The following is a 72,089-nucleotide window of genomic DNA, read 5'->3' on the forward strand; positions in this document are numbered from 1 at the left end:
CTGATCGAGTGTGCAGGAGAAGTCCAGACAGGTCGATGGGCTGACCGGATGTCTAGCACGAAGTCCAGCTAGGTCGACGGGTCGACCAGATAGCTGACACGAAGTCCAAATGAGTCAATGTTCTGACTGGAGGTTTGGCATGAAGTCCAGCTAGGTCGACGGGCTGACCGGATAGCTGGCATGAAGTCCAGACGGGTCGAAGGGCTGACCTGACGTCTGGCAGGTAAGTAAAGGTAAGTCACTGGAGGGGAGTGACTATGAGGACACATTCCCGGGAAGGGAACTTAGGCGCTGATCCGACTTAGAACCATTTCAGAACTCTAAGTCGATATCTTGACTAGATTCCGATCTCAGAATCTAATCAATACTATTTCTATTTATTATAATTGTGCTAACACTTTGTTTTGCAGGATACATATTTGCCTTGGACTAAACGTTTCTTGCAGGTAGGAAGTTGCTGAAAAACAGGGTCTGGGCGCCCGGGAGGTACCCGGGCGCCCGGAGGCAAACTTTTATCCCCAACGTCACTGAGCCACGTGGAGTTCGCTGGTTGGCTCAGCTACATCACAACCAGGGCGCCCTGAGGGTTCCAAGCGCCCCGAACCTCCTATAAAAGGAGGGTCAAGGCTGAAGCTCCAACAAGAACTCAAGAACTACTCTCCTGTGCTCCTGCGATGCTGCGACACTCTTCCGACGACGCTCTTCTTTTAATTCCTTGTTCTCGTCGGTATACTTTTACTTTAAAGCAATTGTACTTAGTTTGTAATAATTTACGAATTGCTAGTGAATTGTCCATCGAAAGCACCCTTGTGTGCGGGCCTTGGAGTAGGAGTCGACACAGGCTCCGAACCAAGTAAATCGAACTGTGTTAGCGTTGTCCTCTCTTTTCGCTTATACATTTTCCGCTGCGTAATCTCTTGATAAAAGTTTTAAATCCATATTCCCCCCTATCGATTTTCACGATCCAACAAGTGGTATCAGAGTAGGTACTGCTCTAATTTGGTGCAACCACCAATCAGACAAGGGTGAAATTTTCCTTTTATTTGTTTCAGCTTTCAATTTTTTCGCATAATTCCAAACTGGTATTATTACCTTTTTGAAATTTCTTCGTTGCAATTAAATCTAAATTGGTGCAACACCAATTTAGTTCCTTTTTATTATTCATAATTTTTCTCGCACTACTAATCTAAGACCAAGTTTTGGGATTTTGTTTGTCGTTGCTTTATTGTGTGCAGGGTCATCATGTCTCAGATCGAAGGTTTCAGTACCGTACGTCCTCCCCTATTCAACAGGGATGATTTTCCGTACTAGAAGAAAAGGATGGAAGTATACTTGAAGACGGACTTCGACCAATGGCTCAGCGTCACAAAAGCCTACAAACCACCAGTTAACAACTCCGGAAATCTACTTGATCCAGAACAATGGACTTCGGACATAAAGAAGAAAGCATCGACGAAGAACAAGGCAATCAGCACGTTACAATGCGGACTAACAAGGGAAGAGCTGAATCGAGTAGGACCGCATCAGAACGTGAAAGAACTATGGGACAAGTTGATCGAGCTGCACGAAGGAACCAGCGATGCTAAGGTAACAAAACGCGATTTGTTATTAAATAAAATATTTAACATAAAAATGCAGGAAGGAGAAACGGTAAGTCAGCTCCACACGAGGATCAAGGACTTCCTCAACGGGCTCCATGCGATAGGCCACTAGATGGAAAACAGGGATCTAATAAGGTACACGTTAAACGCTTTTTCGCGTAATTCTTTGTGGGCATCTATCGTGGATGCCTACAAAATTTCTAAAAATTTATCGAAATTAAAATTAGATGAACTGTTTTGCGAATTAGAATTACACGAGCAAACTAACGTCAGGGCCGAGAAAGGTATTGCTTTGTTTGTAGGTTTCTCCAAAGAAAAGAAGAACAAGTCTGGACCTTAAGAAGATTCTGATAAGGACTCTGAAGACGAAGAGTACCTGGTGAACCTGGTAAGGAAAATGTTCACTAGGCGGAAGAAGAGCTTCAGTAAGAAGGATCTACAAAAGATCAGTTCTCCAACCGAACCGAGGAACGTGACGTGCTTCGGATGCAACAAGAAGGGGCACTACAAGAACGAGTGTTCAAGATTGAAGAACGACAAAACGAAGCCGATCAAAAAGAAGGCCCTCAAAGCAACGTGGGATGACTCATCTTCGGAAGAATCGGAGGACGAAGATCAGAAGAACTAGAGTTACCTCACGTTGATGGCCTGCGAAGCAGAGTCGGAGGACGAATCGACAGACGGGTCTGAACCCGAATAGAGTCACGAGTCCGTACTCATTCTCGAAGGTCCCGAAGAGGTATACCTAAAGTTAAATAGAAAGTTCTTTAAAATTATTTCTTGTTTAAATAATAAATTAGTTAAATCAGAAAATGAAAACAAATTGCTCCTTGGGGAGAATCAAAACCTTAAGGAACAAATCACTAATAATAATCCAACTCAAGATCTAACACTTGAGGAGGAAAATTTGACACTAAAATTAGAAATTAACAAATTAAAAGATATGCTAGAAAAATTTACAACAAGATCTAAGAACTTAGATATAATCTTAAATAACCAAAAAGCAATTTACAATAAAATCGAACTTGGCTATAAGTCAAGCTCAAATAAAATATTTAAATCATTAATAACCCAGCACAAACCAACAAGTAAAGTTTGGGTTCGAAAGCGTGTTTAACCACGCAAGTAGGACTTAACCAATACTACATACCCAAATACAAAATATATTACGTAAAGTCAAATAAATCAAATCAAAAATCAGAATACAAACCTAGACAAAAAAATTCAAAAACTGAATATTTTAAAACTCACCAAAACTCAAACTATCATCAAGTAAATTATAACTATAAAAGAAATAGACATAAACCTAGAACGCAAAATTAAAGGCTAATAATTCAAGGGGAGGCTCCAGAATAGCTGACACCTCCAAAACTAATCTAGCCGACAGGGTACTTAGGACTAATTAGAAAGGGGTTCAAGTCTAACTTGAAAAATGGTACTGGTGAAGTTTTAGATGATAGTACGTCAGAGAAGCTTAGTCTATGCATGTCTAGGAAGATATGATTTCGACCTTGTGCATTTAGCTAAGTGGAACTGACCGAAGCTACCCTTTATGGATCCTAACCAGTTAGACCAAGGTTTTGTACTAAGCCCAGTGGATAGGACTATTTGAAAAACCTCGAAGGCATGGTTACTCTAATGATGTCCAAGTGACTCACCATAGCCCAGAAGTTTATCCAGAGAATGTCTATCTGTTGAACCCAAAGCTAAACCTGAATCTAACACAAAGTTAAATCAAACCCTAAAATTGAATCTAATTCATCTTACAAAATTATAGGATTCCCTGATTGAAAATGTAGATTGGGTGAGCTGACTAAGGACTCAATTTTAAATTGAAATATTAAATTAAATTAAAATTAAAATATTATATTAAATTAAATTTAAATTAAAATATTATATTATATTATATTAAAATTAAAATATAATATTAAATTAAATTTAAATTAAAATATTAAATTAAATTAAATTAAATTAAAATATTATATTAAATTAAATTAAAATAAAAATATTATATTAAATTAAATTAAATTAAAATATTATATTAAATTAAATTAAAATTAATTTTTTAAAAAAAACTTAAAAATTTATTTTAAAACTAAACTTAAATTTTTTTTAACTTAAAAATTTATTTTAAAATTAAACTTAATTTTTTTTAACTTAAAAATTTATTTTAAATTTTTTTAACTTAAAAATTTATTTTAAAATTAAACATAAATTTTTTTTAACTTAAAAATTTATTTTAAAATTAAACTTAAATTTTTTAATGTAAAAATTTATTTTAAAATTAAACTTAATTTTTTAACTTAAAAATTTATTTTAAAATTAAACTAAATTTTTTTAAACTTAAAAAATTTATTTTAAAATTAAACTTAATGTTTTTAACTCAAAATTTTATTTTATTAAACTTAAATTTTTTAAAAACTTAAAATTTTATTTTAAAATTAAACTTAATGTTTTTAACTCAAAAATTTATTTTAAAATTAAACTTAATTTTTTTAACTTAAAAATTTTAAAAATTAAACTTAATTTTTCTCTAAAACTTAAAAATTCATTAAACTTAAATTTTATTTTTTTTTAAAAAAACTGAAGTTAGAAACCAGGGGCGGGCGCCCCTGGTATTCCCTTCCGGGGTGCCCGGAAGGGACTTCGGGCGCCCCGCCCTAGCCAACTCCGGGCGTCCGGGAACGGTCTGGGCACCCGAAGCCCCCTATAAATAGGGGGGCAGGGGTGCCCCCAACCTTTGCACCACCTCCCCTTCACTCTTGTTAAGGCTCTTTTCTGAGCTTTACCGCGAGAGTGACCAAATTTAAAATTTTATTCTGCGGTTATTACGCTAGTACGATTCAACCGAGGTCGTCATCTCTAAAAATTCTTGTCACGATGCCTCGGTAAAACCTTTCCTCCTAAGTTTTTAAATATTTCATTGATTCGTGCCTATTATAGTGTCTTTTTACTTATTATTGTAGAAAACGTTCTACATCTGGTGTTGAGCCCTCGACTGCTAGTATAGACCCTAGGTTCCCCACTGACGAACTTCGGATTAAGTTTGAGTTGACCATTTACGTAGCTATTAGGACTAAGTGTCTAAATAGAAAGTTCTTCTTATGTTCTTGTGTTCCAGTTATAGAGGTTATTAGCCACTATAACTTGTGGAACCTTGTTTACTGTACCAATTCAGTAAACATAGATTTATGTGCTGAATTTTATAATAACTTGGTTAGGGTAGACAATCTCACTTATGTTACTAGGGTAGCCAGTATGAATATTACACTATCTCCTACCACCATCCAGAACTTCTTAGGGTTATGACCATCTGAGTGTCGTTTTTAGTGATACCCCCCTAGGGATCTACCATTTGGTGATCCCTATTCACACATCACTCTGGATACGATTTATTCGTATTTTTTCGGAGGGGAGCGTGTACCCACCGTCACTATGTTTAGGTTAGTTGGCCTTCGAGTTCATGATTATGCACTCTTTAGGGTCCTAGTTTACTGCATATTACCACTATCCACTTGCGACATAGCGATGATGCGCCCATTTCATTCCTTTCTTTTGTACCCACTTTCCCATAGATTAGATAGAGATATTAGTCTACATATATTTCAGATCATTATCTACGCAGCTGGATATGTCACCAGCACTAGAGTTCATATGCCGTATTGTCATATTTTGACGGTATATTTCGCCCACCTACATATTGACGTCACCCGAGGTAATGTTCGGGCCATGACTGAGTTCGACGTCATAGGACCTAGGAGTTTCTCGTTAGCAGGTGTCCACATAAATGATGATGATGGTGTCATGTCTTGGCAGAGGGGGCCACAGCACCAGCCATACCCAGATGCCCAGGAGGCGGCAGAGCATGATGAGTTCATAGTTGCACTATTTGGCGAGGATGCTCCGGCTCCGGTACCACCTCCACCTCCAGGCCGAGCACCTCGTCCTGCACATCGCACTCTAGGCAATTGAGTTGCTGGACTCGAGCTATCCATGACGAGTCTTCGGCAGGAGGTCTCCGATCTGAGACGAGACGTGAGACAGGATATCTCGGACCTCCGATGTGACCTATCCAGTTCTCGAGAGGATGCCCGGACCCGTCACGCTGAGCTGATCGAGATGTTCCGTTCCTTCGGAACTGGACCACCCGGACCACACCCCTCCTCCTCATCTTGATAGACATCCCGACCACTATGTATATTTCATCATGATCAATGTACCTTGATTTTGACATTGAGTTATGATATTCTGGGCTACACTTACTTAGGCATATATTAACTTTGAAAATGACTTAGTCTGTTGTCTTTAATAGATTAGGAATTTTAAAATTGTTTTAAAAAAAATGGTTATTTTCAAATTCTAAGGAAAAATATTTTTATTTTTTTTAAATTTCCTATTTTTAGAATTTCAAAATAGTTTTAGCCTTAGACTAGAACAATTCCGTAGAAATCATGTTCCCCTAGGACTAGTACTTGAGCATGTCACCAACACCCTAGGATTCCTTTATTTGTAATTACCAAACATAGAAAGGGGTGAGATGCATAGGCAGATTGCCTGGACTTAAAATGCTTATATCAGTGCATCGATATAAGTCGGGGCATTAAATATCAAACAGATATTAATCAAATTAAGTCATTTAGTGTAGTTAAACACTAACTGATACTTAGACTTAACTTAACTAACCAAGTGAAAGCTGCTATCATCTAAATAGTGAGTAAGTAGCTAACTGGCTAGACGGATGATATAATGTCAGGCTAAGGGGGAGCAATAATTATTTTCAAATTTTTAAAAAATATTTTTAAAATTAGGTTTTGGAAAATATTCTTCTAAAAATGTTTTAGAAATGTGTTTATGAAACCTAACCTTTGAAAAACTAAGTTTTATGTTAAATTTTTTTAAAAAATTGGTTTTGAAAATTTTATGTTATAAACTTGGTTTGAAAAACTAGTTATGAAAATCGAATGTTACAAACTTAGTTTTGAAATTATGAGTTCTCAAACTTAATATTGAAAATTAATTTAAGAAAATAATAACTTAGTCTTGCAAATTAAATTCCATAAACTTAACTTTGAAAAACTAGACTTTGAACATTAAGTTTTACCTGATTTTTGAAAATGTTACTTTTGAAAATTATCTTTATAGAATTTATGTTTGAAAAATGTTTCAAGTTCAAATTTATTTTGAAAAGCTTTTGGAACATATAAACTTATGTTTGGAATTTTGGACTTTTTAAACTTATACTTGAAAAATTAGCTTTTATAAATTTATGATTGCAATAATTATCTTTTAAAAATTAATCTGCAAACTTATTACTAAGATATGTTGCTAAATTAGTTATCTTTCTAACTTAGTCATTTTTTAAAAACCTATAAGAAATACTTTTTAAAACAAAATTTCTAATTATTTAACTCCCCTGAGTCGATCTAATTTGTGTTTGTATTCTTTTTGCAATATTTTTGTATTTATGATTATTTGATCAATGTTTATGTTTGATGAATGTCAAAGGGGAAGGGTTAGGTGGTTAAGTTAACTAAAACAAATTGAAAACAAAAACTAACTTAAAAACCTGTTAATGCTTGTTTCACTTGCATTTAGCACTAACTTAATCAAGTTGTCATTCCATCAAAAAGGGGGAGATTGTTGGTGTGGTTAGCACTAACAGTCTAACCCATGTTTTGATGAATGACAAAAGAGGTTAAGTTAGTTTTGTTGTTGATTTAACACTTTGATCGAGTATGCAGGAGAAGTCCAGACAGATCGACGGGTTGACCGGATGTCTGGCACGAAGTCCAGCTAGGTCGACGGGACAACCAGATAGCTGGCACGAAGTCCAAACGGGTCGATGGGCTGACCGAACGTTTGGCATAAAGTCCAGTTAGGTCGACGGGCTGACCGGATAGCTGGCATGAAGTCCAGACGGGTCGAAGGGCTGACATGACGTCTGGCAGGTAAGTAAAGGTAAGTCACTGGAGGGGAGTGACTATGAGGGCACATTCCCGGGAAGGGAACTTAGGCGCCGATCCGACTTAGAACCATTTTGGAACTCTAAGTCGATATCTTGACTAGATTCCAGTATCAGAATCTAATTAATACTATTTTTGTTTATTATAATTGTGCTAACACTCTGTTTTGGAGGATATATATTTGCCTCGGACTAAACGTTTTCTTACGGGTAGGAAGTTGTTGGAAAACAGGGTTCGGGCACCCGGGAGGTACCCAGGCGCTCGGAGGTCTGGGCGCCCAGGAGGTACTCGGGCGCCCGAAGGTAAACTTTTATCCCCAACGTCACTGAGCCAAGTGGAGTTTGCTGGTTGGCTCGGATACATCACAACCAGGGCGTCCTGAGGGTTCCAGGCGCCCCGAACCTCCTATAAAAGGAGGGTCAAGGCTGAAGCTCCAACAACAACTCAAGAACTACTCTCTTGTGCTCCTACGACGCTGCGACGCTCTTCCGACGATTCTCTTATTTTAATTCCTTGGTCTCGTCGGTATACTTTTATTTTAAGGCAATTGTACTTAGTTTGTAATAATTTACGAATTGCTAGTGAATTGCCCATCGAAAGCACCCTTGTGTGTGAGCCTTGGAGCAAGAGTCGACACATGCTCCGAACCAAGTAAATCGAACTGTGTTAGCGTTGTTCTCTCTTTTTGCTTATACATTTTCCACTGCGTAATCTCTCGATAAAAATTTCAAATCGATATTCCCCCCCCCTCTTTCGACTTTCACAATCCAACAGTAAGTACTTTAAAAGAATTGTTCTCTACTCTTGAATTACATGAAACCAAGTGTGCAGGGACAACAAAGGAATCAAGCTAGATGATCGCACTAAACGCAACCAAGAAGGATGAACCCGAGTCAGATTCAGAAGAGGATCAGAAAACATATATTGTAAGAATTTTTTTTAAAAAAATTAGATCTAATAAATTTAAAGAAATGCAGAATAAAAAAAATCCAAGAAATAGAGAAGGATGCGTTGCTACCAGTGTCAAAAGGAAGGACACTTAAAAGAAGACTACCCAGAACTAAAGAAGGACAAAGTCAAGATACCCAAAAAGCACAAGAATCTAAAAACAACTTGGGACGATAGTTCATCATATGAGTTAGAGATTCAAGAATATGCCGAGATAGCACTGATGACAAGCTATGAATGGCAAAGTACATCAGAACCCAGCATCGATGAAGGGGGAGGGACGTCAGATGAATGCAACGAAGCAGGGAGAGAGTCAAACTTCAAGTCTGATATGGTAAATGAGGTATGTCTCTTACCTCCTGATCAGTTTTATTTCAGTATTAAGGCTATGGCTAAGTCTATGTACAAATTAAAAGGTAAAAATACTGAATTAAAAAATGAAAACTTAGAAATAAAAAGAACTTTAGCAAAATCATGTCTATTAGAGGATTTTGATAAGATTAAACTTGAAAATGAAAAATTAAAAGAAGAAATAGAAAGATTGAAAAACTCTACCTGTTCAAATATTTCTGGTTTTAAAAATTATAGAGGACTAAACTGGTACTATAGGTTTCACCAAAGTCAATTTAGAAAAATAGCAAAAGCCTATGTACCTAGAAAATACTTGATTAACCCTGTAGGAAAGAACGAACCTCTATTGGGTTCCAAAAATTTGCTTGATTTAAAAATCAAAATTAGATTTAGCATTTTCAGCAAGAGAATTAAACATGTAATTTTTTTATGCGCCTTTGTCTAGAAAGTGGTTGTTGCTCCAATAACCAAGAAGACCTAGTGCCTCGTCACTGCCTAGACGCCAAGTATCGAAATGAAAAGTTTAATTGACTGATTGAAAAATCATTAATTTAAATTACTTAATGCTTTAAAAGAGTTATTTAATTTGTTCTAGAAAACATATTCAAAAATGTTTTTTTTCTTATGAAAATTTCTTCTAAATTCTGAATTATATTTGAAACTTAATTTTTTAATTTGAAACTTAAAAATTATGCTTGTCAAACACTTTAAAATTTCTTTTAAGTTAGAATTTTTTTTGCAATTTGCCTTAATTTTTTTCCCTTATGAAATTTTTTAACACTTATAGTTTCTTTAAGTTAGAATTTACCTTAAACTTGTTAAAAGGAATCCCATTTTTATGTGATCAAAGGGGGAGAAGAATGTTAATTCTAGGTGGAGGTATACATTCTTTAAATTGAAAAATCTTTTGGACTTATTTGTAAATTAATTATTTTTATTGCATATGTTTACCATAGCTTAACTTGGGTTGCTCATATCAAAAAGGGAGAGATTGTTGGAACCCTAAAGAATTTTGATGTGATCAAACAAGTTAAGTTAGGACATATTTTGTCTAACCCTTGTGTCTAAGTGTGCAGGAGCTTAGGAATACAGGAAGTCGAGCAAAAGAAGCGACTAACGAGAAGGACGACACGGGGAGAGAGCCGATGGGCTCGGTGCGTCCGAGGGACGAGGTAACCGAGGAATTGTATGCCAGTGGGCGAGAAGAACGTACGCAACGTTGGAGGGACGATAAACCGGGAAGGAAGGCTACTCGAGGAGAAGGCCGGAACTTGGATTCGGGTGAGCCCTATTCCAAATGGCCGAGATCACCCAAGCTAGCGGAGCCGAAACAGAAGACCCAGACTAAGACGAGCTGAACCGGAGCAGTGGAACCGGACCACAAAAAGTCAATTGGGTTGACTTAAGTGGTCCGAGCGCCCGAATCCATTTCGGGCGCCCGGACCGTCTCGGGGCTTGGAAGTGGATTTTGACCAGATCGTGGTTTGACTCGATCTGAACATTGGGGGATAAAATTTTATCCCCCCAGGACGCTCGGAACCCTTTGGACACCCCGAACAGTGCTATAAATATAGCACTGATTTGCACAGTTAATGCACTTCACTTGTAATCAGTTTCTCTGCGCTTTACTTTTCTGTTTGTGCTGTCAACGTTGTAAAGAGGCTACTCCGCCCAAAGGAGATCATCAAATAGTGCGCTGTATTCGTCTTGGATTAGCAATCTTCTGATTGCAAACCAAGTAAATACCCTGTGTCTGTTTTCTTTTAATTAGTCTCTGTTTTTTTTATTATAACTGTTTGTTATTTAGTTGAAAATCTGAGAAAGGTTAGATTTATTTTTTTCAGGGTAATTCACCCCTCCCTTCTTGCTGGCCTCCAAAGGGACCAACAGTTACGGGCTCGGCTCGACCATGATGGAGACAGCTGGGTCGATGAACTCTCTAGTGTATTATGGGCCCATCACACTACAGCAAGAGAGACGACTGGCGTCACCCCGTTCCATCTAGTGTACGGAGGTGAAGTGGTGGTTCTAGTGAGTAGATTCCGATCGCGTGCAGCTCTACGACGATGAAAATACCGAGCGAAGACTCATGGAGCTCGACCTGGTGGACAAAGCGGGAGATAAAGTCGTCGTCCGATTGATGGCGTACAGGAAATGCATGAAGTAGAATTATAACCAAAGGGTGATCCCAAGGTCATTCCAGGTTGGCGACTTGGTGTGGAAAAGGGTGAAACCGGTTGGCAACATCACTAATCTAGAAGCCCCATAGGGGGGACCTAATAAAGTCATCTAGAAGCTCCACTCAAGAGCCTACTATCTGCAAGGCGAAAACGGAAGAAAGCTCGATCATCCCTATAGCGCAAACCATCTCCAGCCCTATAGGGTCGGGTGAGAGGTGCGTAGTTAAATTCAGATGTACTTGTATAAATGTATGTCTTGTGGATGCAGGAAAACAATGAATAAAAATCCTGAGTGTTCCAAACTCTTGTGTCATTCGGTCGAGTTAAAAGTCGAGCGACGACTATAAATCCTGGTATACATCAACAGTCGAGCGGCGACTATAAACCCCTATTGACAAAATCAACAGTCGAGCAAGGACTATAAATCCCGATCTACATCAACAATCGAGTAGTGACTATAAATCTTTGTTTACATCAACAGTCAAGCGACAATTATAACGTCTTATCTATGTCAACAGTTGAGCGGCGTCTATAAACCTCTGTCGACGAAATCAACAATTGAGCAACAACTATAAACCCCTGTCTACGTCAACAGTTGAGTGCGACTATAAACCCTTGTCTATGTCAACAGTTGAGTGGAGACAATAAACCCTAGTCTACGTCAACAGTCGAGCGACGACTATAAACCCTTGTCGACGAAACAACAATCGAGCGGCGGCTATAAACTCGAGTATATGCCAACAATAGCTGAGCGACGACTATAAACCTAAGCCTATGACAAATAAAGTCGATCGACGGCTATAAAAGCCTGGAATAATGATGATAAGAAGTTGAGTTGTGGCTAGAAGCAGCAATTTTTTGCTAAAATATGGTCGTTCGACCATGCTGAAGTGATCACTCGGACATCTCAGCGACTAGTTACATCGACGATCGGGATGGCGGGAAATTTTATACTTCAAAAATTTTCACAAAACGCTAAGTGGTACACAACCCCACTTGAGCCAAACGATGATGCCTTTATTAACGCTTGCAAAAGTTGACAGAAAGAAGAAGGGTCGGACGGGCATTCATGCCTTAATACTTAGAAAATTTTTTACATAACATCTAGAGGGAGTATAAAAGGAGGTCTGCGGAGCAGAGAGGGGAGGTCACTCGAGATAATCCAGCACGTCGTCTAGTAGCGACTCAGTTAGCTTCTCCCGACTAATGATCTTGTTAGTTACTGCGGTAGGGAGACAGTCGCCGTCCTTCAGCAGTTGAGGATCCCATCTATACCAAAATTGAAGAGACGGACCGACCGATCAGTGAGTCGATTATTAAAGGGGTCCCAACGGAGATAGTCATGTTTGAAGACTTTAACTTGATTAGGCTCTATATCTTGACAAATTTGGAAGTTCGATCGGGATGCCTCCAACTCGTCCTTCAGTGAGGCCAAGTCAGCATCCTTGGTGGCAAGCTAGATCTTCGCCATAGCTTGCTCAGCCGATCGACTCTCCCGCTCTGCACTTAGAGTTGCCTCAGCCTCATTCATTATCTGAGCCAAGATCTGAGTCTCTTTGTTCTTAATATCTAAGTCCTTGATGGCTCGAAGCTTCCTGGTGTTGGCAGAATTGACTCAAAGGAGCTGGTCTGCTTGTTGAGCTTCACCATTTGGGAAGTCTGCTTAGCAATCTTGCTCCTTTCCTCCTTCAGCAACTCGAAGATCTTCTGTAGATCAGCCTTTAGCTGAGCCGCCTTGGTGGTCAGCTGTTCAAGTTGAGCATGGGAGGCCTCAGAGACGCCACTCGAGGCGCGAAGCTGCTGAACCTTGTGCTCCAAAAATGCTAGCTTTTGGCACATGGCCAGACTCTCGACCCAGTACTGCAGTGGTAATAAGATTATAAGTACCGAGCGGGATATAAGCAAGTAAATCTAGAAACAATATACATACCCCAGTGGTCATCCGAGTGTGGCTGTTTGCGAGCTCCCCCGGGGAGATGACCACCACGTGGGCCCTAGTATCGGCTCACACCTATGCTAGCAACCCTTGAATCTGAATTTGGTGCTGGGGGAAAAGGCCTCAGTGCCATCCGGTTGACGCTATTTAGCAGTGGGCAAGTGGATGATGGTCGTTATGTGCCTCTAGCTGCTTGGACTAGAGGGCTCAGAAGTCACTTTGCCCATGGACTTGGGCTTCAAGGACGACCGAATGATGGATACTTGTGTTGCCGGTGAGGAGTGCGGTGGCATATACGTGACAGGAAGCATGCATATGGTCCCCGACAACAATGTGGATAGAGATGGTGTTCGGTTGAATGACACGGATGTAGGGATTGGGACACCCACCGGCTCGGGAAAGGCGGGTGATGAAATTTCACCCTGCTCAGAGGAGAGGCGCACACCAATACGAGCAGGGGTCTGCAAGGCCGAAGTGGCCAATCGGGAAGAAGCTTCCATGCGATGCCTCTTGTGTTGTATTAGAGGCTCACTTGATGTGGTCAACTCTGAGGACACCGCGATCGACAACATGGAAGGTAGTTCAGGAGGCAGGTCTGCTGTAGCAGCCCTAACATCGCTAACTATTGTCTGACAGCTCCACCCTCATTGGCCAGTGCGTGTGTCCCTCCAGCCTCGCTGAGCAGATCGTTAGAGTGGGTGACCAGCTATAGACCATAACTCTTCAGCTCGACCATGCTCGCAACATTGATTTCAGCATCCGCAAGCTTGCTCTTGCAGCTCAGATGCGCCCTCAGCATGATTTGGGTTGCAAAAAAGGAAGAAAAATTAGTTAGATTCAAAGATGAGGAGAAGAAAGAGCATACCTAGGTTGGACAGCAGCCGCGTACGGATCGGGCTCAGTTCGAACACGTATAGGACGTTCTCCAACAGTAGCCGATGGATGTGATACTTCTGACCAGCCAAAATGGAGGTTGCTTGGAGATAGTCTGATCGGTTTCGATATCTCCCAAGAGAAGGAGGCTGCATCACTTCCATCTGCCAGTCGATCGGGAAGTCTAGTCGAACAGGAAAGTGAACAAAAAAATAATACTCTCTCGAGTGTTTATTAGAGGAAGGCATTTTATCAAAAAAGACAGAGTCGACTCGAGCTTGAAACAAAAAGGTCCCTTGGCTCGGACAATTTAGAATAATAAAAGTAATGGAAGACCCGAGGCACTAAAGGGATGTCGTGCAGACGAAATAATATGATAACCCCACACAACAACCTAAACGAGTTCGACACTAATTGATGTAGGGAGATATGGAAATATTTCCAAATGGCGGAAAAGAAAGGATGAATGGGAATCGAAGACCGGCACAAAATTGGTCCTTAAAGAAGAACAGAAAATCGACTGGAGGCTTGTGGGGCCAATCATAGGCGGAGGGTATGACTATCTGATAGTCAGAGTGGAAATGATAGGTAGATTTCATTTGGTCTATCTCATCCCCATTAAATTTGGACTCGGTGGGAGTGTACCAGAGCCCGGGGACAGACACAAGAGGTTGCGGAGAATCGGCCATCGAAAACAAAGAAATCGAGAAGAAGCGATGCATGAATTTGACGAAGGAAAGAAAGAACCTTGCTAAGAAAGGTCGCCGGCAGAGATGAGGAGGAGAAGCATCACAGAGCGTGCTCGAAAACGAAAACGAAAGTGCAAGGCAATGTGAAGGAGACGGTAAGCAAATGAGGTTTTATAAACCTCACGACCAATCGCTCCGAGCCATCCGATCAAGGGTTGCACAAAACCAGGATAAGATATGACTGTAGAATTTGAAAAGGTTCCTATCACATCATCAATGGATATCCACTTGTCAAGTCAAGCACGTGGCGGTAATGAGGGGGGCACATGGCAGTCGGCTACTGGAAGACATTAATGAGACTTAATTAAAAGGCATGACCTCTTGCTCGACTATAATGATCAAAGATTTACATAGTCTTCCATAAATTTAGATGACATCAGCCAATATGAATGGGTGCTCATCCAAGAAAGCACAGAGAAATGGAAAATTTTGCTAAGTGTTGTTGTCAACCGTCCCGATCAGCTTGGCAGAAAAAGGAATGGTCGGTTGGTGAATGAGATCTCCAAGTCAGCAATAAAACTTCGACGCTCATTATAGCCAACGATGCTTGGGCTCAAGTTAATAAACTAAGGCCGAACGACAATTAGAAGATACGAGCCGACCGATAGCTAGAGCACAGAGAGTGCCCGAGCGATAGAAGGTCACCTGAAGCACTGCTCGTCTAGTCAGACAGACTTACAATCTCCTTCAACTAGACTTGAGGGGAAGACTTGTAATGTGGTGATAAAGGGGGGCCCACTAAGTGTGGGTTAAAGGACGAAGATAGCAGTCGACGTGAAGGTCAAAGTCAAGGAGGTCAATGCCAGAGAACCAACGGGCTCACCAAAGGGGGTCGAGCGAAGCTCTCCTGCAGTGGCCAATTGAACATGAACCGTCTAACTGTTGGTCCCTTTGGTGACCGGCTAGAGGAGGTGAATAGCTTGCAGAATAAAATGAACATTCCTCGAACGTTATAGCTTAATTAAACCTAACACTTGCATAAAAAAAGAGACTAATTAAAGAAAGGAAGAGACTACGATTTTTTACTTAATTACATCCGGGAAGGTTGTTAATCCAAAACTCTGAAGTACTAATCAAATTCTCTTTCAGGCGTAGGTGGAGAAGCCTCTTACAACAGTTGAAGCACTCAATTACAAAGCTAAATCGAAAAATAAATGATTACAAGTGTTCTATTTTAGCTTTTGGGACCATAGCTTTATTTATAGCCCTGATCGAGGCACTTGGAAGGGTTCCAGGCGTCTAGGGGGATAAACTTTTATCCTCGTCGCAACTGAACGTGCCACGTCGCGTTTCAAATAAAATCTTGCTCCGAGTGCCCGGAAGGGTTTCAGGCGCCCGGATTCAGAAAGTCAACATTTTGTTGACTTTCTGTCTTGGTTTTTCACTCCGGTTTCACTCGCATTGGTTTAGGTCTTCTGTTCCGGCTTGGCTTGCTTGGGTGATTTCGACCATCCAGAATAGGGTTCACTCGAACCCATTTTTCGGCCTTTGAGCAAACTTTCGCTCCGGCTTCTCGTCCCTCGAAAACGCCGCACGCCTCTTTCTCATCCGCTCGCGTACTCTTCCGCAGCACCTCGTACCTCGAACGCACTGAGCCCGTCGGCTCTCTCTCGTGTTGGCCTTATCGCTAGCTGCGTCTTTCGCTCGACTTCCTGTACTCCTAAGTTTATGCACACTTAGACACAAGGGTTAAATACCAACAGGACCTAACTTGGTTGATCACATCAAAACTACCATGGGGTACTTACACCGACCAGTAAAGGGCTAGTTCGAATAGAACACCCGTATAGCCAAGATCATCAGGTGCTCATCACGGAGCAGAGGAACATTGTACGATCGGATTGTTAGTCCGGTCGGGCGGAAATAAGCAATCGAGTTGATTCACCGCAAGGAAGAGTAGCCGAGTCTGACCGAACTAAGGAGCTCCCAGCCGAGCGACTATCCAACTCAACCGAGCAGAGGGATCATTGATGTAATATCCTCTGGGTGATAGTGTCGCTAACACAAGGCATGGTCAATAGGCGAATCGTATGACGAAAGTTTCTACTGTCTTGTCAGGGATGTGCATGCCTTGTTAAGGTATAGTATTAGAGGCACTTTCCTGATAAGTCCTTTCATAGGACAAATTAGAGAACATGTACATGCCTCAAGGAGCGTGCATGTCGCCTGTTGGGGCGTTATTATATAAAGGGGGTCTATGCACCGCTGGAGGTACGCGTTATTCACTATTCACACTTGTGTTTGCTGTTGCTCTGTTTTCTTCCCTCTTTCTGATGACTGACTTAAACGTCGGAGGGCCAATGTTGGGGATCCCTTCCTTGGTTCGACACTAACATTTCTCATATTGCAGAGCGGAGCACGGTCTACATCTAGTTAATATAACAACCACATCCCCGACTAACCATCTTCCCGATTTTCAAACAAGATCACACGTCATTCTGAGTTCTCTAGGTCTATCAGTCGATTTTGGCCAAAACTTTTTAGGTTCATTCGGACAAAATCGGTTGATGAACCTAGAGGGATTGGAATAACATGAAATTATGTCCTATGAGTTCGTCTGGTTCTTATGATTATATTTATACCCTCAAATATCAATTTATCAATTTGACCTAATATATTGAGAGCAATAATTTTTTGAATACGAATTAAATTTTTTTAGACATATTCATATTTTAAAAAAATCTACTCTTAGGATAGTGAGTCAAATTAATATTTAAGTACATTTATATAATCAAGAGAATTAAACAAATATATAAGAATTGACTTTATATTATTATGAGTTCTTTAGATCTATCAGTCCGTTTCGAATTAATGAAAACAGACTGATGAATTTAGAGAGCTCGGAATAACATAAAATTAATTCCTATATGATTTTCTAATTCTCTTGATTATATAAATATCTTTAAATATCAATTAAACCTACTATATTGAAATAATATATTTTTTTAATAAGAATCAATTATTTTTTTAAAACTATAAAATTCGATTGCTATAATTGTAGCAGTACTAGGATATTAATAGAAGTAAAAAAATAAAATTGTGTAAGTGATTTGATAGTCTTTAAAATTTTGGATATTTTGAAAATTTTCCTAGTTCGGTAAAAAAGCTGTACTAATTCCTTCTTGTTCGGTAAACAAGCTGTACTAATTCGGAGGAAGTTTATTTACCTGTTTTAAAAAAAACGCTTTAAAATATTCAAATTTAAAAATTATATTTTTTATGTTCCGATAAATTTGAATTTTTTTTAAATAAAAGAGTAGATATGTAATTTTAAATTCTTGATTAAAATTATTTTCCTTTACTAAAATTTATAACATAATAAAATAAGAGATACTAAATTAGTACGCTAATCTAAATTGAATTTTGATAATAATTATTGTTCAAGAAACATTTTCTTTTATTATAAAATTAGAAATGATAAAAAGTAATTTGTAATAATATTTTTGACAAAATAATTAGAATTATAAATTTAATTTTCTTAAAAATTTAATTTTCTGGAATGATTTTGACACTTTTCCATATAAAAATATTAATTATATGGAAAATTGAAAAAAAAAAATATTTATTAGAAAAATATGTATTGCTCATCACGATGATTAAAAATAGGGATTAAGGAGTGCTTTTAGAGGGTGTTTGGCTGAATTTATAAGCTCTTTAAAACAGCTTATAAGCTGTTTTGGAACTTATAAGTTCTTCAAATTTGTTTGGTAAATTTTTTTTCAAATAGCTTATAAGTTGTCAAAATAAGTTGTTTTGGAGCTTATAAACTGTTTTTAAAAAAATATAGAAGACCTTACTTTTTTAAAAAAGATCTTATTTTAATATTTTTTTTTTCTCTAAAATATCCTTATATAATTTCATAAATCCTCATCTTATCCTCCATAAATTTTTATAAGCCTAATATCTTTTTATCTCCGTCGACTTTTCTTCAACACTGTGTCATCTTCTCGGTCAATGTCTCTTTCTAATTTTCTCTCCCCCGGTACAAAAATTCGTCCAAAACTCTCTATTAATAAAAATCTCAAAATCCTCTATTAATAGTATTATACCCTTTTTGATAATTTTATTAATAAAAAGATCTTATAATACCAAATACATCAATACCTTTAAAACACTTTAACAACTTATTTTTAAAATAAGATCTAACAACTTATAAGCTCCTAAAACAACTTATAAGTTGTACAAGTTTATAAGTTATTTTTAATAAATTTAGCCAAATACCCTCTTAGTCGATGAATCATGCCCGATCGAGCCAAAATGGCCAGTCAATCCGCATTCGACACAGCTTCCAAACATGGCAAGGTTGACATGGTTCTGGTCAGACTATGTCAACCATAATTTAATTTACGTCAAGTGATGACTGAGTTCAGTTGGATCGACATATCGCACATAAACTCCATTGTCAGCATAGTTTCTTACACTTTAACATGACTCCAAAATATTACTAGACCCAAGCATATGCAATACACAAGTTTGATTGTCTTCCGCGTAGCTTTATAGTCGGAGTAGCAACTCTACTTCGAAGTTACCATTTGAGATTCTCCTAACCATCTGATTGCATGCCTTTGAGCATGTTAAGGATTGAAAGGAACAGGTTGAGAACGTCTAGGTACAGAATAACGGATGCCCAAATGTACTCATCGTAAGTGTAGCGCTTGATCAGGTTGTCGGTGTCGTACACTATAAAACCAGAGAAAACTAGAGCCCCAAGGCCGCCAAATACTGCAACTGAGGCTGGACCAAGCGGGAAGAATATCTGCAATGGAAACAAAAAGCACAAGAAAAAATTCAAGACCGGAACAAGATAAATAGGACTTCCATTCCAATAATATCGAATTCTTCTAAGAGTTACAATATTTTTTACAAACCCCCTCTTGCAGTTGAGGAATCTTCGACTAGTTTTTTATAGGTATATATCATATGCTCTCGTAACCTAAGTTTTGTAATGCACAGAACTCACTAGATCCTGCAAATTCAAAGCTGGGATGGTCAGATTGTTCAAACAAGCAAAGAGTCACAACTCTTTGGGAGCGACTGGATGCATCTAATTCCACCGTTGCACGAGCATCCAGATATTTTAGATGCTTTTCACTGTGAGACGTAATTTTTCCCCTATCATCTTTTACCCCTCATTATTCATCAAAGGTAAAAGGAAAAGGTAGGTATTTTACGAAACCATAGCTTCAAGTTCCAGTTCCAGTTTCAGTGTAGCAAAACACAACACAGATTCAGTGTTGTACATTCAAAATAAAGTTTGTGTTGTCCATTCAAGTTCCAGTTTCAGTTCCAAAACACAGATTCAGTGTTGTAGAAAAGTGATTTTGACTACGTGCTAATTTGTTTAAGTTTGGTAATAAACTTATATTTAAAAGAGGAACAACAGAAGATTTCTACGTGTGGCAATTAGTAACTAGCTTTTATGGATATCTTAGCTTCAACGCACTGGTCAATCTTTGTGGTCATAAAGCATTAGAGTAGCAGTATTGACGAACTCCAATCAAATACAAAAAGAACTTCTCAAAACTAATGAATTCCAGTTATAAAAATTATATGGTTCTATTGATCGCCTATCAGTGAATTCTATTTTACATGCAACTGAAATCAACTTAATTTCGACATACCTGGATAAAAGTAGTCAGGAGAAGCACAATGAGACTAACAAACAAAATTGGTCCAAGGAAGCTAAAGTCCTTCCCCTTCCTTGAAGCCCAGAAAGAATATCCAGTTAAGGATGCAACCACAGCTGAGGTCAAAATCAATGCTTCCAGGACAATTCTTCCTGTTGAAGCATGACAAGGTTTACAAGCAAAACACAAAGCAAACTGTTTAAGAGGCCAATAGCATCACCTTGGGTATTAGCACAGGCCACGCCGATGCTTAAGCTTAGACAAACAGTGAAGAGTCCAAGAAACACAAAGTTTAGTGGATGCTTTTGCTGATAATGGTACAATGGCCACAACACTGGGATATAACACTTGACCAATTAGCTATGCTGGTTGACACTATTACAAAATAAGATATGCATGACAATAAATACGAAAATTTGGAAAACACAGAAAATTCACTAAATCAGGTTGCAGAAGAACAAAAGGTGGTGTATTAAAGATTCCTTCAAACAAAAATTGCCAAATGGTGAAATTTGAAGAACTAGGATATAAACAAACATGATCAAGGGCACCATAGTTCATCAACAAAGATGCTAAACAAATTAAAGCAACACAAATTTGTTCTATGGTTGCATTGTACATCCTTTTTCATAGCAATTTTATTGGCAAAGACAAAAGATATTTTCTTAGCACAAATTATTACCAAACTATAATCATTTTATTTCAGAACTTGTTTGATAGACACATTCATTCTTAGCACAAATCACTAGAGTTAATTAGATTACAAGAATCTTTAGAAAACTTGAAAATTGTTAAGAGTAGCAATATGATCCATTGTGAATAGGTCAAATTACCCTAGAGATGGGTTTTAGAAAGTCATCAATTTGATAAATTCCTTGATCCCCATCTGATACAACCAATTGGGAATTAGTTCCAGATTTGTATTGCCAAACATCACCATCGTTTCTTATGTGGAATAAAAAAATCCGAGATCTCTCGGATTTCAAATCAATACCAGCGGAATCACTGATCTGGCGTTGATGCAATATTGTTAGAGCTAATCATGCCAATTTCGGCAATTATAAAAACTAAAATCTTATCGGTCTCCATGTACCATCTGAATCGAAGATCTGAAATCTAAAATAACACATACTCGATTATTATTATGAGAAGATAGATCAACCCAATCGAAAGGAAATAGAGAAATTGAAAGCGGAAAACGAGTCAACATAGATCAGATCTAGAAATTTAGGGGAGCATACAGACGAAGGGAAGGAGGGCGAGGAAGAGGGAGAGTCCCGGGCTGGAGATGAGGGCCAAATTGAGGGGTCGGTGGAGGACGGTGACGGCGGAGACGGCGGTTGTGAGGATCACCTGCGCGGTGAGGATGCCGTAGACCTTGCGGATGAAGCCCCAGCGGAGCTCGTTCTCGCCGCGGGAGAGGCCCGGGTAGACCGTGCCTCCGGCCTCGAGGTCGACATCGAGGCCGCCGACGCCCTTCTCCACCCGCTCGTAGCCGAACATTCTCGCCGGTTGCGTCGAAGCCTTCGCGGGTTTGCGGACGGTGACACTCAACGAGGCATAGCTCTCTCCTTATTTATTTATTTATTTATTAGTTAAAAAAGATATTCTTTTTAATAAAAAAATAAAAATATTTTTCATCTTAAAATATTTTTTTTAAACCAATCTATAATATATTTTCCCTAATTTAATTTGATTAAAATTATTTAATATAAAATATTTTTTTACTGGATTAAAATTGTACCAACGTAATTAAAATTATTTCAACTTAATTAAAATCATTACAATTTAATGATAAATAAAAATGTAATGAGTGTTGTTTTAATATGTTTTATAAAATATCTTTTTTACAATTTTAATAATTAAGGATAATCTTTTATTTTTTTTAAAAAAATGTTTATAATTATTATTTTACCTCTATATTTTTATAAATATTGTCAACAACTCTGAGTAATTTAAGGATCGAGTCCAAGTTTTGATAAATTAACGGATAAATTATCATTAATAGATAGTTGACCTACTTCCTAATTTATCCTGATAATTAATGAAAAACTTTAATAAAATTAAATCAAGTGTTGATACTCTAAGGTAGTTTTGATGTAATCAAACAAGTTAAGTTAGGTCCTGTTGTGTTTAACTATGTGTCTAAGTGTATAGGAACTTAGGAGCACAAGGCGTTGAGCGAAAAACGCAGCTAGCGAGAAGGACAACACGAGAGAGAGCTGACGGGCTCAGTGCGTCTGAGGGACGAGATGCTGCGGAAAAGTATACCGGTGGACAAGAAGGGAGCGTGTAGTGTTTCCGAGGGATGAGAAGCTGGAGCGGAAGATTGCTCGAGGAGCAAAAGACGCAGCTATTCGAGGGACGAAAAGTTGTGGAAGAGTACGCTAGCGGACGAGAAGGAAGCAAGCAGCAATTCCGAGGGACGAGAAGCTGGAGCGGAAGTTTGCTCGAGAAGGCCGGAAGTTGGGTTCGGATGAACTCTATTCCGGATGGCCGAAATCACCCAAGCGAGCAAAATCGGAGTAGAAGATCTGGACCGAAGCAAGCGGAGCCAAAACTGGAGGTCCGAAGAGAAAGTCAACAAAATGTTGACTTTCAACCTTGGGGTGCTTGGACCAAGTCGGGGTGCCCGGACTCCGAGCGCCCGAAACCCGATTCTTAACCATTTTGACGTAGCGTTTGAATGTTATGTTAGAGATAAAATTCTATCCCATTCTAGGCGTCTGGAACGCTTTCAGGCGCCCCGAGAAGGGCTATATAAACAACCTTGCTCTTAGAAGTTAAGGAAGAACAAGCAACTTTGAAACAACACTTATACGCTTTTAGTTTTCTATTTAGCTTTCTAATTTTGTGCTGTCATTACTGTAAAGAAGTTTCTCCGTTTGAAGAAGAAACTAGTGCACTTTACTTCTTTGGATTAACAACCTCCCCGATTGTAACTAAGTAAATTCTCGATGCCTCTATCTTTTAATTTCTTTATTATACTTGTGCAAGTGTTAGATTTATAAAACTTTAATCCAAAAAAGATTTTTTTTTATTTACTTGATTTGTACAGGATTATTCACCCTCCTTAGCATGTCGCGAAAGGATAATAATATCAAGACCACTCAAAATTAATGGACATGTAAGTTAGATATAAGTGTTGCCAGCTAAAACTAATAATGAACAATTGTAGCAATACACAAGGATGCAAATATAATTTTCGAAAAAAAATGGAATAAAATATTTATTTATTTCATTTTGATTGAAAAAATATTACATAAAAATAAATAATTTATGGAACTTATTTTATGACACTTGTCTGATCAATCGATCCAACCCCGACTCATATATTTGTTAAACTCAATCACCTCGGGTGTGTCAGACTAATCTGACTAAGCCAACCGGCCTACTTCATCACCAAAACTGCACCCAACTTATTCAGCTTATTCAGTCTACTTAACTTGTTCGATTAGGTGTAAACAATTTATATGAAAATTTTAATCATCATGAATTTGATAGATTTTACTACAAGAATTTATAGATATCTGATGCCAATTAAATAAAAAAATTGTGGATACACAAATGGTCTATCTAACCCAATCACAAACTTACATTTTAGTGGCAAACATTGTGCCAAGAAGAACACAGTGAAAAAGTTTGTCACATCCAGAAGAGATGCTCTATTCAGAAGAACAATGAAAGTTGGAAGGATCTACAAATCTAACAAACACGCCATATTACTAATTCATATCGATGTAGTTTGTGAATCGAGTTGGGGAAGAAAGATGCGGTAAAGAGGAAAGGAGAGCTCAACCCATGCCAAAGAACAAGAATGTTGCAACTGTTTTGTTCATCAGCAACAGTTCTTCAAGATATGCTCTGTAAAATACTGCACCAAGTTCATCCGACTTGTGAGTAGTTATAAAAATCTCAATATCCGCAACTTGGAAAAGGAATGTTGGTGAATGAAATCTTCTGAATGATTTCGACAAACCCCTGTTCCTTCTTCCCCATCTTGAACTGCATGAGTTTCACTAAATTCAGTGTCGAATTGGAGCTTCCTCAATCATAGTTTCAGCAGATGAACATTATTGCTTTTTCGATAAGTACACATTCAGGTATGCATGAGAATGCTCGTGAGTCAACATAATGATAGCAGAGGAAGATACCTCGGTCAGTCGTACAACAGAACAGATGAGGATGTAAAGTCTTCTTTTCTTCAGTTGTTATGTGGATACTTGTATTTGTCAGGAAAAAACATCACTAAATTGCGTGCTTACTGAATGTTAAACAAGGAGCTGCTCTGACAATATAGCTGCACCGATTAGACTGAGAAGGCAAAATATCGAGAGGAAATCAACAAAACCAAGTGAGGAATCAGAGAAGAGGTAAATCTTGTGTGAATCACAGTCACCGCGGAAACCTCTAGCGATCATGGCCTGCTCAAAATAGAGATTCAATAAATATGTTTACTTTTGACAGCTATGCAATAGGGATTGGTGCTTCAGATGAAAAAAAAAAAGTTAAATCTTGAAAAGTGAAATTTTGATATCACCCTTTCCTTTCAAGGGCTACAACTAGCAACAAAAGCTTACTCTAACACGATAAATTGTAGACTAATAAAGAAGCTTTATGGACAAAATCTAGTTGACAATTAGATCGATTCTTTCAACCAAACAGTTTTGATTGATTAGTCACCATTCTTCCAGGAAAGAAGTTTCCCCGCACATCCCAAAGCAATCAGAGAGCAAATAGCCAAGTAACAATCTGACACTTCACTTTAGTCTTTAGTTTACTCTAACATTATGAATTGTATACTAATAAAGGAGCTTCACAAAGTTAGACGAGTGAGTTACGATCAACTTGGCTTAAACATTTTGGGTCATTGTTGAGCCTAACAATTCAATGATTCGATTCTTTCATCTAAGTAATTTATGACAATTGATATTAAAGTGAATCTAATCGTAATTGTGTGATGGTGTAGCCACCATTAGATCTGGCAAGCTAATGAACAGAGATGATTATGTACTATGAGTTCATCTGTGAGTATGGTAAACCTTGAGAGGGGAATCCTATTTCTCGCTCAAAATTGTATCAACAATGGCTGATCATAATCCAAATCGATAGTATCAGCCAATTTTGCCAACCATAATTTATTAATTTATCTGATGGCATAATTAGATGGTGGGTATGCCACATGTATGCCATATGTTTCCTCCAACAAGAAAATTAATTGTGTTATAGTCAGGGTGTAACATGATAAGAGTTTATGGAAGGCATTTGGACGATATAAAAAATTGGATATTTTGAAAAAGTCAATAAATTGCATGGGCAAAAATGAAATTTTACTACTCATTTTACCATAGACTGTTTACCTTGAACTAACGATGTTAATCTCTGGGTAAACTAGTATGATTTTCAAAAGGTTCGAAGGGTAAAAAGTTAAGACGGCAAATTCCGGATTGCAGAGTGAAGTTTTCTCTCAATTAGAAATCCCCACTCTACAAATAGCATTGACTAAATATGTATCTGACTTTGTAAATGAACTGACATCGTAGGTACACAACCTTAGTTCGAGGTGAGTTGCAAAGTAACTAATCACAAACTGTAAAGCACAATCATTCAAACTTGTGACAAATAGCCGCTTGACTGGAGCATCAATAGCAGTGACAATAGAGCTCACTCGGTCCACTATAGGTTCCATCCACCGAAAATGGCCAAGTAACTTTGTATAAAGTTCGTAACGTGATGAACAAACAAACTGAATGCTCCCAAACAAATTGTATGTTCCATTTCATGTGGTTGTAATGTTGTTCCACTTTATCCAAACATATTGTATGTCAATGTGAAGTATGAATCATGAGATCCAATGAATTGACTATAGCAGACAGAAAACTAACCTTGGAAATTTGCTCTGCGTGACTAAATATGTTTTTGAAAATCCGGCCAACATATAAAAAGAAAACTGCATAATTTAATAACACAAAAAGTTTTGGTTATAATTTCTACAAGTTTTAATTAAATTGCTGCAACACCAGTTAGAGTGTGTAAGCTTTAGATATTCATAGGCTATATATATCGAAGACGATATGTACCATCCAATGTTTCCATTAGTGTTAACTGATGCCAGCATATGCGACGTGCAATAATACCTAACGCAGCACTCCGTACCTGCGAACATTAAGCGCATCATAAGCATACAAGGATACACTTCAGGAAATAACTAATGAATATTTAATATGTAACGATTAACATCACAACTTACCTCATCAAAGACCAGACTAATGAATCTTAAAGAAAGCAGGAGAGTAAGTATTATCTCGGATACCGGGGTACCCAATAGAGACAGAGGGGCCATAAACCATCGAAGAGCAGAAGCAATTTGCTCAGGCATTGTCGTTGTTAAGCACAGGCTTGCACTTTGGAAGATCTTTATGAAAGGAATATGAACAATCAGTTACCAGACATATGCTACAAATACGTGTAATTGATATACCAAGATCAGCTAAGTTGAAATAAAATGATCAGAAGAGGAAAAATGAAATCATACAATCCGCACGGATGAGCAACAAAGTAATTGACATTGGAATCGGAAGACTGATAGTATGCTTAATCTGTGAGCAATGTATTTGATAGTCTTTGCCAGGGAAGGATTATCTTATCTGAGACTAGTTTTTTCCTCCGAAACCAAGTATAAAACATTGGCATAATGAAAATTGCACCATAGGGTTCAGAAATGCTGTCGAGAATTTGATGATTTATTCCTATTCCATATCAAAAAAGAACAGAAATCCAAGAAACATTTGCCAAGTGAGATTAAAAGATTCTCATAGCCCTTGCCACTTTCATATAGTTGCCTTCATTTAAACACCTTATCAATTGCATGAATACTGAGTTTGGGCCTTAAGGCTTAGAATACAATAAAATTCAGACATTACCATCGAATTCTATCCTACTGTATCAAGGTTTTATCACTTCTAGTATCCAGATCTCTATATCATTTTAATTATGCTAAAAAGGAAATTTTAGCTCTCTCCACTCCTAACAAATTCAACTCTAATCAATTTGGCCTGACTAATTATAGTGGCCTTTGAATTGTCCCAACACCAACAAATGCCACAAATGATTTTTCAATTTAACTAGTACAGGTTGAATCCATCATAGAAATCAATGCTATGGTCATCCAACAAAAGATAAGAAAAATAAGAATGACAAGAATAGTAAATACAAAGGGTGAGAATTATACAGTGAAGGATAAACAAGCCGATGTACTAGCCACTGACAATCCTTTCCTTGTAAATTGCAGTGGGCCTAGCTTCATGATTGTATATGAGTAGCTTCCTAAGGATGATGGAATGTTTGGGAGTCCCGTAATGGATGGTGGAGGAGTTCTCAACTGGGCAAGTGAGGGTACAGTATCTGAACCAAATCCCAGCATGATGAACAAAATTCCTGAAAGCAATGCCACTCTGCCCAATTGATCCTACAAAGTAGAGAAAAGTTCAAAAAAAGTTTCCAACTTTTCGATTTTCCTTTTAATAGAAAAGGAAGCAATTCATGAAACTTATATTTAATAGCACTTTTTCTTTTCATTTTTAGGGGAAATAAGACATCTTAAGTAGAAAATAGAGTTTGGTCATAGAGAAGTAAAAAAATATAGTGATTTTTTTTCTTGTTTATTATTTTTCTATATTCTCTATTGTGGATTAGTAGAACTGAAATTTTTTTACAAGAAGTAAACACACCCTAGCTTTTTTGGCTTTGCAAAAATGCATATGTGCCTTGAGCCGATATATCTCAATAAATAACCATGACAACACATAACAATTTTCCATGATATTATTTCAAATGCCTCAAAGAATTAATATTGTTGTTTAAGGTTTGACAATAATGAGTCTTATTATGCTTAAGAGATTTTAGCATGGCAGAGACAAAAATACCCATTCTTGGAGGTGAAATGAAAACTAAAGTATCTATTTAAGATGCTAGGAATGGCGTTCTATAAACTCTATGATCTAAAACAAACTGAAGTAGATTAGACGATTTTGTTAAATGTAGAATAGCTTGCATTTCATAAATGGTAGTTCTATGAATTCATGTGATGTTGGAGCGTAGATAGAATAAAGAATCATCAAAAGAATGAGATACCAAAAACTTCAGTGTACTAAAGTCAAAAGAAAGTGTATGCCTAGAAAACTGATGCAAATTGAGAAAACTATTTTTACAGGTTTGTTGCCAAAAAAAAAAACCCAAGCAATCCTTAATCCACCAATGTGAGGGCGTCTGTTGTAAATGTTAGTAACCAATTTGTAATTTTACTGCTACATAAATTTTTAGATAAAACCAGAAGTGAATTTATTTTTCACTATCTTAGCTCTAAAAGGGCAGCCCGGTGCACGAAGCTCCCACCATGCGGAGTCTTGGGGAAGGATCCATTGTGCGCAGCCTTACCTTGCTTTTTGCAAGAGGCTGTTTCTTGGAGTTTATTTGGTTCAAAAAGGAAAAAATGGTGCAAAAGCCTCATAAAAACATAATCAGAACTTGTGCATTCCTGCAAATCCACTTGTTCTTCTTATCAAACATAAAATTTCAGTAACTTAACTTTAATGTTAACCTCCCCAAAAGAAAAACAAAATATTGCAGCAATCAAAACGTTTATGATCAAATATAGATTGGACAGTGAAAAAAAATCAGAACTTGTGTAGTTATGTTCCTGCAAAATCCACTTGTTCTTCTTATCAAACCTAACATTTCAGTATTCCTACTAACTTAACTTTAATGTTAGCCTCCCCCAAGGAAAAACAAAAAGATATTGTAGTAATCAAACGGTCTATCAAATGTACTCTGGACAGTGAGAAAATCCCAAACTTACAAGCTTACCATCCAAATACGATTTGGAAGGATCCAGATTGACAGTACAGTAAGATACAAGACCAAACCGAGGCGCATATAGATATGTGATCTTGCTGGTAAGATAACAAGGGCCAACAACCATGCCTGCAAAGCTAAAATTTTAAGCATATACAACTGAAGTTGCACATGGAAAGATAACATAACAAAATATAAATAAGAGGAAAATAGGCACACCAATATGGATATAATGAAACAGTAAAGTGTTGGCATACTCTTACAGGTATTATTCCAACATCAAAGCACAAGCAGAGTACTTTGTTAATCAGATAAACATCAAAATGCAGTAAATTACACTTGAGAGACTGATTTGGTATTGGAACAAAAAAATACAAAAAGATAAAATATACAATCATCATCACCATCATCAAGTTGAATTAATCCCGATTATTTGGAGTCAGATACATGGATATTATCCCTATTCTTGATTTAGCTAACTTGTTGAAACATTTTATTGATTTAACATTCATAATATTGTTTTCATTATATTCTTGTTTCTCTAGCTCTTTAGCTAAACTATTGCTTCTTACCTCCCTGCACTGAAATGGCCAAAGGGTGTAAGAAAATGGTGGAAGACATTAGAAGCTGAGGGAAATTTATAAATTTGGAAGTAAATGATGTTACAAAACTACAAGAAGCAAGAATCAGTTTCTCCTTTCTGGCTTCTTCACATAAATCTTACACAAGAAAAAGGGAAAATAAAATAAGAGATGAAAGCACAAATAAAAGAAGGGACATTATGAACAAAACCCAAAGGAAGCTCATGCCCAGCCACTCATAGAAGAGCTAGAAGAGGCATCATTTGAGTCAGCAATTCAGAATTAATAAAAGAAATAGAACTCTACCTTGTGACTAATATCATGTCTAACGTTTATCATAAAGAATTGGACCTATTTAATGATTTAACAGAAAAACATTCTGCAAATTTTAATACATGTTGTTTGAGTAGAACATCAACATACCAAAAGATGTTTACATTTAATAGCTTTTAGAAACGCCCCAAAGGTTTTATCAATGTCAAAACACTCCTAAGGTTTCTATTGTGCCGTCAAAACATCCCCTATTGAACACTAAAGTACCTATTTTATACTCTTAAATGACCTCGTGAATACTAAATTATCAATAAGGGAGTATTTGATAACAAAATGGAAATCTTAGGGGATTTTTTGACATTAATTAAACCTTAAGGCATTTTGAAAGGAAAAAAAAAAAGTTAAACATTAGGGCGTTTTGAAAATAACTTTTTTTTTCCCAAAACAAACTAAGTCAATGCCAAGTTAGGGTTGAGAATTCTATAAATCAGGCCCAAGCAGCCTAAAACTAACAAACTCAGATTAGTCATCGATCTAGATATTCAACTACTATGGAGTGATTTGCTTTTCTCATACTAAATCAAAAAATGCATTGTCAAGAGCAAATTTTTATTCAATCAAAGATAAGCAAAACTAAGAAGAAAATAAAACCACTACCAATTTGATACGTGGATCAACGGAGTGGAGAAAAGTGCGTGGAGACTCGATGAACTGGCAGATAGGGCTGGAAGTAGCCCCGGCAATGAGTCTGAGGACCTTCTCGGGCCCAACCCCTACGCCACGTGGGATCAACGCTGCCCATATCGGTTCCACCTCTCCTCCACCACCACCACCACCAGTTCGGTCCTTTCCGCCGTTCCGATCTGCCACCGAGCAACTGATGAAAAGGGCACCATTCAAAGTTCTGGTCGAGGTGGGCCTCGGAACCTTCTGCCGGATCAGGGAAAAAGCGGAGGAGCGGCGACGAAGGGCGCCGAGTAGCTGCACCGGCCGAGGAGGAGAAGAGGAAAAGATGGTAGTGAGACACAACGCCATCATTCCGCTTCGCTCAGCGTGAGGATGTGCCTTCGTTGAAAATAAAATAAAATCAAAATACATAATTTTTTTTATCGATAAATGTAAATGCATTCGGCTGAATAAGATATTACATTATTATTTCTCTCTCATCGATTCCTAATATTTTTTTATTTTTAAAATTAGTATCATATATCTAATTTATATGTTTTCCATCTAGCACCAGCATAATCAAGTCATCACCATATCATTCTTAAGTCATATTTTTTTTTCCTTACCTCCTTCGTGTTGACCCTAGGACGGATTGATAGGGGCGTTGGAGACGAACGTATTTACCTTTTGTGCCATAATTAAGTCATATTTTTTCCGTTCTCCTATGACGGTGAAAGACATAAGATATTATCATATAAAGTTTTATTTGAAATTTGATATATTCGAACATGTTTTCGTTTATATCTTGACCACTTATACTAATAGTTAGTAGTTATTTATGATTTATCTTCTCTGTATTGACCTAGGGACAGATTGACAAGGGCGCTGGGGTAAACGAATCATCTTTTACCATATAAGCCAGGTTTATTTTCCAATCCCTGGACATGACTCAATGGTTAATGTATGAACGACAATTTACCAAAACACGTACTACGGTTAATGTATTTACCAAAAAACGCATCACAGTTTTGTATTTACCAAAAGGCGGAGTTTACCAAAATCAATCTCCAGATTACCCCTCTGGCTAACCTGGCAACCGCCTTTTTCAAACACATTTTTCCAAGCATCCAAGCCGAAAGTAGAATAGAAAAATAATTTGTGATTCGGATACACGTCTTCTCACCGTCTCTCTCCCTTCGTCCCTCTGTGTGGTGTTATAAACTTGAAAGAAAAAAAAATATGAACCCTGCGCTTGCCATTACAGCTTGTGGTGGTTGACGATTGCAATAGACCAGTTAGGTTTATGGCATAATTGCGTAAGAGTTGCTAGAGGAGACCAAGGACAAATTAAGTTAAGAAGGTCAGCCGAGAAGGACAAACTTCTTGCAAGAGGGAAATGAGTAGAAGCACACATTTAAAGATTTAGACATGTATGTATGGATTTTTTTACTGTAAAATAGGGTAGTGAAGGTAAATAAAAAGTACACCATTTGTCTGTGAAGGGTGGCATCAAAAAGTGGTATTATGGTTAATTTTGGTTGTGTGGGGAATAATATTCAATAACACCTGAATTATGATGTAATAGAAGACTTAATCGATTTAATTCATGTTAGTTTTTGACGTTGATAGTTAAGTTTGGCTAGGGTTTAGTCAGTGATGATCCTAGTTTACAAGAAGTATCTGCTTCAAAAGTGGCTTGATATCTATGAGATCAGGCCCAACATGGGCCTGATATCATAGATATCAGGCCCAACGTGGGCCTGATATCATAGATATCAGGCCTAACGTGGGCCTGATATCTATGATATCAGGCTCACGTAGAACCTGATATCGATAATGTGTTATGTGGTTAAAACTTTGCTTTTACATCAGACCATTCCTAGTTTGAGCAAAATTACAATTTAACTACAAAAAATGATTATGTAGTTGCAAATTTACTAAAATAGTTTTTTAATTTATTTATCGGGGATGATATGACGAAATTCTATCTGAGATATGGAATACTCTTGATGCAACTTCTAGCATTGGACATGCAGATAATGTAGGAGAAGTATCCAGAACAAATATTCCATCATCTTCACAGTATAATTGTGTGCATAACACAAATAGAAATACGAGCAGTAATTTCACATTTGATCTAAATGAAGAAGCTAGTATTCAAGAAGATGAGGTTCTGAACCCGTGTGCAACACTTGTTGATTACTATGAGCCTAGTTGGAGTGAGGAGGAAGGGTATTATAACCGAAATGGAGAGGAAATGCAATGCAATACAAATGTACAAGAATTCTTTGCTGATGATATGCAGATTGAACAATATGAAATATCTCAAGAGCAGTATAGTGACTTAGAGGAGGAGTTCCCAATAGCTGATGATCCATATATTCTAAATTCTCGATTGCTCCAAAGGCCAATTGAAGAGGCAACAGATCAGCATGAATTTTTTGTAGGACAGATATTTCAGTCTCGACAAGAGTTCAAGAATCAACTTGTGAAGCATGCCATGGTTAAACATATGAGATATAACCCAGTTGATACTCGAAAAAATAAAGTAAAAGCTGTCTGCTTCAATCAACCGTGTAAGTGGAGAGTAGTTGCCAGGGGGATGTCGAGTTCATTGTTACGAAATATATAAAGGAACACCAATGTGGCACCATTAGGGAAAGTGCTGATCATCAAGCATGCTCTTCATCCTTTGTAGCTTCTTTTGTTGAAGAGCAATTTCTTGCTAATGAACAATACAAGCCAAGTATGATTATAGCAGATATAAAAGCTAGGTTCGGAGTGACTATATCCTACAGAAAAGCTTACATAGCTCGAGAGAAAGCGATGAAGAAAGTTGTTGGAGATTATGATCAAGCATATAGAGATCTTCCACTATATCTGCGTGAGTTAAGAGTAAGAGATCCTGAAACCTATGTTGCACTACACAGGAATGGGGATAATCAGTTCCAACGATGTTTTTGGGGTTTTGGAGCTTGTAGGAGAGTATTTAAGTCTTATCTGCGTAAATTAATTGGAATTGATGCCACACACCTAAGAGGCAAATATCCGGGTGTGTTGTTGATGGCTACATCAATAGATGCTAATGACAATGTCCTCCCAGTAGCCTTTGGAATCGCTGAAGTTGAATGTGGGTCTGCATGGGAGTGGTTTCTGGATCATACGAAGAGATTCTTTAATGTTGATCCAGAGTCAATGAGTATAGTATCAGATAGACATCGAGGCATTATAGCAGCAGTTAGGAAAGTATACCCTACTGCCCATCATGCTTTTTGTTGCCACCACATGTCTTGCAATATGGTAACAGATACTGGCAGTAGGTCAGGTTTAGGGTTGTTTTGGGCAGCTGCTCGAGCAAACATAACACTACAATATGATCTCATAATGCAGTCCATGCTTGAAAAACATCCAGATGCTCATAAGTGGCTTCAGAACATTGACCCTAAAAGATGGGCTAATGCACACTTTAGTGGGAGAAGGTACACAATGCTAACCACCAATTGTGTAGAGAGTTTAAATGCTTTGTTCAAGGAGACGTGAACTTTCGATAAACAAGTTAATTGATAATACCGTAAGAAAGGTAGCTCAATGGTTCAGAACCGTAAGGAGGAAGCGTCGAAATGGTATGTAGCGTTGACACCTCATGCTACCAAAGAAATGCAATCAAGGAGAGAGAAAGATAGACGATATAAAGTCCACCCCTACTCTCAATCCGAAATGGAAGTAGAGACATGGGGTGCTTCATACATTGTTGATTTGGAGAGGAAATATTGTAACTGTGGGGAGTTTCAAATTTCAGGATTGCCTTGCTCACATGCAAATGCCGTCATAATTCACCAGAACATGGATACACTCCCATATTGTGAGCATTACTTTCATTCACATAATTGGAAAATGACATACATGGATCGTATTTACCCTTGTCGAAGCAAAGAATTTTGGCCTAGGGGTGTCAACAACATTATAGTGTTATGTCCCCGTAGCCTTGTGCAGCCTGGTAGGCGAAAGAAGGCAAGGATCGAGTCAAAACATAATGGGAAGGTAAAAATCAAATGCAGCAGGTGCAAACAACTGGGCCATAATCAGAGGACCTGTAGAATGCCGCCATCTTGACTGAATTGTAAATTGGAGGAGTTGAGGCATATGTTTTGTATGAAGTACATAAATAGGTTTGTAAGACAAACAGTTGTTAAAAGTGATGTTTCTGTTATATACGTTTATGGAGTATTTAGTTTGTGTTACAGTTTTATGGTAGGTATGAGAAGTGTAAACCATCACCTGCAAGGCAGAAATAATACTTCACACCATATCTCCATTGTGTCATTGTGTCAAATAAAAATGCGATACATTTCAATTCAACAGGAAGGGGTTCGTAATTTCAAAGTCACATTAATATGTAGTGAAATATAGATGTGTTAAAACATGCACAAAGGGAGTGTAGTAATCCATTCCATAGGGTAGAAAAGAAAAGGTGTGCACTGTTCCGTGCCAACTGGCACGGAGCCATACTTCGTAATCCATGTTGTATAAATTATGTTTGACAGCATAAATACCATCTCCCCACCATGACCTTCACAGGGGACTTGATTTCATGAAAATCCAAGTAGGGGAGGGCCATCAGTGGGTTTTGGTCAAAACCCACTGATGGACCTAGACACATCGGATTGGACCCATTTCAGCGCTAGTGGTATTCTGGAGTTGCAAGGACTCAGAATCTGGTGGCAAATCATTATTTAAATATTTATAGGTGCTGGGAAAAATTTAAAATACAATCAGCCTCCGTTGGGCCTGATATGCTTGGATATCAGGCCCAACGTGGGCCTGATATGAGTGCATATCAGGCCCAACGTGGGCCTGATATGAATATCATTTAATAAAGTAGTATTCTATCTCCCCCTAATATAAACTCCAAGCATTCTTACAGGGGCCTGATCAAAATAATAAAATAACATCAATTTTAATAGTCACCTTCCATAGGGTAGAAAAGAAAAGGTGTGCACTGTTCCGTGTCAACTGTCACGGAGCCATACTTCGTAATCCATGGTATATAATTTATGTTTGACACCATAAATATCATCTCCCCACCATGACCTTCACAGGGGACTTGATTTCATGAAAATCCAAGTAGGGGAGGGTCATCAGTGGGTTTTGGTCAAAACCCACTGATGGACCTAGACACATCGGATTGGACCCATTTCAGCGCTAGTGATATTCTGGAGTTGCAAGGACTCAGAATCTGGTGACAAATAAATGTTTAAATATTTATAGGTGCTGGGAAAAATTTAAAATACAATCAGCCTCCGTTGGGCCTTGACACTTATAAATGGCAACTGGCACGGAGCCATACTTCGTAATCCATGGTGTATAAATTATGTTTGACACCATAAATACCATCTCCCCACTAAGACCTTCACAGGGGACTTGATTTCATGAAAATCCAAGTAGGGGAGGGCCATCTGGGTTTTGGTCAAAACCCAGATGGACCTGTCAGTTGGACCCATTTCAGCTCTAGTGGTATTCGAGTTGCAAGGACTCGAATCTGGTGGCAAATCATTATTTAAATATTTATAGGTCTGGGAAAAATTTAAAATACAATCAGCCTCCGTTGGGCCCGATATGCTTGGATATCGAGGGCCCACGTGATATCAAGCATATCAGCCCAAAGTGGCCTCGACACTTATAAATGGCAAGCGGCGAGCCATACCGTAATCCATGGTGTATAAATTATGTTTGACACCATAAATACCATCTCCCCACCAAGACCTTCACAGGGGACTTGATTTCATGAAAATCCAAGTAGGGGAGGGCCATCAGTGGGTTTTGGTCAAAACCCACTGATGGACCTAGACACATCGGATTGGACCCATTTCAGCTCTAGTGGTATTCTGGAGTTGCAAGGACTCAGAATCTGGTGGCAAATAAATGTTTAAATATTTATAGGTGCTGGGAAAAATTTAAAATACAATCAGCCTCCGTTGGGCCTGATATGCTTGGATATCAGGCCCAACGTGGGCCTGATATCCAAGCATATCAGGCCCAAAGTGGCCTTGGCACTTATAAATGGTAACTGGCACGGAGCCATACTTCGTAATCCATGGTATATAAATTATGTTTGACACCATAAATACCATCTCCCCACCAAGACCTTCACAGGGGACTTGATTTCATGAAAATTCAAGTAGGGGAGGGCCATCAGTGGGTTTTGGTCAAAACCCACTGATGGACCTAGACACATCGGATTGGACCCATTTCAGCTCTAGTGGTATTCTGGAGTTGCAAGGACTTAGAATCTGGTGGCAAATAAATGTTTAAATATTTATAGGTGTTGGAAAAAATTTAAAATACAATCAGCGTCCGTTGGGCCTGATATGCTTGGATATCAGGCCCAACGTGGGCCTGATATCCAAACATATCAGGCCCAAAGTGGCCTTGGTATGGTATCCTTTCTTATAAATTTAATTTACAATAATTTTATTCACCATAAATTTTAGTTACACAAACAGTAAATCATTACTACAATAAATTTTTACAATTGTTCACTATTTCTATAGTTTAAAGTTTTTGTCAGACATGATTTTGTGTCCAAGTCTAAATCTATAAGCTCTCATATCAGCTTGTACAAAGTCTGTAGATCTCCGGAACATCAAACTCTCTGTATAGCGCATTATAAAAAAAGCACAATCCAACCTACAAAACAAATGCACAATCCATCATAGAAAAGGCAAATAGAATTATTATGGAACATACACTAATACTTACGATTTGCTTTGTGTGGGGCCAATAACTTGCATCGTTTTATACTCTCTCCCGGAGAATGGTTCTAAACCTTTATGCCATATGTGATAGTATGACCAGTTCAGCTCCTTAAAAAACAACACCTACAAATATCAAACCATAGTAATTAATACATAAACAATGATTATTGGATATAAGAAATTTGTTACTTACAGTTTGATTAAAAACAGAAGTGTAATTTTCTGTGGTGCCAAGAGAGTTATAATGAATTATTTGTCGTTCCTCCAGGTCCATGACCATTAGATGCCAATGATCATCTTGGTTATGTAGAGGACAAAAAATATATCTAATGTCCTTGTCGTCATCTGTTTTTGCAGTTTGTTTCAATGCATCCACGTGCATCATTCCGAACAAGTCCTATACAAATAATAGAGCTATTATGGTGACTGCATCCAATATATAATTTAAACAATTTACAATGAGATAAGGGACATACTGGGAATCCAACCCCACAAAATATGGATGGGTGGTATGGTGAGTTAGAGTGTTTGGCTTCATTAGCAAGAATATTCCAATAAACATTTATGCAATCCCCATTGGTATATTGTGTCCAATCAAATATTGTCATAAAAGATTGCATATCTAAGGAGAAATTATCATTTGCCCATATTGGTTGCACCGTCACCCTACACACAAGTATACAGTCAATGGTATTTAATAAATTGAAAATAAAAAAATTATCATTAAACTCCAATAATAATCCTTTGTTGACATGTGGGTTAAGAATTTAGGTTGGCAACTACGTTACCTTAACTGACTGAGCTTCAACAATGCATCGGCTATCACATCATCTTTGCTCTTTTTAAAAAATGTTTTTGCTTGCTGAGATAATTAAAATAATACTATGTCATTAAGGATTCTAAAATAACAACTTACCTACTCTCGACCGTACCTTCAATATTTTGGTTTTGACCTTGTTAATTTCATGACATTGTGTTTCTATCTGTGATGAACTTGTATTTTCCATCTTTGATGGTGCAGGAGCATCCGGTTCGACACTAAGAACAACCTGTTTGCCTTTTTTTTGGTGCATTGGGATATCAACCTTCTCTGGGTTCTCTTTCTTTTGGGGCCTACCCGAAAATTAGTTGGAATTATAGGCAGATTAGGGTCTATGCCTTCTGATGCTGGGTCTATGCCTTCTGATGCTCTTGGCTCCCCTGATATGCTCTGTATGACTTGTTGGAGCTCTTTAATCTTATTTTCGGCATCGGCTATGATTTTGTCTTTTACAGTTAAAATTCTGTTATCCACGTCAGAATTTATAGTGTCAGCCTTGTTGCCACTCGTATCCCGTTCTTTACGCAGTTCACTTATTTGTTGATCCTTTTCTTTAAGCATAGCTTCCATATCAACAATCACAATATCCTTTGCTGCTACTAGACTATCCTTTTCTTCTATCACCGTTGCCAGGTTTTTATTAGCTTCCTCCAAACTTTGAGAAGCTTTATATAATTCTTGCTTTAAACTCTCAATTTTGTTATCCTTTTCCTTGCACAAACTACAATCTACGGTATCGTCACACTGGAGTTGGCCTTCTTCGGCTTGATGTAAAGATCCTTGGCCAACCAACTCAAGATACTCAGATGGCTGAGGCCGGTTTGGTAGTAAATTAAACTCTGATTCTGTCGGAATTAAATCTACTAAAATTTTATCTGCAGTTACACAGTCTATCATTTTTTTTACTGTGTCAACATGATAGTTAGGTCACCTCCATCGTAGTATTCTTGGCAATTTTTCTGGATGGTCTGGATCAATAATGCTGATGTGCTCACACACCCATACCTACAATATGATTATAAAAATAATTCATAATCTTTACACATATCTTGCTATATATGTAATCGGACTTACAGCTAAAATATTTGGAAATCCCTTTAGCAAGGGGGCCTTGGGCGTTGCATCAGCAACCTATGGTTTTGGTCTTAATGTAAGCTCCAATCCAATGGAGTCTAATTGTTGAGCCATGAAACTGTATACTGCATTGCACCAGTTAAACCTAGCTAAGTTCTCAAAATCATCTACACAGTCAATTAGGGAGAGCACAGGTATTTTAAGAACACTGCTACTCCCACAAAACAGAACTGTTGTAAAAAAATACAGGATAAAAAGCTGACAGTACAGCTTGTCGTTTGATCTAGACTTCTTAATCAGTTTCTCTAAATGTTTGGCAGAACAATCCGATTCTCAGAAAAACTCCATGTACAGTGCGCTTGAAGCCTCATTTAAATCGAGACGAACTATATCTCCATTGTCGGGTAGGCCAAGAATCAGTCCCACATCTACCTTTGTAAAATTGAGCTTCTTCCCATGGAAGATAAAGTTTTTTTCCTCATGATCCCAGTTATCAAACATATTTTGTACCTGAGCTCTTACAAAAGAACTATCAGGGAGGTCGAGGATCCAGGAAAAAGGTGTGCCTCGAATCATCTGTCGGGTTAACAGAAGAGATAAACTTTCTGAAGTGGCAAATGGTACTTTTCCAGTTCATTCTTTTAGTTCTTTCTCTGTTGAAGTAACTTTGATAATTTGGTCGATCAGCACACAGACTTGTGGAGACTTCTTTTGTTGCCATTGCGAACCTACGTACTTTATAACCACACACAGAAAAACAACTCTTAGTTCCCGTAATAACGACTACGCTCTTATTCTAACACACCCACACAAACCCTAAGTTAACCGGTTATAGAAAGCTTAACTAAATGAGCAACCGACCTCCGTACGGAAATGATTCTTGAACGCCGGTGAAGGAAGAGTGGGTTTTGGCCCGGAGCTGCGTTGAATGGCTTCGAGAAGAAGATGAAGACCGAAGCAGGAGAGTGTGCGCTTTTGCAGATTGAAACTTGGGCCTGATATCTCATTAATTTATTTTATTAAATCGCCTCGATTTATGTGTAAGATTATTTATTATTATTTTGAAATATTACTTTTTATATTATCAGCCCCACGTTGGGCCTGATATCCAAGCATATCAGGCCCAACGGAGGCTGATTGTATTTTAAATTTTTCCCAGCACCTATAAATATTTAAATAATGATTTACCACCAGATTCTGAGTCCTTGCAACTCCAGAATACCACTAGAGCTGAAATGGGTCCAATCCGATGTGTCTAGGTCCATCAGTGGGTTTTGACCAAAACCCACTGATGGCCCTCCCCTACTTGGATTTTCATGAAATCAAGTCCCCTGTGAAGGTCTTGGTAGGGAGATGGTATTTATGGTGTCAAACATAATTTATACACCATAGATTACGAAGTATGGCTCCGTGCCAGTTGCCATTTATAAGTGTCAAGCCCACTTTGGGCCTGATATGCTTGGATATCAGGCCCACGTTGGGCCTGATATCCAAGCATATCAGGCCCAACGGAGGCTGATTGTATTTTAAATTTTTCCCAGCACCTATAAATATTTAAACATTTATTTGCCACCAGATTCTGAGTCCTTGCAACACCAGAATACCACTAGAGCTGAAATGGGTCCATTCCGATGTGTCTAGGTCCATCAGTGGGTTTTGACCAAAACCCACTGATGGCCCTCCCCTACTTGGATTTTCATGAAATCAAGTCCCCTGTGAAGGTCTTGGTGGGGAGATGGTATTTATGGTGTCAAACATAATTTATAAACCATGGATTACGAAGTATGGCTCCGTGCCAGTTGCCATTTATAAGTGGCAAGGCGACTTTGGGCCTGATATGCTTGGATATCAGGCCCACGTTGGGCCCGATATCCAAGCATATCAGGCCCAACGGAGGCTGATTGTATTTTAAATTTTTCCCAGCACCTATAAATATTTAAACATTTATTTGCCACCAGAATCTGAGTCCTTGCAACTCCAGAATACCACTAGCGCTGAAATGAGTCCAATCCGATGTGTCTAGGTCCATCAGTGGGTTTTGACCAAAACCCACTGATGGCCCTCCCCTACTTGGATTTTCATGAAATCAAGTCACCTGTGAAGGTCTTGGTGGGGAGATGGTATTTATGGTGTCAAACATAATTTATACACCATGGATTACGAAGTATGGCTCCATGCCAGTTGCCATTTATAAGTGTCAAGCCCACGTTGGGCCTGATATGCTTGGATATCAGGCCCACGTTGGGCCTGATATCCAAGCATATCAGGCCTAACGGAGGCTGATTGTATTTTAAATTTTTTCCAGTACCTATAAATATTTAAACATTTATTTGCCACCAGATTCTGAGTCTTTGCAACTCCAGAATACCACTAGAGCTGAAATGGGTCCAATCTGATGTGTCTAGGTCCAAAACCCACTGATGGCCCTCCCCTACTTGGATTTTCATGAAATCAAGTCCCCTGTGAAGGTCTTAGTGGGGAGATGGTATTTATGGTGTCAAACATAATTTATATACCATGGATTACGAAGTATGGCTCCGTGCCAGTTGCCATTTATAAGTGCCAAGGCCACTTTGGGCCTGATATGCTTGGATATCAGGCCCACGTTGGGCCTGATATCCAAGCATATCAGGCCCAACGGAGGTTGATTATATTTTAAATTTTTCCCAACACCTATAAATATTTAAACATTTATTTGCCACCAGATTCTGAGTCCTTGCAACTCCAGAATACCACTAGCGCTGAAATGAGTCCAATCCGATGTGTCTAGGTCCATCAGTGGGTTTTGACCAAAACCCACTGATGGCCCTCTCCTACTTGGATTTTCATGAAATCAAGTCCCCTGTGAAGGTCTTGATGGGGAGATGGTATTTATGGTGTCAAACATAATTTATACACCATGGATTACGAAGTATGGCTCCGTGCCAGTTGCCATTTATAAGTGTCAAGCCCACTTTGGGTCTGATATGCTTGGATATCAGGCCCACGTTGGGCCTGATATCCAAGCATATCAGGCCCAACGGAGGCTGATTGTATTTTAAATTTTTTCCAGCACCTATAAATATTTAAACATTTATTTGCCACCAGATTCTGAGTCCTTGCAACTCCAGAATACCACTAGAGCTGAAATGGGTCCAATCCGATGTGTCTAGGTCCATCAGTGGGTTTTGACCAAAACTCACTGATGGCCCTCCCCTACTTGGATTTTCATGAAATCAAGTCCCCTGTGAAGGTCTTAGTGGGGAGATGGTATTTATGGTGTCAAACATAATTTATACACAATGGATTACGAAATATGGCTCCGCGCCAGTTGCCATTTATAAGTGTCAAGGCCACTTTGGGCCTGATATCCAAGCATATCAGGTCCAACGGAGGCTGATTGTATTTTAAATTTTTCTCAGCACCTATAAATATTTAAACATTTATTTGCCAACAGATTCTGAGTCCTTGCAACTCCAGAATACGACTAGCGCTGAAATGGGTCCAATCCGATGTGTCTAGGTCCATCAGTGGGTTTTGACCAAAACCCACTGATGGCCCTCCCCTACTTGGATTTTCATGAAATCAAGTCACCTGTGAAGGTCTTGGTGGGGAGATGGTATTTATGGTGTCAAACATAATTTATACACCATGGATTACGAAGTATGGCTCCGTGCTAGTTGCCATTTATAAGTGTCAAGCCCACTTTGGGCCTGATATGCTTGGATATCAGGCCCACGTTGGGCCTGATATCCAAGCATATCAGGCCCAACGGAGGCTGATTATATTTTAAATTTTTTCCAGCACCTATAAATATTTAAACATTTATTTGCCACCAGATTCTGAGTCTTTGCAACTCCAGAGTACCACTAGAGCTGAAATGGGTCCAATCCGATGTGTCTAGGTCCATCAGTGGGTTTTGACCAAAACCCACTTCCTCCCCTACTTGGATTTTCATGAAATCAAGTCCCCGTGAAGGTCTTAGTGGGAGATGGTATTTATGGTGTCAAACATAATTTATACACCATGGATTACAAGTATGGCTCCGTGCCAGTTGCCATTTATATCAGGGCCACGTTGGGCCTGATATGCGTCATATCAGGCCCAGTTGGGCCTGATATGCTCTCATATCAGGCCCAACGGTGGCTGAATTTTTTTTTTCAACACTTCCTACCACACATATATAGATTTAAATCATGATTTGCTAGCACCATTGGAGTCATTGCAATTCTAGAATCCCACTCGAACTGAAATGGGTCAAATCAGAGGTGTGTAGGTCTATCAGTGGGTTTTTACCAAAACCCACTAATGGCCCTCCCTTACTTGGATTTAACTGAAATCAAGTTCTCTGTGAAGGTATGGGTGGGAAGATAGTATATATGGTGTCATGACGAATTTATACACCATGGATTACGAAGTATGGCTCCGTGCCAGTTGCCATTTATAAGTGTCAGGCCCAACGGAGGCTGATTGTATTTTAAATTTTTTCCAGCACCTATAAATATTTAAACATTTGTTTGCCACCAGATTCCGAGTCCTTGCAACTCCAGAATACCACTAGAGCTGAAATGGGTCCAATCCGATGTGTCTAGGTCCATCAGTGGGTTTTGACCAAAACCCACTGATGGCCCTCCCCTACTTGGATTTTCATGAAATCAAGTCCCCTGTGAAGGTCTTAGTGGGGAGATGGTATTTATGGTGTCAAAAATAATTTATACACCATGGATTACGAAGTATGGCTCCGTGCCAGTTGCCATTTATAAGTGCCAAGGCCACTTTGGCCCTGATATGCTTGGATATCAGGCCCACGTTGGGCCTGATATCCAAGCATATCAGGCCCAACGGAGGCTGATTGTATTTTAAATTTTTCCCAGCACCTATAAATATTTAAACATTTATTTGCCACCAGATTCTGAGTCCTTGCAACTCCAGAATACCACTAGCGCTGAAATGGGTCCAATCCGATGTGTCTAGGTCCATAGTGGGTTTTGACCAAAACCCACTGATGGCCCTCCCCTACTTGGATTTTCATGAAATCAAGTCCCCAGTGAAGGTCTTGGTGGGGAGATGGTATTTATGGTGTCAAACATAATTTATACACCATGGATTACGAAGTATGGCTCTGTGCTAGTAGGCACGCAACAGTGCACATCTTTTCTTTTTCTACCCTATGGAAGGTGACTATTAAAATTGATGTTATTTTATTATTTTGATCAGACCCCTGTAAGAATGCTTGGAGTTTTTATTAGGGGGAGATAGAATACTGCTTTATTAATTGATATTCATATCAGGCCCACGTTGGGCCTGATATCCAAGCATATCAGGCCCAACGGAGGCTGATTGTATTTTAAATTTTTCCCAGCACCTATAAATATTTAAATAATGATTTGCCACCAGATTCTAAGTCCTTACAACTCCAGAATACCACTATAGCTGTAATGGGTCCAATCCGATGTGTCTAGGTCCATCAGTGGGTTTTGACCAAAACCCACTGATGGCCCTCCCCTACTTGGATTTTCATGAAATCAAGTCCCCTGTGAAGGTCTTGGTGGGGAGATGATATTTATGGTGTCAAACATAATTTATACACCATGGATTACGAAGTATGGCTCCGTGCCAGTTGCCATTTATAAGTGCCAAGGCCTCTTTGGGCCTGATATCCAAGCATATCAGGCCCAACGGAGGCTGATTGTATTTTAAATTTTTCCCAGCACCCATAAATATTTAAATAATGATTTGCCACTAGATTTTGAGTCCTTGCAACTCCAGAATACCACTAGAGCTGAAATGGGTCCAATCCGATGTGTCTAGGTCCATCAGTGGGTTTTGACCAAACCCACTGATGGCCCTCCCCTACTTGGATTTTCATGAAATCAAGTCCCCTGTGAAGGTCTTGGTGGGGAGATGGTATTTATGGTGTCAAACATAATTTATACACCATGGATTACGAAGTATGGCTCCGTGCTAGTTGCCATTTATAAGTGCCAAGGCCACTTTGGGCCTGATATGCTTGGATATCAGGCCCACGTTGGGCCTGATATCCAAGCATATCAGGCCCAATGGAAGATGATTGTATTTTAAATTTTTCCCAGCACCTATAAATATTTAAATAATGATTTGCCACCAGATTCTGAGTCCTTGCAACTCCAGAATACCACTAGCGCTGAAATGGGTCCAATCCGATGTGTCTAGGTCCATCAGTGGGTTTTGACCAAAACCCACTGATGGCCCTCCCCTACTTGGTTCTACCTGAAATCATGTTCCCTGTGAAGTTCTAACTGGGAAGATGGTATATCTGGTGTCAAAACGTATTTATACCCCATTTCTAATAAGGTATTGCTCCGTGGCAGTTGGCACGGAACCTAGTGACGTGCTCTGGAAACCGACTGTTGGTCCGAGCCTATTTGATTTTTTAAACAATCCCAACCGTTACCATGATTTCAGTTTTGAGAAGATAGAAATGGTGCGCATTACAACTTATATACATTGTCTCTTTCCACTGATAAGCACGAACATTGCATTTTGTATTTTGTGATTTATATTTCTGACTAATCACTATGCAATATTATTAATATTCCAGTGACAGTTTCTAATCTTCTCATACACTACATACCACCGTATTATACAACAAAGACTACATACAAAGATATTAAAAGTCCTACACTACGTAATAATTGCATTTACATTCTATACAAGTTTTTGCCTTACAAGACTGGATATTTAATCCAATGTTTGAAAATATTTATCCCTCAAAATTGCTACCATTACATCAATTCTAATCTTTTTCATGTCTCCTTGTTTGAAGTCCATCTTCATATCATATAGGAGACATCGAATGTATTGCATCACAAAGAAGCCACAGTCAACGCTGTAAAGAACAACAACATTTTAATTGTCAATAATTTTTTATCAATTATTTATATTCACACCTTGTGCTCGATTTACCTTGCTTGTTGTTGTGGACATTCAATTGTGCGAGAGACCCATCTATCAAACGGATAATGCCTTTCCAAGTTTGGATGAATAGCAGCAACGTGCTCACGACTATATAATTTAAAATCTGATACCTGAAGATTGAAGAGGAAATTTTCATTTTCCATCAACTAGCATTTATATTAAAATACAAACAATATCATTATTATTAGATGCTCACCGCTGCTTCAAATTCATATTTGTATTTACTTCCACTTGCAAGAGAATTGTACTGATTGAACGTCATTGATTTGGTGTCCACCACCAAGAAGTGGAAGTGTGCATTATCACTGCACAAAGGTATAAATATATACCTTACCTCTTCATCTCGTCTATCCGTCTTTATCATGTGTTGGAAGGCAAACTTACTTGACGATTTCATTAATGACTACAAATATGCAAAGTCATACATACATAACCAACTAATAAAAAGAATTCTATTTTTTACTATAATCAAATCAATTCCTTACTGTGAAGAATGTTGAACAATATGTTGACTTGTTGTATGTGCTTCCAGACGGGAATGCCCCCCTAAATAAAATTTTACAATACGTGTCGATTACATCCCCTCTTGTCAACATTTCTCCATTCACACCAGATAAAAGGGAATACAAATTTAAACAAAAGGGTGGTTCCTCCCAAACTATATCATTTGTAAACTTACAAAGTAAACAAATCACAGATTATTTTTACAAATTTCTTTTTGATAACCTTAGCCCAAATATGTAATCAGATATGCATATATTATACTTTACTATTCAACTATTTAATTTACATACTTTATTTCCTCCAAGGCTTTTAACAAGTACGCCACCTCTTCGTCTTGTTTTTTTTTCTTGGAAGACTTAAATTGCTTCTTCACATACTATGCATACAAACAAAAAAGGCAATTAGATAATCCATTATATCTAACAAATTGCAAAGAAATTTGCATATATCGTCTTACAACAATTGCTTGTTTCCTCATTTTGTCATATTTGACAAACATTTCTACATCCTTGTCTGCCTCTTCATCAGATTTATCTTCCATCATTTGTACAATATTAATTTCTTCTTCCATTTCATCCAAACCTATTTTTCCTTTCCCCTTGCCCACAACAACATATTCTTTGACAAATTTTTTTCCTTCTCCTATACTTGTAACTTTTTCCGCAGGCTCACTTATATGTATATTTCTACGCTGCCTCTTAGGTAAAGTTTTGAGCCACAATGGACTATCAATTGGAGTATCCCTGTAATCATAGCGACTTCTGTCACGTCCTCTCCTACTTCTTGTTGTAACACCTACAGGTTCAATTTGAGGATCGTCTACAGGCTCGCTATATTGAGATTCCATGCTTTTTTTTTTCAACTATTTTAAGTAACTCTTTCACCCTCTCCTTCAATTGCATGTTCTCCATTGTTAGCTCTTTATTTATGTTTGCTTGAATAATGCAATTACAACAATCCTTATTAATCTGCCTTCCTCCTACACTCACTTCAATTTGTGATGCCTCCATTGCATGTGGACTGTCCTCAACGCCAGCAAGGTTCTCAACCAATGATCTTTCATCTTGGTTAGGGATTAGGTTAATCACAACCTGTAAGAATATTAAACCACATGTTAAAACCATACTTTTTTACCAAACTATAGTCAAAGTATTCTAAATTTACCTCTTCAGATGAAACTTGGTTAATCATTTCTCTCACCTTACTAATATGTGAAGGAATATTCCTCCACTTATTTATTCTGGCTCCTTTTATTTTGTATGGTTTTTGGATTGGAACATGCTCTAAAAACTATGCCTGATTCACCATGACAAGGGTTAACTATTTTATAATTGTTCGCAAAATATTAAAAATTTTCACACAAATTAAACACTTACTGCCAAAAGACCAGCAAATCCCTTTAGGTAAGGGAGGTTGGTGTTAGCATGTTTTGTCTCAGTTGATGAAAATATGTCCCCAATCTTAGGTAATTGTGGAGCCATAAATTCATGGATTGATTCAACCCAGTTGAATCTATCAAGATTCTCAAAATCATCTACTATATCTATAAGACTTAACGGGACCTTATATGTACTAGAAGAAAATAAGACACAAACAAATATATACAAAATATAGAATTTGCAAAATAATAAAACATCATCTTCGACTTCAAAGCGATTGCCATAAAATTTAAGCAACTCCTCAATTCTTGATCTAGTAGCTTCTTTTTTGTTTGAGAAGTAAGTTAGAAAAAGGTCACTGGATGCTTTAGCTGAATCAATCGGAATTGAAGCTCCTCGGTCTGCAATACCGAGCAGCAATGAAACGTCTCCTCTTGTGAAGCAAACAGGAAGACCTGACCAAGTTAAATTATTATTAGAATTCTACCAACACATACAAAAGTATTAGGAACACCGTGGACATGATATAATGTCATATCAAGAACTGATACTCCATCGTATCAGCCCCACGTTTAGCAAAAGCTTAAATTTTACCATACAACTACTTTGTAATTAAAATACAAATTTATAAATTGTACCTGAGAATCTAAAGGTTTGACTACTTGAATCCCAATTTTCAAATATATTTACCAAAATCCCACGGATGTGCTGCATATCTTCTATGTCCAAAAAAATACGAAAGGGTGACTGTTTGATCAGCATTATGTGTCGGTCATGTAAAATAACACCGCCTCCATGCGTTCCTTTCTTCGTGGATGGTTGAAAAAAACTTTTAAAGTGACCGAGGACACTGTTCCAATGCAGTTTCTGTCCAACATCAACTGAACCCTATACTTTATAAAAATAAAAAAAATTTAAATCATACTAGTTCAGCTCTCAATATCACAGAGTTTGTAAAATGATAACCTTTACAGCTAATTGATGTGGCGAGGATGATGATTCACCCGATCGACGTCTTTGCGCCATTATGATACTAGCTGATTAATGTAATGTAAACCCTAGAATCCTTCACTAATGGCTCACGAACACTCTTGGTTTTTAATTAAACTGAAATGCTAGCTAGATGGCGCTTGAGAAAAACTCGAACTGATGGCTCACGAACACTAAACTAGGGTTTCACAAGACCGAGCTGTACTCGCATGTCACGAAGGAGGGAGGTACCCTAATGATCGTTTTTTTTAATATCTAAGTTTTTTAAAAATGTGGTTCGGATGCCTGGGAATTGATGACTGATCAGAGGTGTTGGTTGGCGGTAGGGTTATATTCGGTAATATACATCACTTACCTGCGCCTTTTGGTAAATACAAAACCGTAATGCGCTTTTTGGTAAATACATTAACTGTAGTACGCCTTTTGGTAAATTGCCGATGTATGAAAGTTTACATAATAGAGCTGAAACTTGATCCTCAGCAAAATGTTGAGAATTAAAAAGACCCTCCTATGCATTCACTATCTACAATTTCTTGATTTACCTTTCCAATATTGGTCGTGAGATTAGTTGGTAGGGGCGCTAGGTCGAGTGTTTCACCTTTTGCACAATTAAGTCATGTTTTAATGTCTCCTCAGGACGATACGATAGTTAAGACATGAGGTGTTATCACATTAGGTCATAGGATCGAACCTAGGGATAGGTTAATGGTGACGCTGGGGACGAACGAATCATCTTTTGCCATATTAAGTCATGTTTTTCTATTCAGGGTATGATTGAGTTGGTTAGTAGTAGACATAGTTGTTACAATAGGATAAGAGTTCGAATCTCAATAAAGTCAAGGGAAAAAAACCTCCCTGCACTAGTCAACTATAGATTTCCTATTTACCTTTTCACGAATAATCGTGGGGTCAACCGTATAGAGCATGATGAATTCCACCTTTAACTACCATTAAGTCATGTTTAGCACCAATAAAAATTAAATCATCAACCTAGTATCCTTAAGTTAACCATAAAAATTCATAGTTCATGTTCATATATCTCTTGAATTGAAAAAAATGATATTGCTCATCTTAAACCCGGTCAATATCATGTGATAAAATAAAGATATATCATAGAGAATATTTTACTATGACATAACAATCCTAGCCATCTATCCCTAATATCATCGTATTGCAAGTTGTCCATCAAATTTTCCATATTTAATATTTATATAATATTTAGATACATGATACAATGCAAATAACATTTTAAAAAATATTATCTTAATCTTATAAACAATCTACTCTAACGGTGTATAAACATAATACTTCGAAGGTAGCAAGGTTTCAAAACCTCCAAATCTGATATATGCATGTGAAGTCGATCTATATTAGATAATTTGTTACCGAAGATAAAGAGAAAATTTAATTAAATTGAAATTATATAATATTAATTCTAATTTATTTATGACATGAGTAAATAATCTTAGTTTGTTGGCCTTAAATGTCAAGTCGAGATGTTAGTTGTCTGGAAGATGACTACCTACTGTCCAGTCTGAGTGCAAGGTACAGACTCCCAAGTGTAGATTGTCGAGTGCAAACTCTTGAGTGGACGTCGAGTCAAGAGATGTCGAGCGGAGTCGAGAAGTCGAGTTGTCGAGTCGGGAGATGCCAAGAGGAGTTGGGAGATGCCGAGAGGAGTCGGAAAGCCGAGTCATTGATTCGGGAGACAAAGTTGCCAATCGGACGATGTCAAGACCTGTTTTCAAGTAGTTTTCTTGAAACAGATTTGTCCACCTCCAGCAATGCTTCAAAGTTCTCTCAGGTCATCTATTTCCTAGAATACAATGACAGAACCATGCACTAGTTGTTCGTAGCGAATTGAGAATACACCCGAGTGCTATCACGGATAATTCAGGCGAGCAGATGCACGATTGAGAGGAAAGAATTAGGGAATGAAGGTAGAGGAATTCTTTTGTTATTGCTTTCGCTTCTTTGTTTGCTCAAGATATAGCCTCCTTATATAGGAGGGATCACCCTTGGTTGCAATAAATGACCGAGTTATGGTCATTCAATGCTGGATCTAATGTCGATTATTACCAAAACATTACAGAATCGTCATTAATGAATTTAACGTCAGTCACTATTGCCAAGACATTATAGAATCACCATTAATGGATTTAATGTTTCCGTTATACTCTTGAGAAGATAGCAAAAAGAGATTCAGATGGCAAAATATTAGTTCATTCACTTGGAAAAATTTTACCTCGATCGGTCTAATATTAGACGTGTGCAGGTCATGCTCGCCCACGAGTTGACTTGGTTTAGTGCAAATCTGAGCTCTGGATTTACACCCCCTGCGCACCCACGCATGAGAGAGAGCCTCTCCCCATGCATATGTTCACAACAATCTATGCATGTGTCATAATTTAAACCAACAATAAAGTAAAGAGACTCCAAATATGAGATTAAAAACTCATGCACAATAGAGTCTCTTCTTCTCCGCCTCTTTATTCCATTCACATTTCAAACACTCCCACACATGAATAGAAAATAGGTATGTGATAGCATTCAGCAGTTGAGTCCAGTATAGGACAAGTAGGTTTTATCCTTTGAACCTTCCATTGTGAACATCTTGTTTGCTTACTAGCTAACAATATACACGATGCCCTTGAATTATTCTACCGTTTGTGTAAGTATTGGCATATCTTACCTAGGACTCTCCCTAATATAACTTAGTTCTTATGAGTGTGTTCATTTTTGCTATAAACATGTCTAGTTCTGTAAGAAATTCTAAGAATTGTACCTCCAATTATCTTTGAAGTGGTCTCACTTCTTTCTCACATAGGTGATCTCTTAAGAGTATTCCACATTACTCAACTAGATCATTAAAAATCATGTGGTTAACCTTCATCTATCACTGATCTATTGGGTCATTGCCCCAGAGTGAGCAACTTTATCGGTGTAATTAGGTTATCTCCTTCAATCTAGTTATTAGGATCTCCAATCTGCATAGGTTGGATTTCCATTGCACTAACATTTCTCATCGACATTAAGCCTATCCCTCACAATGAACTTGCAACTAACTCTCTGTTTAACCATTTGATTAATAGATCTGTTAGGTTATCTTTTTGACTTCACATAGTCGATAGTAATAACTCTCGTTAAGAGTAGTTATCTAATGGTATTATATCTCAATGTATATGTCTATACTTACTATTATACATATAGCTCCGTGTCTAGCCAATTACTAATTGACTATCACAATGTATGCAGATTTTTGACACTAGTTTCGTCCATCTAGGAACATCTTTAAGAATTATCGTATCCATTCAACCTCTTTACCACATTTGGCAAGAGCTATAAACTCAGATTCCATCGTAGATCTGATTATTATGGTTTGCTTAGAAGATTTCTATGAAATAGCGGCTACACCTCCCAGAGTAAATACATACTCACTCGTAGACTTAGAGTCTTTTATATCAGATATCCGACTTGCATCGTTGTATCCTTCTATCATAGTAGGATATCACGTATAATACAGTCCATATTCATGAGTATACCTTAAGTACCTCAATACTCCTATTATCCCTTTCCAATGCTCAACACCGAGATTACTCGGATATCTACTGAGTTTACTTACTACGTAGGCTAAGTCTTGTTGTGTATAATTCATAAGGTACATCAAACTTCTAATTACTCTCAGTACTCTATCAGAGAGATACTTTCTCCTTAATTCTTCGATAGATGTTAACTCGTATCTATCGACATTCGTTCCAATATAATATTACTCTCGGTGAGTTTCTCAAGAACTTGTCTACATAATGGAACTGACTAAGTACAAGTCCTTATGTTGGTTTAAGAATTTTGATTCCTAGCATCATATCAGCTAGACATATGTCTTTCATGTCAAATCTTGAGTTAAATATATCTTTAGTGAATTTGATTATCTTATCATTATTCTCAATAGAAAGTATGTCATCTACATATAGGCATAAAATAATAGTTATTTTCTGTGGCTTTCATGTAGACATATTTATTACATTCATTAATTTTAAATCCACATTCCTTCATGTCATTGTTAAATTTCTCATATCGTTGCTTTAGTATTTGTTTCAAGTTATATAATGACTTCATAAATCTACAAACCTTATTTTTCTGTCCTACCACAGAAAATCCTTTAAGTTGTTCCATGTAAATTTCTCTTCTAAATCCTCATTTAAAGAGATTGTCTTTACATTCATCTGATATATTTCTACTTTCCATAGAGCGACAATAGCCAACAAAACTCTAATGGAAGTTATTCTTGACACCGGAGAATATGTATCAAAGTAATCAATGTCTTCTTGTTGTCAGTATCCTTTAATTATCAATCTGACCTTGTACTTATCAATCGTGTCATCTGATTTCATTTTCTTCTTTAATATCCACTTGTAAGATAATGGTTTACTTCCCAAGGAAGATCTACAAGTTCTTAAGTGTATTTTTTTTTAAGATAAAGTTTATCTTAGATGTAATTGCCTCTTTTCCAATGAAGTTCATCAGAAGAACTTACTGCTTTTGAGTAACTTTAGGGCTCACTTTCCAATATGAAAGTGATAAAACCCGTTCCATAGGATTTTTTCACTTGAGTTCTTTTACTTTGTTTGAGTTCAACCTCAACTAGTTCATCATCTCCTTCTTTCTCTTGTGTTTCTAATGCCCATTTTGAGAGACTTTCTTCCTCTCGGGTCTTATACGGAAATACATACTCAAAGAACGATGCATTTATCAATTTTATTATCGAGTTTTTGTATATAATCGATATTTGTGACTCATGCACTAAAAATTGATATGCACCGCTGTTATGTGCATATCTAATAAATATGCAATTAATAGTTTTTGGTCTTATCTTAATCCTTTTCAGATTAAGCACCAAAACTTTGGTAAGATACCCCCACATTCATAAATATTTATAAAATAGTTGTCTTCCATTCCATAACTCATAAGGACTCTAATCTATTTTCTTTCGGGGCACCTTATTTAAAAAGTAATTATCTGTTAATACAACTTTCCCCCATATGAACTCTGGTAGTCCATAGCTCAATAGAAGAGCATTCATCATTTACTCAAGAGTGTGATTCTTTTGCTTAACAATTTCACTTTGTTGAAGAGTATAAAGAGCTATTATTTCATGTCTAATCTTATGTTCAACACACAATTCAGTGAATAGTGATACATATTCACTGCCTCGGTCACTTCGAACCACATTAATCTTCTTATTAATTAAGATAGTTTTCTACCTCATTCTTATAGAGAACAAATTTCTCTATAACTTCATCTTTTTTTTAAAAAAAATACATATAATAATATTTTATGTTATCATCTATAAAAGTGATTAAATACTTATTACCACCACATGTCGTGTACCTTTTATGTCGCACACATCAGAGTGAATTAAGCCGAGTGGTTCATTGCTTCTTTTAATATGTTGAAAGAATGACTTTGCCATTTTCGCTTCAATATAAATTTCACACTTGTGTTTCGGGTCAAGGTGAAATGTTGGTATTCTTTGCATGTTAATTAATATATGCAATATGTCATAGTTAACATGTCCTAATTACTATACCACAAACATGAAAATTCAAGCATATAAACGAAATAGTTTGCAGTTTTAATAACCTTAAGTGTAATCGCCATTACACTGAGCTTAAACAGCTCATCGATTACATAACCCTTTCCTAAAAATATTCCATTTTTAGACATAATAACTCTATCTGACTTTAAAATAATACGGAAGTCATTCTTGCTTAACAATGATCCAGACATTAGATTCTTCTGAATCTTTGGAACATATAAACATTGTTGAGAGTTAACTCCTTGCTTGAGGTCAACTTCAGTATCACTTTTCCTTAGCCTATGATGCCTGAGGTTGTTGAGTTCCCCATGAACAGTTTCTCTTCATCTTTGATTTCTTTAAAATTTTGAAGCAGCTCCTTGTTATAGCAGATCTGTTTGGTGGCACCGGTATCTATCCATAATTGTTGTGGGTTCGAACCCACCATTTGAGAGACCACGACATAGAGATTATCTATTTCTGGTCCCTCATTTAGATTAACCTCCTACTTCTGCATTCTGAAGATTTGTGATTGACTCTGTCACATTAAAGCATTTTCCAGAGAATTTCTTCTTGCATATGCCTCCTCTAGGTCTCATCTTGGAAAACTTGGAATTCTTCCGCTTCAAGTTTTGACCGTGCTCAACCACATTAGTTTTTATAGTAGCTTGAGAAAACAACTTTCTCTCGGAACTCTTGTTGTCTTCCTTATTTCGAAGTCTAACAATAAGTTCTTCCATGTTCATCTCCTTCCACTTGTACTTCATGTAGTTCTTGAAGTCCTTTTAACCGGGAGGCAACTTCTCAATGATTGCTGCTACTTGGAAGTTCCTGGACTTAGTTGATCATCGTTTTGAAGTCAACTATCTTGTAGTCCAAGAATCGACCTATGATGAATTTTTTGGCCCTTGCATCCTCCGTTTTGTACTTCAATTGTCCAAGGACTCCCATAGCTCCTTAGTTATTCTTTTCGTGCTATACACAACATACAGTGAGTCAGCAAGGTTGTTAAGGATGTAGTTTCAATATAGGTATTCAGAATGAGTCTGTGTGTTTACTATTAGACTTTGAGGGATGTCCTAAGGCAATGGTCTTACGATTTTTACTAAATATAGATTCACTATTTGAGTGTGTATTATATGTTAATTATCTTACACTCATTTACTGAATGTCTGTAATATAATTTGATCCTGTCTGATAGTCGAGGTGATGGAAGTTGGGGACGTGGCACTCCGGTTGATCGTATGTTGACTCCTCGCGACCCTGTAACCACAGCCGCGTTAGTGCCGAGCCAGGGAAGGGGTCCCGACGATGACCCTTCGACGCTCAAGTCAGTCACTGGTAGTGTGTGGGAGCAAAGCGAAGTAGCAAACAGTAGTAGAACAGTAGATTATTGCATACCTCCGCTGAAGCTTGGACCCCCTTTATATAGGGCTCTTGTAGCATGCGTGCACACTTCCCAAGGTGTGCATGCTTCCCAAGGCATGCACACTTCTCGAAACTTTCCTTGAAAATTGTAACGGTAAAGTGTCCCTGACACAATACCTTAATGAGCCGAACATATCTCTGAAGTGACAGTGGAAGATTCGGTCGTACGATCTTCTGTCTAAACTGGTCGCCGACCATGTCGCCTATCAGCGACACATGCTCCCAAAAAGATAATGTCCAGCTAGCGGTGTCTTTTGTTGGGCCAAGTGGGGTAGCTGCTCGAAGTATAACCGCTCGGCTCGGGTTCTTACTTTCTGTTCGGATGAGTGTATTATCTGGCCGAGCGGAAAAGCCGCTCGACCGCCCTTCTATTTGTGTAGTTTGGTCGTAAATCCGCTCCATCCTTATAGCTCTATATAGGGTCGAGCGGGGAAGCCGCTCAGCATGCCCTTGCAGATACCTAGCAGTCTTTTTGAGTGTCAGAAGCTCGAAACTTCGCCGAGTTGTTATGATGTTAGATCAGGTCTTCCTTATCCCGATCGGATGAGCGTGCTACCCGATCGCCTAGCGGTATAGGGGTGTTTGACCACCTTGACTCTGATCTCCACCATGGCACTGACCACCATGGCAGCGGGGTGGGGCCCTCCCCCCTATCACCGCATCACAAGCTTCCCCTCCAAGTCTAGTCGAAGGAGGTTGTAGTCCGACTGACTGGATCAATGTGCGCCGATTTCTCCCCGATCGACCTTCATCATTGTATAGACTCCGGTCATGCATGCACCTTTGATCCGGTTGGGAAAGCAAAGGCTTACACTTAGAAGACTTCTTCCTCTGTTTATCCCGGGCGAACGCAGATGGGACTGACGTCACCCCAATTCCTCGGGAAGTGTGCAAATCCTTTTTCATTAACGCAGAGCGGGTTCCCATGCCGCTCTTAATTGCTGACCAGTGACAACGCGCCATGTGTCATGCCCGCAGCCACTGCACACCTGACGTGACAGGCATTGATGATGACGTTTGGTGGTTTGAATTCAATGGTCAGATCGTCGCCTAGGTTTTTACGGCCTAGATCGGACGACCCTGATTGGCCGAGCTCGGGGTATATGAGCCCGCCTTACCTCCTTCTTCACCTTCGTGTTCTTGCGCTTGTGTTCTCCGGTGATTTTGTGCGTGTTCTCCGGCAACCTTCTACGCGTTGTCAGCCTCTTCTCCTTTTCTGCTCCGACGATCCTCATCCCGTAAACTTCCTTCTCTTATTCGCTTTCAGTCTCCAGCTTTTTCCTGTTCTTGGTGACCTTCCAGCAGTCTTTCTGATCTCTTAGTTGTGTTTTCTTCCGCCATTTCTGCTTCTTTCGCAATGGCCAACTCCTCTCAGTCGTCAGACCCCCCTCCTGGACGTACACCACCATGGAGATCAGGTTCGATACGGGCGACGCTGAGAGCCTCAAGAACATTTTTGATATTCCCCCTGACCATGAGATCATTTTAGCTTCCCTATCCGACCGGCCAAATGACCCGCCGATCGACACCATCTATCTGTTCAGGGACCAATTTGTGGTCGGTCTCCACTTCCCTATCCATCCCTTCATTATCGAAGTCTGTAATTATTTCAGCGTTCTCCTTCCGCAACTTGTACTGAATTCCTTTCACCTTTTGTGTGGCGTCATTGTGTTGTTTCGGTTGCACGACATCCCTTTGACCCCTCAAGCTTTCCACTACTTCTACTACCACAAACAGTCTAAACTAGGTACCTTTCTATTTCAGTCTCGGATCGGGCTAGTGTTTTTTGAAAAAATATCGACTTCCAATAAACACTGGAAGGAATATTTCTTTTTTATACGCCTCCTTGAACGACCGAGCTTCCAGGCCCGTTGGCAAGTCGGCTTACCACCTTAACCCAATCTAAAGAAATACAAGAGCCGCTCATGCCGCCTCCATGCTGGCTGGCCAAAAGTATGACATCCACAAGCTACTGCTTAAGGGTGTGTTGTACATCTTTGGCCTGAGTCCGATCCACACTAGGCTCCCGACCATCTTAGATAAGAGATTCTATGTGCGTTTCTCCTTTGATTCTAACTGATTATTCTACTTCTTTTACAGCTGAAGTCATGTTGTGTGCTCAGATGTCCGACCTTGCAAAGCTTCAGAATGCCGAGATCGAGGCGATCACTATTGAGGAATTGGCGAACCACGACCTACAGCCAGTCAGCTCTCAAGATGAGAGCATAGTGACTCCTGCCCTGGTGAGTGGAGGGGCAGCTAGCTGAGCCCCCAGTGTCGAGGTTGTTGGCGACTCAAAGCAACAATCCAAGCAAGTGTCTATCATCTACTCGGAGGGTTCAGGCTCCTTTGGCGAGCCATTGTTAAGGTGCAAGAGGCGCCGAACTGAGTCTTCGCGCTCTGCTGCTTTGGCTATGGGATCTGCCGAAAGGGTCATGGTCGGCACCTCGAATCCCTCCGCGGTTCCCGAGACTACGCCCGAGATATCCTCCAACCGTACTCCTTCAGTGGTCGAGCTGTCGTAGGAGCCTATTGTTGTGGAGCCCCTAGCTTCCATGCCGCCATCGCGACCATCGAGGGTTCGCCGATCGGCCATCCTCCCGACATCTACGTCCTGGTCGGCCGGTCCAGAAGCCTCAACCCACTCAACCCTAAGTGGCCAACGATCAATTACAACGATTCTCCATCTGCCAACAGAGGAGTACAACGAGCCGAGCGCTCAGTTGCGCACTCCTCAGCATCAAGTCATCATACGGGGTCTACTTGCCCAAGTTTGGGAGGAAGCCCGAGCCAGAGCGGCGGTGATGCCCCCGAGTGCGCTTGCCAATACCAAATGACAACTGGGGTAAGGTTCTTGTAATTACCTTTCCTCCGATTGGCTCTAATCCTTTTACCTATTTGTAGTATTGGGTGGAGAGCCTGGTCATATGCCACAGGCTAGCTCATCTGGAAAATGAGTTCCGAAAGCTCCAAGTCTCCAGCAGTCAACTTGCCGCCGATCCGAAGGAGATTGACAAGACGAAGGCCGACCTGGAGAAGGCGACCAAGCTCCTGGATACTGAACGGGCTAAAACCTCTGGCCAGGAGGAGATGCTGGGCCGACTCAAGAAGCAGGTCAGCACTTTTGACAAGAAGATTGAGTCGACCACCGCTAGGAAGAATCGGGCCATCGAGAACCTGGAGCTGAAGAACAAGGCACTACAACAAAAATTGCAAACGACAACGGATATTATCCGTTGTCGTAGGGTCAAAAAACCGTTGTAACTTATTGTGTTGTAAAAGGCATTGCCCTACGACAACGGTTTTGAACCCGTTGTCTTTGTAGGCATTCGACAACAATTTTTATCCATTATTGTTTATATGCTCAAAATTTTTTTACCTGATATGACAATGCTTTAAAACCGTTGTGGTAGATAATTTCGATAATAGATATAACCGTTATGGTAGACTCTTTTTACAACAGATATAAACCGTTGTGATAGATGATTAAAAATATTGTGGTTTTAAATTTTACAACAGTTATAAATTGTTGTGGTATATAATTTTAATATGTTTTATAATGGATAAAACCGTTGTCTTTTATCACTTTTCACAAAAAAATTCCATTGTGATTACGAACTTTTTACAACTTTTCTAACCGTTGTCTTTAATATTCATATTGTAACATGATAATAACAAACAACCAATCTTTTTTTAATATAAGCAAACCACCAATACAAAACTAAATATTTACTACATTCAATCCAAAATATGCTAGCTAAAATATACAAAATGAGTTGTACTAATCAAACTTAGTAGTATCAAACCATAAATCATATGTTTTCCATTACTATTCTCCATATGACTTTTACACATTAGCAAGGCAACTAGAACCTAACAAAGCTCACTCCTTGCATCAAAAATCTCAAGCCTCATGAATTGCCCGAGTTACGTACCTGTAAGAGAAAAATTAAATAAAACTTATCAAAGAAAAATATAAAATATAAGAAAAAAGAGAATTGCAGTAAGTACTGCATAAACTGTAACCAGAGAATAAATATTTCGCATAGCTCTAATATCTGGTTATGAGAGAAGGATTTCCAGAATTCCAGGACAACACTCAATGTCTGCAAAACGGAAGAGAAAAAACTTATTCAATACAAACTTATGCAATACAAACTTATAGTCTCTAAGAAATAAAACTTATGCAATACAAGTAATTTAACCAACTTAGAGTTGTCTTGGTAACTTCCATTGGAAAACTTATGCACATAGCTTTAAATTTGCAAAATAAGTTTATATTTGATCAATGAATTTCATTGACCTTGCCATTGAGTTTATAAATAATCAGTCAAGAACGTTCTTAAAAGATACTCGTGGAGGCAATAAGAAATATCAAAACTTTCAAAAAATGCATCTAAACCTGGAGCTCAAAACAAATCAACTATTCAAATATCGATTTAGGATGAGGACTTGCTGAGTTATATGCAAGATTGACAAAATTACAAGAACTTGTCTAGACAAATGTTGAAAACAGACAAAGAATTTGATATATGCTTTGTTCCTGGAAAAATGTCTTTATATACAAAACAAGCTTATAATTTCAATCAGCATGCTACAGACTCCACTACTAACTCAGCCGAATCACTATACGACAAGCTTATTTCCCGGAGGCAAAGTTTAATAGACAAAACAAAAATAAAATTATAAGGACACCACAACTTTACTTATAACTAAATTTACAAAATGTTCAATCAACAAGATAAACACATGGATGTATATTGACATATAAAAGCAAAAGATGAGAACAAAGAGAGGCAATAAATAAAGAAAATGTCAGCCAATTCTGCTCATGATAAAAATGTAAGAATGAGGTATTGGGCAAAGGTATATGTATAATTTATTTCATGGAACATCAAATGTAGAAACAGAGTTTTTTTTCCTTCAACCAAACATTTAAAAAAAATAGAAATTTCCAAAGCATGAAATAACTGCCCCAATCTGTGTTGGATATAGATACTTGGATAATGACACTCAAACAGTAACACTAAGAGTGAACAATCACTAATCCTATTGAACACATGCAGAATTTGTAAAAATAGCCATGTCAGAGATTGCGATCATACTCATGTTGAACACTATATCAAGTCCAAGTAACATAGACATGGAACAGTTGCAGCACTGACACCATACTCAACTACACAAGCATTATCATACTAGAGATTTGAATGAACATTAGTTATCAAATTTCGTAAACAGTAAGCAGTAGAGTACTATCCTTGTATGTTAAACTTGTTGAATGTACAATATCTCATAAGAAAGTTTACCTTTAATGTTATCACAATAATCACATCCAGAGAGAATACACAAATCAATGAATTGATCCATAGTAAGTCTTAACTCTTCAAGAACCTGAAAAATAAGGATGAGAATAAATACAGTAATTCAATTAGCAATAAGCAGAATAAATATACCTTTGAATCTTCAAATTCCATTACAGAGAGCAGAAAAAACTGTTATAATTTGTTGTAATATGTGAGGCACATAAAGTTGGGCATTTTGGAAAGCTTTGAAACAAAGTAACAATAACCGATAAGTAAGAGATGTCTCCAATCGAGAAATAAGTGGCGAGATGAGTTCTCACTGAAATTTAGGGGATTTGGCAGACAACATGCTTTTTAGTAGCACCATTATCCATTGGAGTGTGATCTCCTAACAAAGAGAAGGGGCATGTTAGCTGAAGATGCTCTTTGGTCTAATTATCTTTCTTCTCCTTTTTCACCTTCGATTTTTGGGATAAAACTATTTGGCCTAATATTGTGTCATTTATCACAATGCTGATGACTGAACCCATAATGACTTAGCATGAATTAAGGGCAACAAACTGAAGATGAGAAAGTACTACAATGTGTCTGAGCTACAGCTTAGTTGTTGCCCTTGTAATTTTTTTAACTACTCTTCTGATGTGGCTTGAGCCAAGGAGAAAAAAATGATCTAGAGTTTAAGAACTGGAGCTTCTCCGCCTAAGTGACTAATCACCAATGATAATTAGATTATGCACAAAATAGAACTAATCCATATTAGAGTATCATCGTGTTTATTGCAGGTATACCAGATAGATTGACTACTTAGGTAAGGAGATGAAAGGAGCATCTACATCCAAGCAACTAGCCACTAGGATTGATAATAAGCAGCAGTGAGATACTACTAACTGGAGCATTTTCCTGAATGCTGGTGAAGACTCTCCCTCCAAGATAAAGAAAAAGTATACTATGTATAAAAGTTCCATAATAGAACATGAGCAATAGCACAAGAACTATCAAGAAGTTGAGGATATGGTAGTCCATGAGATTCTCAGTGAACATCATTTTCTAGACTGAACAAATATTTGTTGTGTAGGGATTTTCGAGCCGCAAAAACCACCTTTTTGCATTGCGGAAACCCCGAATCCCATGCCACCGGATCCGTGCGAAGTTTAAAATTCATGTACAAGTTTCTCTACTCCTAGATCTATATTAGATCTACAAGATCAGAAGGTATACCTTTGAAGCGATGCCCTTCGCTTAATCCCGCTCGTCCAAATGATGTCGGATCTCGAGAATGTCAAAGTAGACACTCCTCTATGTGTATCCACACGAACAAGGAGATGGAGAAAAGACACTAGAGTGTGCTAGCACCCTTTGTGGCTCACGGCAATGGAGGAAGAGAGGGAGAGAAGAGAGCTTGAGGAAGAAGATGAGAGTTACACACAAAATGAAAAACTCCTCTATAGAATCAATTGTGGCTGACCACATTAAGAGGTTAATAACCTCCATGGAATACCAAGAGTCACAACTCTTGGTAACTCCCATGAGGTGACATCCCACTTAAGCAACCATGATGATGTGGAGCATCATCATTGGTCCACTCTTTGCCAACTCACCAATGAGGTGGCAAATGGTCAAGTCAAACTTGACTCTTCATCTTCCTCTCAAGTCAAGTCAAACTTGACCACTTCTCTCCCATAGTTGATCAAAACTAACCATTGGTTCAAGTCAATTTTAATTTAATGAATCTCTATTCATTGAATTAAATTGACTCAATGAGTCTAAGTCCAAATTAGACTCATCTAACACATGAACCAAATTGAGTCCAACTCAATTAGCCTAATTTGGATTACTTTTAATCCAATTTGGTTCATCACATGGACCTAATCCTTTAGGTTCATCAAATGAACCTAATCTCCATCTAATTGCCCTTTGTGTGTGACCCTATAGGTTCTTATAACATTGGCAATGCTCCTAAACCCATTTAGAAGCATAAGTAATGAGTGGTATCTAGCAACACATCATTACAACCCAAGTTATAAGAATGTTGAGATCCAACATCACCTTGTGACTACTAATTGTGACTCTTCACAATATATGACAAGTGTCCTTCTATCCTTGACATCTAGATTGATCAATGTGAGGCATAGACCGTGTCATCCTCTAATCAATCTAAATCTTGAATCTCAAGTAGACTCACTTAATCAAATGAGCTCAACATCTCATATTGACTCATTTGGGCATGACCATGCACTTAGTGGTCTCACTCTATCAAGAATATTGATGTCTCTCCCATCATATAAGAGGGATAGATCCCATCTACATCACTCACATCCCTCCGCATAATTTGTTACATACCCAGTAATCGCCTTTATAGTTCACAGTTACGGGTGACGTTTGACGAAGCCAAAGTATGTAACTCCTTATGTAAGGAATCATGGTGACTTCAGGTCCAAGGACTAATAGTCATACTAATAGCCACATGAGAAAGTATATGACACTCATATAATGATCCATGATACTTTCTCATGGCGGGTTATTCAGTATACATTCTTCAATGCATACCCATGTGTCAACTTGATATCTCTATATCCATGACTTGTGAGATCAAGTCATCGAGTTGACCTACATGCTAGTCTCGTCGCATTAACATTGTCCCTGAATGCTAATACTTGACTAGGAATGATTAAGAGTAGTGTTCCCTATATCATCCCACTATCGATTCAACTAACCGATTGATATAGGTAAGAACCTTCTACTCAAGGACGCTATTATACTTAGTTATTTGACACCAATACAAGTAAGCATAATAACCATAAATAAATGCCTTTATATATATAAGAATATAATACAATGAGTCCATACAACAATCATCAAATGATTGGCTCTAGGGCTCTAACTAACATGTTAATCTTTAAATCTTCACACACACACTAGTTTGCAGTAAGATGAATTTGCCAAAAGGTTGACAAAATCACAGTTGCTAAGGAATTTCCCCACATGAATTAAATGAAAGATGACACAAAAGAATTAAATGGTTAAATCTCTTTTCAAGAATCACTTGGGAGAACATACCTATAGAGCCAGCAAAATTTATAAAACATGTTAAGAAGCTCAACTCTCCAGTACTTTTATTCTGCACAAATTCACGTGAGATGTAATGGTCTTGAGAACTGAATGAAGCCCCATTAAATGCACATTATACATTATCATAAATTACTAAGTGAACTGCAACCTTAGCAGTTTTTCAGTCATTTTGTTATAAGTAATTACATGCAGCTTTAGGAAATGTTTGCAAGAGAAAGCAAAACTGTGTCATGTTTACGATCTTCATTATGTTGCTTGGTTACCTGTGAAAAAACTCTATAGTCAGCTACTGGAATCAAATTCTTCAAGAAAGTAATTTGAAAGTTCAAAATATATTTAAAGAAACTCTATGTTACATATGAAGAAAATAGATAATTAGCATGCTAACTTCATGTTGATTGCATCATAATCAATAAGATCCTGATGGTAATTTCCAATAAAATAGCAATATCAAAGATTACCTTGACAGTCCTTTTGTTGTACTTTTCAATTCCCTCCAGATCACTAGTCTGCAAACAACAAATGTAACCAACTAAGATAGCAAAAGAAATTCTAACACACTAAAGAGTCTCAGTAAAGGTACTTGTTATGCACAAGCAATGACCTCAATTGATGTGTTCAGATCGTTAGTTGTATCTTCCCTCTTTGAATATCTAAAGAACAAAATAAGCTTAAAGATTATCATTATCTTGCAACAAAAAAAGAGAGGGGGGCAATGACAAAACTGTAAAAACTAGCCTTTTGGCAAGTTCTTGTTTCTTCAGCTCTAGAGGTTGAACGTCAAATACATATCTGGCATCAAAAAGATGATAATAAAATATGGTGGCCGAATGAGAAACAAAATGATATTTAGACATGCAAATGGACTTACACTGGCTCGATACCTGCTTCTAATAATCTGATAGTTTGATTGAACATCCCTTCACGCCTTTTTTTAAAAAAAAACACACTTGGATCTCAACTAAAACCTGACATCCCTATGTTAACAAAAAAATTGTCAATGAATAATGCATATTTAAAATTTTTTTTAATTAATTAAAGCATTCTGGTAATCCTTGAGCAGCGAATCAATCCACTTCCCCATTGATCCAAACGGGATGGCTGCAACTGCAGCCACAACAATAGGCGGGGCGACTATAGCAGTGGCAACTATCGAGCAGGTCAAGAAGGTGGTCAATGTGGCCATGAAGATAATGCTCAAGACTTTCCTCCAGGGCTTGATCGATTTGAGCTTCTTGTCAAGCTTGTTCTTTCTCATCTGCATTTTGTCGAGCATCTGGAGTTGTTGGTGGTAGATGGACCGGAAAGCCTTGAAGAAATCTTACATAAAGGGATCGCCGGTCACCTTGAAGTGACTCAACTCCATCAGAGTATGAGAGTTCCTCGCATTGTTGCCTTTGTGGTCCTCCTCCTCCTCGGCGAAGCGCTGCAGCATGACTTGGAGGATGAGCTGGTTGTCGCGAGCTTTAGTGAGGCACTTTTCGAGGGTAGTGTAGAAGTTGAGAGTTTGGAGGTTGTTCTGGAAGTAATCCTTGACTAGGTCGAAGAGCTCGGTGTTCTTCCACACATCGCGCTTGCAGTCGAGGATGGCCTTGACCACCTCCTTGTTCATCTCGAGGAGGCAGTGGTGATCTCCTTGAGGGAATCGAGGGAGAGGGAACGAACTTGGACGCCGTCTATGAGGGTGGAGATGGCGCGACCGATGTGCTGCTGGAGTGTGGAGTCGAAGGTCTCAAGCTCAGGATCGAGGTGGCAGGCCTCCTCGTAAGACATCAGCTCCACCAGACACGGGAGGTGCGCATGGCCATCTCCTCCACCAGCGCCGGCATCTGCAACAGCTAGGTTGTGCAGCCTCGTGCTATGTTGAGCTCCCTGTTGGTTGCTACTTGGAATATCATACCAGTTTCCCTGTATAAAAATTTTGTACAAGTCCCGAACCTTTCCTAACAACCTATTGTGTTCTTTAGAAATTAAATTTGGAATCACAAACAGAACTTAACATTATTAATTCCAAATTCAACTTATCTATTCTTAGAGGTTTAGACTTGGATTGCAAACAATGCTTAACATTATTAATCCAAATCCACCCATGTTACAAATTTGATTAAATATTTATTTCAGAGATCGACTTCCAGGTTAAACATGGCGAGGCACTAGGCCTTCTTGGGTATGGGATCATCCACCACTTCCTAGACAAAGTCTTTGAACGAAATTCAATATTTAATCTCCTTACAGTAACCCTAGGTTTAACCATTAAGAACAATCAAATCATAAGATCGAAAAATAAAAAAAACACAAAATCAAATCCAAAACCTAGAATCGTTAGCCTCTTGTGTTTGGTATTTCAAAATCCATACAAAAGATGAAATAGTTATGATGCGGAAACAAAACTAGTTATACCTTTTGTAACTTATAGACCTCACGATCTTCTGTCGTATTCCTCTTCTTATCTCGGATGTCGTGTGGGCGACGATCTACCGAGATGAGAATCCACCCAAGCCTTCTTCTTCCTTCTAAGTTTCAGCCACCACCACGAAGCTCCAAGGGATGCTAGGAAACAAAGCCTCATTTCTCTCCTTCTTCCTCAAACAAGATCCGGTCACCAAAAGCTCCAAGAGATGTGATGTCACCGGCCTCCAAGGAAGAAGAGAAGAGGATGAGCAAGAGAAGAGGGTCGGCCGCCACCAATGAAAAGAGAGGAGAGGAATAATAGATGTGTTGTTCTAAGGTGAGGTACCTCTACCCTCTCTTTTATATTCCTTGGTCTTGGCAAGTAAGGAAAATTTTAACCATAATTAAAACTTCCTTATTTTCCTTGCCAATGACTAAAAAAGAAAATTTAATTAAAACTTCCTTTTAAACTTTTAATGCCTGACCACCTCATTGATCTCAAACAAGGAAAGTTTTAAACACAAAATTAAAACTTCCTTATTTGTTTCCGAAAATTTTTAAAATAAAAATTTCTCTTTTAAATTCCCTTCATGGTTGGTTATAAAAGGAAACTTTTATAAATTAAAATCTCTCTTTTAAAATATGTGGATGATTACAATTAAGGAAAGTTTTCTCCAAAAATTAAAATCTTCCTTTTAACTACAAATAAAGAAAGATATCAAACCTTTCTCTTAATCCTTTGTAGAAACTATAAAAGGAAAGATTTAATTTTTAAAACTCTCTTTTAAAATCATGGCTTCCACATAAGGAAAGATTTTAAAATAAACTCCCTTTTATTTTTATTGTGGTCGACCACCTACTTGGGCTCCAAGCTAGGGCCAACCACCACTTGAACCCATCTAGCCTTGGTTTGGCCGACCCTAGCTTGGGCTCCAAGCTTGGCTTGGCCGGCCACCTTAAGGTGGGTAAAAAGTTGGATTTGGGTGGATATAAGACTTTATAAATAAGAGGCTATGATAGGGACCGAGAGGAGGAATTGGTTTTGGTCCCCTGATGAACTTGAGCTTCCCGTGTTTGCCCCGAACACCCAACTTAAGTTCATCAATAATAACTTATTCCACTAAAAAGTTATTATTGAACTACCACACCAATCCCATATGACTATATGGGCTCCTTCTTATCATGAGTGTGTTAATCTCCCTGTGTTTAAGATATTGAATGACCACTAATTAAATGAGTTATTGACAACTTACTCAATTAATATCTAGCTCCAAGAGTAGTACCACTCAACCTTATTGTCATGTCGGACTAGGTCCACCTGCAGGGTTTACATGACAATCCTTATGAGCTCCTCAAGGGGGTATCATCAACCTAGATTGCTAGGATACAATTTCCTTCCATAATCAACAACACACACTATAAATAGTATTATTTCCCAACTTATCGGGCCTCTTGATTTATTGAACTAAATCTCACCCACTGATAAATTAAAGAAATAAATACTAAATATATGTGCTTGTTATTATATCAGGATTAAGAGCACACACTTCCATAATAACAAAGGTCTTGTTCTTTTATGCAGTTAGTATAAAAAGAAACTACCTTAAATGGTCCTGCTCAATACACTCAGAGTGTACTAATATAATTTTATAGTCAAGATAAACTAATACCAAATTACACTACGACTTATTCCAATGGCTTGTTCCTATCCATCTTAGTCGTGAGCTACTATTTATAATTTATAAGGAGCTGATAACATGATCTTCTATGCGTGACACCGCACACCATGTTATCTACAATATAAATTAATTGAATAACTACACTTAGCATATAAATATAGACATTTGATCAATGTGATTCTTTATTTCAAAATAAATGTTTACAAAAAACTAGACTTTTAGTATACACTCTAACACTCCCATCTAAGGATCTAGGAAAAAAGATGTAAACAAGTTGAGATTTTTAATCACTGAAAACTATGGAAAATCTGAAGTCTAAAGGGGAAGAGCGAATGGATCGAAGAAATGAACAAGAACCAAATTAGCAACTTGACAAGAGGAGAGCACACCGTTGTGGAGGAAGATCCAGCGGGGGCGGCACCCCTTATTGTCGTGCGGTTGACAGGATGGTGTGAAGAGATTGTATGAGGAGAGGGAAAGAAAAATGGCTAGGGTTTAGGAACGCGAAGGGAAAAACATGGCGCCAAAAAGATATTTATGTTGGAACCCCAAGGTTGTTTTGGTGTGATCAACAAGTTAAGTTAGGTCCTGTGTGTATTTAACCTTGTGTCTAAGTGTGCAGGAGCTTAGGAGCACAGGTACTCGAGCGGAAGACGCAACTAGCGAGAAGGACGGCACGCTGTGCGTTCGAGGGACAAGGCGCTGCGGAAGAGTACACCGGCGGACGAGAAGGAAGCGCGCGGTGGTTCCAAGGGACGAAAGTCGGAGCGGAAGATTGCTCGGGGAGCAAGAGACACAGCTAGCGAGAAGGTCGACGACTGAGGGACGAAGACTGCGGATGAGTACGCTGGCGGACGAGAAGCCGGAGGGAAGCACGCTCGAGAAGACCGGAAGTTGGGTTCGGGTGAGCCCTATTCCGGATGGCAGAGATCACCCAAGCGAGCGGATCCGGAGGAGAAGAACCGGACTGAGGCGGGACTGAACCAGAGAAGAAGTCCCGGACGAAAAAGTCAACAATTGTTGACTTTGGGCTCCAGGGCGCCCGGAGCCCTCCGGGGCGCCCGGAGCAGTAAAATTGACCAGATCGAGTTTTGACTCGATCTAAACGTTGGGGGATAAGTGTTATCTCCCCCAGGGCGCCCGGAACCATTCCAGGCGCCCCGACCAAGGCTATAAATATAACCTTGGTCCAGAAGCTTTAAATCAACTCAGAGATTTACATTCCAAACACTTGTGCGATTCTGTTCTAGTTTAGCTTCTGTCTTTTGTGCTTTCACTGCTGTAAGAGGCTTCTCCGCCTGAAGGAGATATTTTAGTGCACGTTCATTCCTTGGATTAACAACCTCCTTGGTTGTAACCAAGTCAAGTTGTGAGCCTCTTCTTTCTGCTTTTTATTTACTGCTAATTTACTTCATGCAAGTGTTTTGTTGAAAGTTCGAGAAGGGTCTTTGTTGTTTTTTTTTAGACTATTCAACCCCCCCTTCTAGGACCGGAGAGAGGGAAAGCAAAATGGCGAGGGAAAAATGACCAAAGTCAAATACAACGATTTTATCAAAACTATTGTCGTAGCCCTTAAAAACATGCTTAAAGACAACGGTTTTAGAAACCGTTGTAAAAAGTGTTGTTGATTTAAAAAGAAGTCGCTCAATGACAACAGTTTTCATAAAACCGTTGTCTTTTATATTTAATGGGGAGTTTAAAGACAACGGTTTTGTCAAAAACCGTTATCTTTGAGCAAATTTATAATGGTTTCTCTTAAAACTGTTGTCTTTGGGGTGTTGTCTTTTAACATTTTTGTTGTAGTGAGGAGGCTCGAGACCTCGCCCGCAAGCTCAAGGAGGCTGAAGATTTCCTGGTGATCGAGCGAGCTAGCCGGTTCCAAGCGCCCGGAACCATTCCAGGCGCCCCGACCAAGGCTATAAATATAACCTTGGTCCAGAAGCTTTAAATCAACTCAGAGATTTACATTCCAAACACTTGTGCGATTCTGTTCTAGTTTAGCTTCTGTCTTTTGTGCTTTCACTACTGTAAGAGGCTTCTCTGCCTGAAGGAGATATTTTAGTGCACGTTCATTCCTTGGATTAACAATCTCCTTGGTTGTAACCAAGTCAAGTTGTGAGCTTCTTCTTTCTGCTTTTTATTTATTGCTAATTTACTTTATGCAAGTGTTCTGTTGAAAGTTCGAGAAGGGTCTTTGTTGTTTTTTTTTCAGGCTATTCAACCCCCCTTCTAGCCGGCCCAACGATCCTACAAGTGGTATCAGAGCCGAGACGCTTCAGGAGGACTAACCGTCGAACGAAGCAACGAGATGGCCGGATCTAACATCCACCCGCCAAAATTCGAGGGGGACTTTGCAAGCTGGAAGAAGCACATGGAGGTATTTTTCGGTACCGATTTTGATTTATTACTAACAATGAAACTCGGTTTTGAAGCTCCCGAGGGAAAAGCAAAAAATCAATGGACAAAGAAAGAGCAGGCCGAGTACGTGCCAAACAAGAAAGCAGAATTTCATCTGCTAACCGTACTTCCGCCACTAGAAGTCAACCGTGTCAGCACCTACACTTCGGTAAAGGAGCTTTGGGAGAAGTTCCTTGAATTACACAAAGGAACATCCGAAGCCAAGCTTGCGAGACGGGACTTACTTCGCAACCAGCTCACCAACCTCCATCTTGAAGAAGGTGAAACAATTGCACATCTACACTCGAGGATACAAGAGCTCATCACCGGACTTTCGAATCTCGGAGAAGAGGTAAGTAATCGAGATTCGCTCAGGTACACTTTAAATTCCTTCCCTAGAAATTCAAAATGGGCATCATTAGTAGATGCCTTTTACATTTCGAAGGACTTAGAAAAAATTTCATTAGAAGAATTTTTTTCAACATTTGAAGTGCATGAGTCAAGATGTGCAGGAATGAGGGAGCCAAAGAACAACGTCGCCCTCAAAGCTTCGAGAGACGAACCTGAATCAGAATCTTCTCTCGACGACGAGGAAATGGTAATGATGGTAAGACAATTTAAGAAGTTATACAATTCTAGAAAAACTAACCATCCACAGGGTAGAAAAAAAAGAACGATCCGCTGCTACCATTGCGACGAAGAAGGGCACGTCAAGGACAACTGCCCCAAGCTGAAGAACAAAGACAAGGAAAAGGGTAAGAAGCCTATCCAAAAATGAAAGGCCCTGAAGGCGACGTGAGATGATACGTCGTCCGAATCGGAAGTCGAAGCATTCTCCGGACTCGCACTGATGGTGAGTCATCAAGACGACGACTGCGATTCAAGCTCTTTCGAAATGAGCATCGAGAGCATCGATGAAGGGGGAGACACGTCAGAAGAAAGCAGCAGCTCAGGGGGAGAAACAGACAACGAGATCGACAAGGTAAGTCAGGTACGATCTCTTCCTCCTGATAAAATGTTTAAGTTCGTTAAACTTTTAACAAAAGATTGCTGCAAATTAGAAAGTGAAAATAAAAATTTAAAAGTAATTCTAGCTATGTCTTATCCCTTAGAAGAATTAGATAAATTAAAAATAGCAAATGAAAAATTGAAACTTGAAAATGATGATTTGAAAATTCAAGTAGATAA

General features: G+C 38.5%; 2 protein-coding genes across 3 annotated transcripts; both read right to left on the reverse strand.

The window, feature by feature from the left end:
- Positions 1–18,896: 18,896 nt before the first annotated feature.
- Positions 18,897–21,790, reverse strand: LOC122052100 (BI1-like protein). Its single transcript, XM_042613502.1, has 4 exons — positions 21,470–21,790; positions 20,449–20,562; positions 20,223–20,380; positions 18,897–19,357 (listed from the first exon to the last, which is right to left on the reverse strand). Exons 1-4 carry the CDS (start codon positions 21,729–21,731, stop codon positions 19,145–19,147), a joined length of 747 nt encoding a protein of 248 aa, XP_042469436.1. The 5' UTR covers positions 21,732–21,790; the 3' UTR covers positions 18,897–19,144.
- Positions 21,791–23,733: 1,943 nt separating this feature from the next.
- On the reverse strand, positions 23,734–31,013 carry LOC122052101 (protein ABCI12, chloroplastic-like). 2 transcript variants are annotated; one of them, XR_006131811.1, is made up of 8 exons: positions 30,593–31,012; positions 29,094–29,210; positions 27,460–27,696; positions 26,479–26,643; positions 26,309–26,384; positions 26,114–26,178; positions 24,383–24,652; positions 23,734–24,233 (listed from the first exon to the last, which is right to left on the reverse strand). XR_006131811.1 is itself a non-coding variant. In XM_042613504.1 (7 exons), the coding sequence occupies exons 1-7, from the start codon at positions 30,971–30,973 to the stop codon at positions 24,500–24,502; spliced, it is 1,194 nt and encodes a 397-aa protein (XP_042469438.1). In that variant the 5' UTR covers positions 30,974–31,013; the 3' UTR covers positions 23,734–24,499. The 2 variants fall into 2 exon arrangements, 1 of the variants encoding a protein (XP_042469438.1); XM_042613504.1 differs by having other exon boundaries at positions 23,734–24,652; positions 30,593–31,013.
- Between the last annotated feature and the right edge of the window lie 41,076 nt (positions 31,014–72,089).

The sequence above is a fragment of the Zingiber officinale genome, chromosome 3A (assembly GCF_018446385.1).
Source record: "Zingiber officinale cultivar Zhangliang chromosome 3A, Zo_v1.1, whole genome shotgun sequence".
NCBI classification, from domain to species: Eukaryota; Viridiplantae; Streptophyta; class Magnoliopsida; order Zingiberales; family Zingiberaceae; genus Zingiber; species Zingiber officinale.

Bases quoted from the DNA above. Each gene is read 5' to 3' on its own strand.
- LOC122052100 (XM_042613502.1), bottom strand. From the start codon at position 21,731: ATGTTCGGCTACGAGCGGGTGGAGAAGGGCGTCGGCGGCCTCGATGTC. The intron at 20,563-21,469 runs GTATGCTCCCCT...GTTATATCCCAG, and splicing joins CGCCCTCCTTCCCTTCGTCT to TGTTGTGGCCATTGTACCAT. The intron at 19,358-20,222 runs GTATGTCGAAAT...TTTCCATTGCAG, and splicing joins TCCTGACTACTTTTATCCAG to ATATTCTTCCCGCTTGGTCC.
- LOC122052101 (XM_042613504.1), bottom strand. From the start codon at position 30,973: ATGATGGCGTTGTGTCTCACTACCATCTTTTCCTCTTCTCCTCCTCGG. The intron at 29,211-30,592 runs GTAGTGGTTTTA...TTAGCTTTGCAG, and splicing joins TTGATCCACGTATCAAATTG to GCATGGTTGTTGGCCCTTGT. The intron at 26,179-26,308 runs GTACATATCGTC...TAAATTATGCAG, and splicing joins ACTAATGGAAACATTGGATG to TTTTCTTTTTATATGTTGGC.